The following is a 72,089-nucleotide window of genomic DNA, read 5'->3' on the forward strand; positions in this document are numbered from 1 at the left end:
CAATTTGAAATGTTCCATATTTTAATAAAATTAACTAATCCGCCTAAACAACTTAATCCCATTAGTTCGTTACTTACTGAAGCATATCATATGATTAATTTTAAGGTTATACTTAGTTTGTTTGTACACCTTTTTCCTACGGTTTCCTTATAGTCGGTAACCAATAGGACTTTTCCCTTTTTAGTGAAACTGCTACCGTATGATATTTTCACCCCAAAATCATCTTATTTTAACTAAGAGGGACCTATATATCACATCTCTAGGACATTTCTAAAAAGTTATTGCACAGGCTGGCGTACAGACCGTCTTGGCCCTTTTTAAACCTCTCTTCAACATATCTGTAATTAACGCTTCAATTGTTGCGAATTAATTAATACTTTATAATTACAGGTTTGAAAAGTTTACTTGGTTTATTATTAATGAAAATGCCCTCAAAATATTTACGATGCGGGCTCTGCTAATGCCAGACCCCACCCTTGACATTAACTCCGTACCACTTCAGCTCCAGGTCCACCACTCCAGCTGTCAAGGTCGTCTCCGAAACTGGAGCAGAAGAAGGTTGATGAGCCGCCACCGCGGTATACATAATCACATACAAAATACTGGTTTTATCAAGTTTGTATGGGTTACTAATTGATTTGGACGTTAGGTTGATCGATACATCAATTAGTGTGCTTTGTCTGAATATTATTAATGTCATTTATGCCTAGATGATTTAATTTACGGTCTAAATATTTCGTTAATTGGTTAGGACGTTTATTTTTTCCAATGTTGGGTAATCTTTGTGTAAAAAATTGGCCTATTTCAATTGTTTTCATGGTAGCATTTACGGAATGTTACTACATAACTTCACCCAACATGACTCGCAGAGCACAAAACCACCCCAGTTTCAAGGGGTTGGGGATATTATACAAGTGTAAGGCAGGTTGTGGGAACCATTATCGTCCTACAAAAAGCCCAAACAAGTTTCAAACACTGATCTTATAAATATAGATGAGTTCGTTATCTACTTCTGTACGCTATTTCGTCGTAACTTGAGTTTACGGTCGCAACTCTGTTATGCAATGACCAAAATTTAAACAAAGCTTTTCAAAAATTAGTTGGAATTATAAATTTATAAAATAAATAATATTAGTATATCTGCCTACTTCTCCCGTCTAAATCGCAAAAACTATTTAAGTCTTTATCAAATATTTTCCATTTAAGTATTAAATTAGAACAGTTAGTGGTGAAGATGGAATTAGGGGTGCAATCCTGATTACAGGATCATGGCAAGTGATTAATGATCAGCAAGATTTAACGAAAGCTGTCATCTTCACAAATTAGTTTTGTGTAAAAATAACTGTTAGATATTGGAAATGTTGAGACCCAAATTAATTAATGAATGACTCAATATTTTTATTTTCCCATGTGAAGTTTTATACATAGTCTTTTAATACGCCAAACCTATTAAGGTCCTTAGTGCGGCGTTATTGTTTTATTAATATATTCATATCTCCGTTTGTATGCGCTATCATGGACAACTTTACTTGGATAAAATAAACTGTTTCAATTAAGTATTTAATATCATCTACCAATTCGGAAATGGTATTTTAGTATGGAGATGTAATCGAAATTTTCCGAATTTTGGTATCGTTGGAAAGGTCTTCAAGAACATTGTAGCATTCACTTGTCCGTAATTATTTTCCAGAGCTGGAATTTTAAGGGTGGTTTGAAGTATTGGATATTTTAAACATTAATATCTTGGCTTTGTTCCTAGGACGTATATAGAATAAAAGAAGGCTGTTAAATTAAATATTAAAAACGTACACCATTAAGGATGCCGGAATTATAAATAAAGAGGTAGTTAAATCGGAATGTAAAAAGTCATTTTGGGAGCCATCGGAAGGTTTTGATAAGCACTTTAACTGACTAATTAGTTTGTCACATAGTGGAAAATCTTTAAAAAATTACGAAACTTGAAACACAAGCAATGGTTAAAAGTATATTTATGATAAAGGTAGGGTAATTAGGCGGATACTTAAACAACAAAATAAATCATTAGTAAGCCATAAATCGTAATTCGCGCATGCCTGTAAAGCCATGCCAAGTAATTTTATAAACATTTTATAGTGATCATTAACTGTCTCTCAAGAACGATTAATAATTCAGGTATCTCACTACAGGGTTTAAAAATCACGATACCGTACTATTACTTATTGTGAGACACCTGTTGTGCCCTTCAAGCATGACATATATACTTTAAAATATTAAATATGTGTTGCTTAAGTTTCATATTTTCTCCATAAGTGTGATTTTTATTAATGGCCTTTAATTCTTGTGAGGCTTTTTACGCATTTATGTGATTATTAATGAGGCATGTAAATGCTCCCTATAAATATAAATAAGTAGCTGTGGCTCACGAATTCGTACACAATTTTCAAAACGGAACTTTTAATATTATTTAGTAGAACCACTTATGGTGTAATATGATGGCATCATATGAATTTTTTCAAAATTGATATTTTTACGTGAGGTACATATTATTGCAGTGTTAATATGGCTAGGGTTAACCTGACTCACATACCATATTTTGCACTTGTAGGAGAATTTCTAGTTCGGATGAATTATATTTCCCAATGTCCTGACTGGATTTTCCTTGTTGCCCCGATCAATAAAATACAAATCCATAGATTTTGGATACCTATTTAGACCAAACGCCTTTATATCCACCCTCATCATTTATGGAAAGTGTACAATATTATCAGTTTTTATAGGTGAGTTTTTCTTGTAGTCTTGTTTATTTTGGTAAAAATATGGCCTATTTCGTTTCGTTTAAATTCACTAACAGTGCCCAGTTGAGTTTGCCTTATTGCACCCATCAAAAAGCTATAAACACATGTAGCCCTCTGAAATATACTTCGGTCAAAAAGCGTGTACTTTCCGATCTTTTTATTTGGATTTGGTTCAATATTTCCAGTGTCATAGTTGAGTTTACCTTGTTATCCCAATACAGTAAATATATATATACATGCGCAGAACTGAGAAGCCTATTACGGGAAAATCGTAAAATTTCTAGTATAAGGGGGAAATCCTGCAACATAGTTCACGCAACATTTCAAAATAATCGTTTACAAGGTTTTCCGTCAAAGAAGTCTTGTTGCTTTTCAGACAGTAATCTGAGACAGAATGGATCGTTGAGGCATGTTAGTGTACGTTTCTCTGTTTTTGCTTAAGCCACTTCAATAGCCATTAAAATGCCATATAACAATGTCAAGGAAGCCCATCAGTCTCGAGTACCGTATGTGAAAACATTTATAGCTTTTGTCCATTAAGGCTGGTTTTATAACGGCATTTATATAGTATTTCTAAGGCATTAAATGGTTACATTCGTCACTGGTGCATTATTAGACATTACCTTTGTCTTTATATCTGCATCGCTAGTGATAAAGCACATTTCTAAATTTAAATTGTAAGCAAATTTTCTACCTCTTTGACTAAGTTAAACTGAAAGTATCACAATAGCTGTTTAGTGTCAGTCAAATTTCGATTATGAAACATAAATATTACAAATTTTTTTCCGAATTCTAAAATATTTCCAGGTAACTTTTTATATACTTTTCTTCGTATAAACCTTGCTCGGATTTCAACGAATATTAAAAAAAGAATTTGCTAAATTAGTCCAGCCGTTTTTGAGATTAGCGTTTACAAACACATTTAGCGATTCATTTTTATTTGTATCAAGATTTATTTACAAAAATTAACTATGTTAGTTTTTTCAGCGTTTAAAACTGTAAATGTTTTTCAGTTTTTGAAATATATCTTAAAACGGCACAGTTATAGGCCAAGGTATAGACGTTACGCATTGATATTTATTTGATTTTTTGCATTGTTTATTACCTGGAAGAGAAAAAGCAAAAAAGTAGGAAGAAAGATTGAGGAATTAAAACAAACTTCATTACCATCTAATGTTGGAGGGAACCACTTCTCGAATATCAATTACCTTTTTACTAGAATGACTTTTCTTATAAAAAATGGTATGCAAGAGTGTTATTGCTTATTAAAAGCTTCAGAAGACAAGCCACACGTCATGATTCTGAAAATTCGGCTCCACCCACGAGTGGTGGATATTTAAAATACTCTATTGAAAAGCTCTAATATTTACTTAAACACGGTATCAGGCGATTTCTTTGATTTTGAGCCTCATTTCTGGGAATCCTTAAAAAAGCTTAATTTAGAAGCCTACATGTGAGATGACTCCAGATCTGCAGAGGATGATAAATCTTACTCACCCTTGCTTCCATTATGTTGCTGCAATAAAAATAGGTTTACTAAGACAGACTTACACACCAATGCATGGGTTTTTGAAAATATACTCCCCTAAGACGAATTGTTATTATTGGCAAACTTAACCAATATATTAGGACGACAAGCAGAGTAATAATATGTAATATAAACGTTTCTAACACTGCGTTGTTTATTGTGTTGCATTATTTTTCAAAATCTACTTTATAAAATACAACCACTATGTATATTCTTTTGATGGGAACCTTTTTGGATAACACAGAAAATTAAGAAGCAATAATGCCGATAAATTGCAAAGTTATAGAGGTAAAAACTTTAATCTCCCTTTTTAAACCCATTCGAACTTAGGAAAGAAGCTTGAACTAACGTTGTATACTATTTATTATATACTGTACAGTTTTTGTATTAAAACAAACTTCAAGTAGCATAACAATTTTAAAAGCTAGTGGGACTTGAAAGAAATTTTTACACTACAGTTTTAGAATTTTCTTTGTAGAAATTTTCTGCAAACCCAGTGTCTAGAATGTACGTTATGACCAGTCATTGAACGTTTGATGAATGATATGGTTGAGTAAGCTACATTGAGTACCACGAAAGTTGTCCGTTGAGCAACAGCCAATAGGAGAGCAGGGCATGATTGACATATCAACAGATGGTGACTTCTGTCAGATGCTATTCAAAGATAATGAATTCGGGAACAGTGCCAATACCATCTACAATAAAGGACCTGAGTGCAGGCTCACTTAGACTTTAGTTCAAGTGGAATTAACGTCTAGTAATATAATTACCTTTTTATTACCAAATCATATTTTTGCTGTAGTAAAAAAGAATATTATTATAGTTTGATTCTTTATTATTATTCTATTGTTGCTATATTCTTTCTTTGATATTATATAATAGTATATGAGAGTGTTAGGAAAAGTTAAACACACAATACCGCCTCTAACACTCTAACAATAGAAATTTGATACCTATATGTTAAAGAAACCTGAAATTGTGAATTTCTTGTTTTGGAAGAATAGGTTGCAGAGTGAAGCTTTCTTACATTGGCCATCAGTTCCATTAGGGTGCTAGGGTATATTCCGCTGTTTAGTTTCGCAATTTTTGTGTTTTTGTTCGCTGTGTATATTTCGCGTGACGTTCCTGTTATCAGGTATTTGGAAACTGTTGTTCGCGATAGACTCTGCATAAAAAAAATTAATCAGGATTGATTTGTTGAAATGAAGGACTTCACTTATAGTTAGTCATATATCCAGATGAAGCCCTATTTTTCAAGTCGCATTACGAGTATATCCTATACCAGGTCGACATAAGACGACGCATGTACGTATGTAATATGTGTTTTTTTTTGCATTGCGTCTCACGTCGTCGTTATTTAGTGGTCGTTTTGTGGGCGAGTCAGAAAAAAATTTTTACAGATATTGGATTTTCTCCCAAAGAATATTGCATACCATACTGTGGAAAGAAAATTTTAGTTTATCAATTAATAAAAAGAACAATTTTGTTTTTAATGCTTTGGTTGCGTATAACGCCATTATTCATAGTGATAATGAGAAATATATGTGTTGAAATAGCGGGATAACATAGTGCACAAAATTGGTGAAGATTATAGGACTTCATAATACCATGTACTTTTTATGTCTTTGTTTTTTTTTTCGTTTCAAAATATGGTACTTTGATACCCTGCTTCGAAATATCTTATTTCGTACCTTTTACAATATACATACATGTATATGTGTGTGTGTGTGTGTGTATTTATTTATTTATGAAAATCGTTTAAAATTCAGTCATTAAGCATACGAAACTTTACAAAAATGTAAGTCATAACATTTATCGACTTCCTTAATTCCAACCTAATTTGTTAAATATCATATCCGTAGCTGTTCCTGTTCAAAATAAATTCACTAAAATAAGAATTATTACTTAATATTTTCTAAAGTTTTATATACGTAATGACTGGACCTCCTGAATTTTAAACCATTTTCATAAATGTTACTGAATAAATAATATTTGTTTTCCACACCAACATAAGATTCTTCAAAATATTTTTCGAAATTTTTTTAAAATATTACAAATAGTATAGTGATTTTTATCAGTTTTTAAAGGACTGGTCTTTACTGCAATACAACCTAATTTTTGTGACTCTAGCGTAAATCTTAGGTTTTATTTGGATTTTTAGCTAAACTTAGCAGTGCAGGTCTATACAGACTCAGATTTCATAATTCGCATATACAAAAGGAAAACTTATAACTAGATTGTAAAGTGTATCGCATCCTTTTACAAAGCGTAAAACAGGTCACTTTATCTGCAACAAAATCTATTTTCCAAATTAAACGTTTTTCTTTGTTAATAGTCTTACGACTATTCAAATAATAATAAGATGAAATTCTGTGATTAGATAAATAATTTATGAACCGTATTGAAATATTAAGTTACCTACCAAGTGCTTTGTGGTATTGAGTTGATTTTTGGAAGGAGAAGTTACGCCGGCGCCGGGTAAATAGTCAATTCATGTACAGAAGTGTACTGCAGTTTGCGTGGAGAGCGCCTTCACTTGAATTACTAGTACTGTATAAACAATTGAGTATAACGGTACATTATGAACAATTGTGATACATTATATTTATAACAGTTTTCCGTGATACTTTATTACATTAGTATCTCGTATTTTTTAAGTTCTAAGTTTAAAATCTTTTATTCGCAATGACCTATTGTCTTAAAATTACAGTACCACATATATTATAGGTTACGCCCGCTGTAGTCAAATAACCGTAAGTTTTACCCCATAATAAACCTTAAACCATTTTAAGCCCTGCTTCAATTTGTATAAATGCGAAAAAAAATTATCGTATATATGATTAATAGGCATATAACTTCTTTTTATTTTAATTATGTGAAATGTATACTGAATAACAGATGAAAACATCGTGAAAACATGCTAAATCGTTTGGATACACATATCTATTATATCTCTACAATGATATATCGAGTACAGCCGACTTCTAATATACTTTTCCAAGCTTACCACTCGTTACCACATTTGGTGCAATAGGCTACACCAAACTAATCGATTCTACACAAACCCTATCTTTACAAAATTAATTACTCTCCATGATTGTTTATATGTACTGTACGAAGATCCTGTTGTGTCTTACAAGCGCCATTTAACCTGATATTGCAATGTATGTGTCACGTACTGATAAGCACACATTATCTGGCTGAGCGTAGCGAAGCCTATCAGCTGAGAGATTGATAACTTTTATTGAGAATGAACTTCACTATTTAAATTTTAGCTGACTTAAAGTTTATAAACAGACTTAAAGCTTGAAACAGCTTGAAACTTCATTTTTGTATAAGCAAAATTGAGTTTGATTATGGTGGATATCACTCTACGGAATTTGGCTGAACTTTAGCGATCATATCCACACTAGGCTTATGGGTAATCCTGATGGCAACTTTAAAATCGCTGAATAAATAAATTTATAAACAAACTGAGAACAGTCATAGTAAAATATGTAGCTTAACTATCTCTAATATAACATCATTACTTTGTGCTTTTATTATTTTAACACAGCTACGGTATCTAACTTAATGAATAAAAACCTTAATGTATCACGTAGCAAGATAACTCAAGAAAGATTTTATCTGTGGACAAACTTTTTTCACATTATATGGAAAGGAATGCGATCTATGATGATGCATATCTAACTATAAGATTTGGCTGAGCGGAAATGAAACATCTTTTAGTACGTTTACACAATTTTTTTGTCTGCTGATAGTTGTAAACATCCACTGCTCCATCTATCCGCAGGTTATCTCAATAATAAAATTATCTATAGACTTCAAAGTTTGCATGCGACTTCAGCAAATCTTGTTACGCGACACGTTGTATTCCTACCTTTTACTAATACAAATATTGTTGTTAGTGAGTCAAATATTTTAAAGTTCAATATTTGAGTTAATTTATTTTTTGTGTTTTAAACAGTGTATAAAACTATGTTGAAAAGCGAGTTTGTCTGCATTATTTAATTAGGTAACTTTACGTTTTAATATAATCGTCGTTATTTCAAAGAGGTTGTAACCATTATCCTTAAATTATTAGAAATAAGGTTTTCTAGACAAAGCAGTACACAGGTCCTATGAGTATAAACCAGTTGTTTTTATAATTTATTGTATTACTGTACTTGTACTACTGTTAATACAATATCTGTGAGAATACGGTTACGGGCTGAGCGTTAGTGGAATCAATCACTCAAGGGGTATTTCTGATTTCTCAGTTGTCCACACGATATTTCAAGAACAAACTGACCTTCTTACAGACTTAAAATTTTGCTTGAAGCTTATTTCTATATATGCAACATCGACTTTGATGATAATGCACGTCACTCCATAGGATTTGGCTGAGCGTTAGTATATTTACATTGTTATTATAACCATGACGGAAATAAGAAAATCACAGGATACATGTATATATGTATTATCCTGTTACGCGACAACAGTGGTGTTTTCAGGATTTGAGTCAGAAGGGGGGGGGCTGCAATTTATCAACTTAAGTGGGACTAATATTCAAATGAATGTTCTGAAATATTTGATTTCTTCTACGATATGTACCCTTATTGCTATTTAGTTAGTAATAATCCTACCTACTATAGGGTTATATCCAACGGGGCGGAAATAGCACATTTAATTTTCTGAATCTTGTATGGGTTCCACCTTATCTTAAAATTATCTCCTAGTCGGTTTCTAGCTAAATAAAAAGTTTAATATTCTAACAAATAACACCAAAATCTAAATACGATTAATCAATTAATTCAATAATAAGTATAAACTTAATTAATTATACATGTAAGATGTATCAACCTATCAGAAATTGCATTAGCACGATTTATATTGTATGAAGATAATATACAGGTCACTATGGTTTTTGACATGTTTATATTTCAAACAATTTGGAATTATAATTGACTAATTAAATTTACAATTAAAAAATACTCCTATTCTTATGTGATACCTATATCATATGATATTGAACTCACGAGTATTGTATCATGATCAACACAAAACACGTCCGGCTATATCAATAATGAGGTCCAAGTCTTAAGGTTTGGTTAGAGAAATTAATCTAAATTTATATCTCCCTATCAACATTTATGATTCAATTCAATCTATAGATACTAATATATCCTATTAGTTCTATTTTAATTTATTCTAAAATTAGCAGAAAGTCAAAGGATTTTGTTATTTTCTCTGACTGGTTCTGCAGGTTTGGCTTCTTCGCTCATCCTCCCCACACCTCGCTCATCCACCCCTCCTACTCCTCACGCCGCCCAGGGTTCTGAGTGGCTAAATCTCGATTTTCTCTCTTACCAAAAATGTATAATTTTCTATATTACTAGTTTTAAGGATGTTTAAATAAAAGATCAAATATTTCAAATACATTGAATTAGGTTTGAGCATTTATATAAGCTAGGAAAGTCACACTTATGTTGGAAATACCGATCAGGTGAATTTTTACGCGTCAACTACTTTGTGATAAATAGAACGATGTTGTTTAAACTCTATTTACTTAACTATATCTAATATTTAACACTTTTTAGAAGTTTTAAAATTAATTTGCCACACATAACAATATTATATTGTACTACGATTAAAAAACTCATTATCATCGTTGAGCTAACGTACGCAAAACTGAGCCTCCTATAAAAATATTCATTAGGATATGTGCAAACATGAACAGGAAATTCCAGCTTTGTTAACTTGGTGGATTTATCATTAGATCACATTTGATACTAACTCTATCTGAAACGTCATCTTTCAAAGATCGATTGCAATAAATCGATGTGACTGAAGAATTCATTTAAATTTGTTTAGTTATTTTCATCATTTGAGTCAATGGTAATTTGTAAAAGGAAATAATGATACATTTTCAGTTTTCTTAGCGTGAGTGAATATATGAGATTTTTGAACGTGAACATGCAGTAAATTAAGTTGCGCAACTAAACGGTAACCCCTAAAACGCAGAGAAGCTATATATTCAGGTATCTTATTCAAATATGCCTTCATCCCTTTAATAGAGCATGGTAAGAAGCGGATCGAAATAAGAGAATTATTTCAATAAGCATCACAATTTATTTGAAAACACATAATGTAGCAAAGATCTCATAGCAAGGTCTCAGGTACTGCGCGAGTCGGTAATTGAGTATACTGTTCGAGGTGTGTGCAAAACGGACAAAGCCAAGTAAAATTAAAAAGCTTCTCCAAACCAATTCATAGGAATCGATATCTAGTCCAAATACGTAACATTAAAAGAAAGGATTTTTTCAAAAAAAAAATTAAAAATAAAAGTAAAGAGTTCTTGGCACTCCTTTTTAATGCAGATTTGACAAAGGACCATTATAGCTAGCTCATAAATTGATCTGATGAAATAAGAATTAGCGATCATCCTACTTATGACGAAGTTTAAAAATAAAAAGGACGATGTTATTCACATGTTATTGAAATTTATGAAACGTTTACCAGAGTGCCTTTACAATCGTCGCTTGACCATATAATCGAAAAACCTTTTCTCGCTGTATCCAAATTTTTATTCCCCAAATGAGGTTGTGATGGTTCATTGAGTCTTCAGTGAGTACAAAGAAAAATTTTAAGACGCGAACGCTATTGATGCCAGTATGTTATGTGTTATTTGTGCACTTACGTGTCGAGATAGATGATACTAATACTCTATTTTGAAAAATAAAATACGAGCAACTACTAAATATTGCAGACAAACCCAATTTAAATTCGAGTAAAACACATCTGATGTAATGAAAGAAGACGTTTAAGATGAAGACTGTCAGCCATATATTGTTGTCTATGATAGATGAGAAAGTGGTGTTCTATGCCAGTTCCCCTATTTGTAAAGAAACCCTATTGTAAATTAATAATCTTGAAACCAAACAATGTAATCATAAAATCCATGGAGTTCTTATATTATGCAGCTAACAACGGTTGTTTTGAGGCTTGTATTGTACCTTACAAATAGAACTGATGACACACACATATGTTTCCAACTATGACATTTTTGTGTGTAAGAATTCTATTGACATTTAAACTTAACCCCTTTTGATCTTTTTTTATTAATCTACCTCTGTTAATACCTAGTTAATAGCTTTCGCACATGCTCATAATATTCGGCACATCCAAACAGGTACAGAGATGTAATACATGTAATAGTTCCAAAAAAATAACAATGTATATAACTTTAACCGGTTTTTAGTATTTGTCACCCACTGCGCACCGTTACGTAACAGTATGGAATGTTAAAACCGTGTTTGTCAACTGATATCGAGTACCGAGTTACCGGAGAACACGGAACCGTATTCGAACGAGATATTAAATTACCTATGAACAGGTTGTGAAGTAGCCGTGAGTAGCAGCACTCATAATTTGCATGCAGACGCAGATGCAGTTGCATGTAAATGAAGGATAAAAAGGTGCATCTGTAATTCAGAGTTGCAGCGAATCACAGATGGTCGCGTTAGTGGCGGCATTATCCGACTCTTGCTACAGCGTGGCCCAAGGTCAAATGTAGTACACTGATGAGGGATGCCATGCCGAAACGAGATATTACGAGAAATAACGATAGTCTGGGCGATAATGAATTAAGTAATGTGGCACGCCTTACACGTGATCAACTATTCGCCGTTCACTGGAAGCTGGCTCTATCCCAGAAGTGCAGTGTTCGGCACGACCATTTGGCTCTAAATCTGGTGTCAAGACTTCAAACAGATCTAGTTAAATGTGCTTTCAGAACCATTACAAATAGATTATGCTTTCTTTGCATACTTCAATAGTAGCTATTTGGTTATTTTGTAATGAAATTAGTAACATATTAGACATTTTGTGAAAGTATTTTTCTTCTTCAACCTTTACTCGTTTGTGAAACTTCTCAAATATGGTGCCTTGCGTGAAAAAGCATCAGTCGCCAGTAAATAGGCTTGTATCTGCCGACCGTCTATAATGACCTTGCAGCAGCTAATCGATCGTTTATTGGATTGCCATGTAAAAGCCACTTTCCTTTACAAGACTTAAATCGTGTCGTATGTCCAATTAGTCGACAAGGTGACCTGACATCTGCGTATAAAATTCAAATGCATAATACTAGTGTAGCCTGCACGTAAATAGTGCATAAAAATATCAGCAACTGTTACCGTAAACATATACGTACATTTGACTTCATTAATCTGTTTTGCAGACCCGAAGTAAGTTAATCAAACCGTATGTAACCATAGCCACGTCATAGCGGATACGTTGTCCACAGCGATATGGCAAAAATTTCCATTAGTAATGGCTGCTCTACTAGTTCAATTTCTTATACGAGTATTTCATCAAAATGTTTCATAGTTAGTAAAGTTATTGAACAAAAATATCTTCTAACAAAGCTGAAATATAAATAAGCGACATTGAATTTAGAATTCTCCATTCTCTATAGTACGTACATGAAGAATCTCATATCTCTTGCACAAATTAAGCAGAACTACATCTATACATTCATAAACAAATTTAAAATACATTTTATTTTTAGAGAACCGAACCAACAATATCCAAATTGCACAAATATAGTATAGACGGTAAACACTTAAACACTGCAAGGTTGGTTATTTGTCTCAAACACAACCAGCTTAGAGATGTTTGAACATTTAAAGTATGTGGCAATTAATAAAGTTGATTTAAGAGCTCGTTTAGATAGTTTTAGGTTAGGCAAATTTCATACAGTGTAGTTAAATCAAGTATAATCACTGTGTACTTATTTTCATTCATTTGAGGAGTATTTATGTTTCAAAACTACCTACGTTCGCAGATTTTAATGATCTTACAAAACCTTAATATTCCCAGAAAACTCGGCTAATGAACCAGATCCAGAATGGCTCTAATTTGAAATATTTTGTCTAAGAGAAAATCAATTATGTCGTTAGACAATGCTTCTCACGCTCGGGCTTCAGTTTTCGCAAGGCCGATAACTACCGAACTGTTGCTGCCTTGCCACCCACCGCCCACCAGTTGTCGTGTCTCAGGTAGTTTTCCCACAGCTTCTCTGCTCACCATTCGGCAACAAGGACGCGTGATGCAAGCCAGTCTGGTACCTGTGATACTGCTCTCCTCAATCTCTGCAAAAACTGTAGTTTCAGAAGCTATTAGCTGTTTTTCTCCCGGAGTAGCAGAAGAAAGTCAGGATGGCCCCATTGCTTCCGCTCCATTTACCACGGGCGTCTGTCTTGCTTGATCTGTCAATTGTCTGGGAAACTGACAGCTCATGCTTCAGAAATATGTATTCTACAATAGGTATAAGATACAGAGTCTGATAAACCAGTGTACCCGAGAACACTTAACTGGATGTTTATGTGTTAAAAACCAATATTCACACATTATTCTACTATTTACTTCAATTTTATGATGAAGAATTTCTAGTATGAGCGACCACGAGACAATTATGAATAACGTTAAATTACTTTTAATAGCAGACATGACAACTTTTAAACTAAGTACCACCTGTTTATCGAACTAAGTATTCTCTTTGAATCTTTTAAAAGTTCGTCCTATTAGTACAGTTTTAATCTAATTTTGATACCTGATCCCAGCCTAATATGCATATCTTTTGGAAAGTAGATGCATCCCTAGGACTCCGTTTTCACCCATCATCTAACCCTAAGTTAACCTTAGTCATTCAAATCTTAAGTTATGTAAATGTTTCTAACAAAACTACTATATTTCACCCCGTAATTTTTATCAAGTCATGTTATATTTACGTCACAACACACTCAAATTCAAGTTATATCTCAAATTACCCTCTTTTTAAACTATCTCTTTTTAAACTCTTTTAGGGCCAAATTTGAATTGACCTCGCTAGGACTTACAGGCAAGAAGAACGATAGTCGCTTGCTAATAACTTATAACATTCTTTGACCTTTAGTAAAATAACTACCACAAATTCAAGTAAGTTAATAATATACCATTGTACTGTCAAAATTCTACACGATAATCTAACAACTATAGTGTTGATTAAATATCGTCAGATGAAATGTATATTGTTTTAGGTAAAGGCCGATTCCTTTTAAGCCTTATTTTGCCCATTTGGGCCGCTGGCCTGTGCGAGAATCTTATCAAACAGAATAAGGGGGAGAGTTCATCGTCCTTTATCCTGAGTACAAGGTCGATGGTACCGATAAACAGTGCAGGATCACAGAAAGGATACGAACCCCAGCTATCTCTAATGCAGATCCAAAGTATGAAATCTGACCACTTTCCCATTGGCAATCCCACTAGCCATATCACTAACACAAATTAACAATAAACAACAATACAGCAATTTGATTAGTTTTAACACACTTTATCTTAGCTTTGAGCTATGTATATTACATTATTTTGAAAGCGTCATATGCAAGAAGTCGTGTTGGACCATAAACTCAAATAATTTGCAACAGTAAATAATGTTACAACGTTTAACTACACTTCTTAGATAGTTTAAATGAATGCCGGATCTACTGGTAAGTCTATCTAGCTGACTTGAATTCTACCAATACGTGAAAAACTATTTCATGGTTATAACCTCCTTTTTGTGATGTTATATATTTATAACCACGAAGTAATTGTATGTGACAGTAGGGCTGATTTACCTCTGACATGAAGTAAATTTGTAAAACACCATTCCATCATCATGACAAATAGTTCTTGGATACTTCGGTTCCAAAACTGATGGCTTAGCTTTATTCCAAGAACGGGAAAAGTTTTAAAAATGGCAAAATGTCATATACAGTGGAAAGACTTCAGGTGCTTGGATACTAGATATGTTTGTACTTACCTTAGTATCTCTTGCTGTTCATCACACAACCATATGTATAAATGTGTATACTAAGGGGTATTTAGAATTTTTCATCACAATTTAATAATTTTGAATATTTTCAAACTTAACAAAATGAGACTTTACAAATTGGATTTGATTAAACTTGGTACATATGCTACCTGATTCAAGTTCACTTGCAAATTCGGTGGTTGAATTTCATGGAATCTTTTAAATGTAAATTCCAACTAATTAAAACATAAACTCTTATTGTTTGTATCGTTTTTGTACTGTATTGACATTAACTTAATGTACACAGCTATGGAGCAGTAATCATTTCCTGGAAATTTAAAATTTTACGATACCCATTCTCAAACTATGACTAGGCCTATCTCAATATCTGATTGTTATTGCGGGAACGCAGGTACACTTGAGAACTGAAACACATTGTGTCGTCTCTTCTCAAACCAAAATTCTCTCATTAGTGAAGAATAAAATAATTACCAAATGACCAATCGTAACAATTTTACAAAAAACTACGCATCAAGACTCTTGTTGAGATTGTCCCTGTATCCTTACGTACAGTAATCTTAACATGGATTTAAATTTAGGCATAGCATTTAAACACTACTTTTGGCTATTTTTTACTAGTTTTGTGCTGATTGGTAATACTAAAGAATGCTAAACTTATGCTTCTTTTGATTTACTTGGAATACAAAACATGCCATAGCCGAAGATCACGTAAACTACGTATTAAGGAAAGGCAGTTTCTTATTAGAAGATTAAAACTAACTCTCATAGGGTGAAAATATGAACTATAACTCCCTCAATTTTTTAAATTTTAATAAATGAGTCAATGCATTCATCATTGTGATCGAATAAATTGCAACCATAATGATGAGGTAAAGCATTTTTATATAGCAAGATTACTGCTAGGATAAAACTAAACCTGTTTCTAAATTAATGTTTTTCTTTTGACGGCTAGAAAAAGACAGAATAGTTTGTCGGTTTATATATTCTTATTTAGTTATTTTACTACATTAACCATACATAAATAAAAACCCATTAAGTACCAAGTGAGGTACTCATTTGAGTACCTAAGCTTATCAGGTCAATTTGATATCGAGTCTTCTACAAACGTAAAATCAAGTTTTGATTGAGTGGTACACTTTACACTCTGATTTTGCAAAGTTCCCAGCACTATGTAAGTAATTTCTATTTCAAAACCTTTACAAATAAATGTGTGGGCAGTTTTAGGTGTAGTGAAGGCCGTATATGGATAACCAGTTAACGCCAAATTTCAAATATCGGGCTGAATTTGGCTAGAACTGAAATATCTCATAATTATTTTTTAGGGATTTTTTGACATTTATAAAGTTATACTCATATTTCATTAATTCGTTATAGTCATTGTCATAAATGAGCAATGGAATCATGTATATATGATAAAATTGAAATAGTATAATGTTGTAAATATGATATTATACACCATTTATACAGGATACTGTACATAGAACGAAATATATTCTTTCTTTAGATTTTTGGCAATATATATATATATATATATATATATATATATAATATATATATATATATATATATATATATATATATCGCAAAAAGTACTTGCTCCGCCGGGAGTACTTTTTGCGATTCAATGTTTATTGAAATTAAATAAGGCTATTGCCATTTATATACAATTTAATGTATATATATGTAGAGAGAGAGAGAGAGAGAGAGAGATCTCCTTAGCGGGTTTAAAGCCTTGTACCATACTTTTGTAGGTTATTTGGAAGACCATAGGAATATTTATTACATTTAATACAATTCCTCTACAGTTAACTTCCAACATTCAGTATGTCTTTGAACTATTCGAAAACATTTGGATTTTAACTTCATAAATGAAACAACAAAATCAAGTAATTTGTGGACACCTTGTACTATTATATTTATTTCTAGATTGTGAGTTAAATTTGTGAAGTGGCCTTACTTATCTATATATCTAAATACCACGTTACTCACTCCAACTTTGGGATATAAAATTTAAAATTGTCATTTAAGCCTTCCATAGTTCCCCAAGGATGGAGAACGTTTTCCAATGGATATAACTTCTATTACAAATATTTAGGGTTGCCGTACCAAACTAGATTGCTAGTTTTCTATAGAATCAAAAATGTTTGAAGGGGAACATTTCTGTGTAAATTTAAACAGTAAAAACTTTAATTGAGGCTAATTTTGAATTGGAGTAAATCCATGAAATGAAAAATTACTTTATTAGAGACAAAGTTATGACTATAAAGTCCTCTCTTCCACTTAACCTCTCCACCTCTCCTCTTAGTTACCTATTCATGGAGTGTGTAATTTCTAATATGTAATTAATCCAATATGTTTATTTGCAATCATTATAAACAAGCTAATAAAAGGCAGTTGCCAAAACCTCATATTAAGACCTTACAGCCCTCAAATAACTAAATTTTCAAATACATATTATTTGTTTTTTTAAGGTTATCATACAAAATTACATTAAATGGTTTAATGCGGTACCACATTTATTTATTATCAACTTATACCTAGGTTAACATTTGAACTTCAATCCTTAAATGCTAAGTAGTTCTTTTCTACAGTATTATATACAGACATTTACAATAAATCGAGTTATCCACATGCACCGACCCCTTTTCCTGGTATTTCGTACTGCACCATTAAATTCGAATGGCAATAAGCGACGTTAATTTTGATCTCTATCCCTTATTTTGCTCTTTGGTATTAGCTTACTAGTACTATTGGTATAATACATTAAGAATGTTACGATGTTTTAGTGTATGATATTTCTACTAGCAAGCTGTTTCCTTCAAAGCACTTTAGGTATTGGTAAAACAATAATTAAGCACACTTTTGGTAACATTAAATACTTCTGGTAAGTACATTAATATCACGTTTTTCTTCCTGCACGAACTACCAGATTTTTAAGTTGGTGCCAAAAAGTCTTTCTTTTACTTTCTAATTTCCATGGTTAGTTCTTATCTTTCGTCGCTGACTCTGACTCCCTCTTTCGCACACTGTTGTCTATGGCCAAGACATAGGTTACCGGTGCATCCTTGCTCTCCGAGCTTTCCACTCTATATAAATTCCTGATACCCTGTTCGGCCAGGAGCTTTCGTTCGTGATCAGTCAGAGGAACGGGCTTGGGAATTCTCTTGGGGTACTTTCCCGGGGGCTTCCTCTCGTCAAGGTACTGACTCTGCCGCTTGGAACTGGGTGATCTGTAGACGTCACTGTCTTCGTCGTAGGCAGGAGAAATGTCACTAGACTCCTGAAGACTGTTTAAGGTCAGTGGCGAAATTTGAAATCCAGCTTTTGATAGAGCGTGTATTTCAGTCGCTGTTAGGGGACGATGTCCTTGAGGAGTCGGAATCCGAGGGACCGGAACTCCCGGAGTGTACGCAGAGTATGGGTTGTACGGAGGCGATGGCGTGGTGACCCTCTTGCTTACTCCAGACTGTTGGACATAGATGGCTGATCGAGAGGGTGCATCAGGAGATGGCAGATTTTGAGGTCTTCTAACGTACTGAGGAGCGGGAGCGGGTCGGTACTGTTGGGGAGTCTGGTATTCTCTTGGAATTGTCGTGTAGGGCTGTGGCTCCTTGGCATAGTGAGTGCTTTCGACACTGTTAATGGGAGCTGGCTGTGGCCTGTAGTATAATGACTGGGGTTGAGAGGACGGCTTGCGAGGTCTGGGAATCATGACAACCTGTTCCTCCTCCTGTTCCGGCCTAGTGGTCTCTATCAGGTACTGCTGAGGATGCTGCGGCTGAGTGGGCGTCTGCTGTTGAGGCTGTACATAAGCATTGAAGCGAACCTGTGGTCTCGGCTGAGGAAGAGCTTGTGGCTGCGGAAGGACCTGCGGCTGAGAATAATACTGGGGTTGGGGTTGTGGCTTAGCTTGACTCTTCAATTTCTGCTGAATAGACACTAATCTCGGTTCAAGAGCTTCTCTTGCCAATTCAGATGACCCAAACTGGACCTGACTGTAGGAGAACTTCTGAGGTGCCTGAGCTGGTCGGATGGACCTGGTCTGCTGGTAGAACTGAGGTGGTGAAGGTGGCTGGGAGTATTGGGGCTCTATCTCTAGGGAACTAGCGGAGTCGTATTGAGAAAGGGATTGAGGCTGCTGCGGTTGCTGGTAAGCTGATTGCTGCTGGTAGGATGGTTGTGGTTCTTGATAGGACAGTTGCTGGGACTGTTGGTAAGAAGGTTGCTGTTGGTAAGTCTGTTGCTGGGGCTGGTAAGGTTGAGGCTGGAAGCCCGGCTGGAACTGGCCAGTCTGGAGAGCACGCTGGAGGGCCCGCTCCTGCTGTTCCCTGATGTGTTTGTTGGCTGCATCCTCCTGCAGACGCCTCATCTGCTCCTGCTCTGGCGTCAGCTTGGGCCGCGGTGGCGGCGGTGGTGGCTGGTTGGCGTACTCAGCGTATACCTCTTGAGGATTCCTGGTATGACATCATTCGCAAACAATAAGTGTTACTTAAATAAAGTACATGGGCTAGATATGCAAAAACCAGTGCACATGGAGTATATTTCATAAAAAAGTACCTGGTGATGTAGAGTTGCTGGATGTCACGTTGCTGGTCATTTTGCTGAGGTGAGAGTTGGTGTAGCAGAGTCAGGTACTCTGGGGGAACCTAATAATAAAGGATTACGTTTATTCAATTTGTAAGATTAAAGTAGAACTTTTAACACAATCTAACATTTATTTATTTCAAATATAACTTATTTTAGTTAATACAATATGCTAGTCACCATTATATATGATTATACTTTATGTAAGGAATGCAGACTTAAAAGTTTGATCTAATTGCCTGATATTACATGAATTAAAAACTTCCAAATAATTATTCTAGGCTATTATTTGTTACAAATTCTAACATAATATTATCTCAGTCAGAGTATCAACTGAGCTGTATTGACTTCTAAAGAGAACGTAGGCTTGTTATATGTAAAATAAGTGAGTCTAATTGCAATTTTGAAGACATTCTTTGCAAAAATGTTCTATGTTTTCTTCCGACTCGAGAAAGAAGGCTGTCAGTTACTATTCAAATTCAAATGCGTTATAATACGCTGTCTTCTATGTATCAAGCCGAGACTTGCACTACCGTGCTGACACAATGTACAACTACGAAGTACTATGCAGTATTAGAAATATTTTATATTGTATGTCTAGCATAGTCCGTGACTAAAATACACAAAACACATTCCTAAATTGGTATTAAATCGGTAAATACTCAAGCCTACGGGATATGATTTACTACGAAGCCACCCTCACACGGTGATTTTTCTTGTTGGGAATCCTACAATAGTAGTTTAAAGCTCATTAGGAGTCTATATGAACTTATAAAAACATACGGTAATTAAAGCGGATGTTAACTGAAACAAATTTCGAAATCTACCGGATGGAACATTTTGTTTCCTAACAAGCAAGAAATAAACAGACTGGGCCATAAATCAGGGATCACTGACCAATCATTAAGGACTCCCTGGCGACCGCCACTTTGCAATTCTGAAAGAGAGAAAGTATCGAACAGAAATGTGGCAGCCGCCAGCAGCTTTAGAGATTCGGGATTGATGAATGAAGGGTCTAATGATATCTGTAATTTTGAAAATGATTTCGTCATTGTTGCAGAATCTAGTACAATCCATCGTTAAATTTCTTCTTGAGCAAAATGTCACGAAACGAATCGTTAATGTCATACGATATCGTATCAACAACTTAAATAACATATCATAATATCACAAAACGCTTTGAGGAAGATCGTAAATGCTTTTACCGTTACGTCTGAGTTCATGTTAGGAAGTAATAATGTCTACTGAGTGTAATGTCTAGTGCAAGTTACTGTAATGTCACTCAGTTTTACGATTGAAAGTTAATCAAGACCGAGTTTATGGTCATGCAAAAGGCATGTTTAATCGGAAGTGGTCGTCTTGAAAGCTGCCGGAAGGTGGAAGGTTTATGTGGAAACAACGCAAACTGCTTTCCACAAGGTTATCTAACTGACTGTGAAAGTTAGATACTTGTGTGTTTTTTATATTGAATGTATGCAAAGCAGGCTGCAAGATGCATAATGCATGCTGAAAACCAAACAAATGTTTTAAAGTCGTTATTTCAAACTAATGTGATTCAAATAAAAAAATTTGGTCTCATAATATTCAATCTATATTGCTTTTGACTTCCAATCTCGAGTATTTTCAAAGATTTCAAAACGGGGACAGAAATGATTCAGGTCGATAATTACCTGTCCAGTACTATGGCCAAGCCGGTTAATGAGCCTCCTACAACTGCACGGTGAGTGAATGGTCTTGGCCCAGATGTCTACCTCCTGTCCACGACAATCACGTCGAACGTGTTCGTATTGACAACACCAACATTACTGTTATTGCTGTATACTCGTGTAGTGACAGTATACTCCAGAGTTGCGTCACACCGTGAGAACTTGGACCTATAATTGTCCCGGTGTAGGACCGAGTCTTTATTACATTCACCTGATTGTCAAGTCACTCGACTATTGTGTCACTAAGTCATTTCTGATCGGTTCTCAATGACGCCAACATTTGTCTGTCTCGGGACACATTTCTGTTACTATTTCCCCAAGCCTTTTAACATAACGCCTACTTTCAGGTGCGGTTGTCATCGTTACAATCCTTGGTAAATATTGGTTTTAAAAGTAATGATAAGGGATGAGTAATCAATCTTGCATTATGTAATGAACTCAGTTAAATATTAAATTAAATATTCAGTTGTGTGAGTCCGAAGATGTACTCATTGAGTACGAAAGGCATCACAAAAATAAAAACTTTATATTATTGGAGAGTTTGTTTAAATTAATAGATAATTTCCAATAAGACAAGAGCTTCAAGAATGTAACTCAGTTAAAGTTTTTATTTTTTTAAATACAGTATTTAACTAATGTTTAAAATAAAACAATCATTAATGGTTGGACGCCGTATTAGGGTAAAAACATAATACAAACTGTATATACCAAGAATATAAAAAAATAATAAACACAATTTAATACTGTCTCGATATTTTAAACTATGCTTAAATTCGATATCAAATTCAAGATATTCCCTTAGTAAAAGCTTTAATTATATAACAGTCCATGATGTCATAGACTTAAAAGATTTGGTAATACGCTATTTAGGGACAAACGAAGGAAACAGTATAAATATATTACAGAAAACCTTTAAACATGTGCTATTGAGTAAATCCTGACAATAGTGACAAATACTAAATATTTCAATTTAATTCATAAAGTTTACGAAATTGTTATAAGACTGAAACGGATTAAAACTCTGAATATAAGAAATAGTGTGGTAGATCTGTGCTTGAAGAACAGTACTAGCTGTATTGAACAAAATATCTGCCATAGAATCCCTATAATGATGCTATATCTATTCTCCGGAAATCCAAAGACATAAATGAACAGGCCCTTAGATTTTGAAATATTATAAGTTTTTAATCTACCAGAGTACACAATCAATTTTACTTCCGATTACTTCAAATATTTGTATTGTTTTAAACGTTGTGTATGTGATCAAATGTTTTCTGAATCCGGAAATGACCTTAGTTTCAAACAGCTAATACTGCCAAATCCTGTAATTTTCAAAATTTAACCAATAGTCAGTTGTTTGTGAATGGTTATTATAAACAACTTATTGACGATAAGTTTTAAATTTTGTATAAATTGATTTTTTTAGTTATAAATTTAATATCTTTATTTTACTGTATACGAAAATGCTCTTTTAATTTCATCTCTGATTCATTTAAAATGGCATAATAAAATAGTAAATAAAACTTCGGACGATTTCAGTATGGAATTTAGATTTGCCTTGTGCCTTTGGCCCAGAAAAAAGCCTTAAAATATTGGAACATAATTCTGAAACACCCTGTTTAATTAGTAGAACAAGATGTGGTTTTGAATCACAATCGGTAAGGATACATTCCTAAAATGTCTGTCATGAGAGTGATTCAATAGGCAGATTCCAATACTCAAAATTGGTATAGCTATAGTCAACAAGTGTAATCAACATTTGAACGTCCTATGGCTGAATTCAAGTACTGAACTCAATAAATATTGAGCTATTTTAAACTCATAAGTTGTGCATGTTGTTAACTTTAATCAATTTTAAACTCATAAGTTGTGCATGTTGTTAACTTTCATCAATTTTAAACTCATAAGTTGTGTATGTTGTTAACTTTCGTCAATTTTAGAATTGAACAGGTAAATAATTGTTCATAAATCCTTTTAATCTATTGGTGTAGAAAAATTATATGCGAGTGAATAAAAATTGTGTAATCCTGGTATTATGAATTTTGCCAATCTCTAAGTTGAAATTATTTTTACGTGATTATGTATAACTAACACATTTACTTATCGCCGATCCTAACTCATTATAATATTGTGAAATTTGTTTCCTAGTACGTTGGAGAGAATTTTGGACTTCCTGATTTCACTTAAGATATAAAAAAGAACAAAAAAGTTGTCATCTGACTAATGAAGGCTCACACTAATTTATAAACTTATGCAACTCACAGGAAACCTTGTTTATTTTGTTTTCATTAACACTGTTGAGTCATTATGTAAATTCGTAGGTCTACATTGATTCCAAATTTCTCCTCACATCTGCATTGAGTAGGTCTATTATATATGTGATTTCTACGCATGTAAAAACTTCAAACATACAAATATACACTAATTTCACTATTCACAAACAGGATGGAGGTTGATGAGAAATTGTAATACCTTTAAAATTATCAAAATGTTCTTTAAGTTGTGCACGTTTCTCTTATTATGTAATAAAACATTTATTTATTTATTTTGATAATGCAACCTTTGTAAAATTATGAGGATGGTATAATTTTTATTTAAGTCTAGTCGCCTTATCTCATTTGTATACACTTTTGATTGAATATTTTTAGGTGGAAATTAATTGTTTGAATCAGTACTTTAGTGACTTTGAAATGTTTATCACATTCAACGATATAATACAAAAATAAACAAACTTTGTAATTTTACAATTAGTATGGAAATGCATTTAGTAGTCTTTATGTTGTTTTAAAAATGCAATTGGATTCAAATGACACCCTAAACTAGTCTTTTCAGAACTTTCTTGGACAGAAAAAAAAACATTTAATACTTAAACCAAAAAGAATGTGTAATATTTTGGCACTATTTATTTCGACCTTACATTTGGGTCTCACAACAACGACAGTCACTTTGCAATTTCAATCTTTTGCTAAGGTTAGGAGTTTAAAATGAAGTTAGAGAGTAAGCATGTTCAACTGTGACCGAAGTTCAACTGTATTTGTAATGGCAGACGAGATAGTGACGGACCGTTGGGTCGTGACTGTTCGTGTGGGTATCGGTGTAAGGTGGATCGTCGTAAAAAGGAAGGAACCGTTATCGGCGGCGATTCTGTTTAGTCTTGTAGTGAATGTTGTTTTGAGAGAGTTCCATGGCTTTTTCGTACGGCCTTCTCTTGTTTGCATAAACGATATGAGGGTATCAGACTAATCCGGGTCAGATCACTTGGAGCATGCAACGTCATCGAAGGGACTTGACTTTAATGCAGAATAGAGCTATGTTCTGTCTCCTGTCCCATGTTAGCCGTAGTTCATTTCCAATGCGTTCATGTCTGTTTCCCGGTATTACCTTTTGGTATTGTTGATTGGAATCGCTTTCGTGTTAAGCGATAAGACTATTTATTGTTACGAATATGTTTGATGAATGAAATTAGAAATCAGTCAATTCGTCTAGGATGTTCTGTATAGTGAATAAGGTATAATAAATTGTTATAATTATAAACCCTGAAAGGCTAAAATGTTCTTTTATTAGTAATAACCTCCCCTCGTCACCTCAGTATACTGTTTTATGAAATGTCATGTTGGAAATGTTCATTAATAATAAATTTATGGAAAAATATGGAAAAGCTGTAACTGGAATTAAATACAAAGACCTAAAATTGCGCTTAGATAAGCGTTTTAGTAATTCTGTCTAATTAAAGTCACTTTCTGATTTAAGCTTCTCCTTCTTCTTACACCGCAATTCTGTCTACTTTGTTAACTTCTCCCTTACATGACTGATGGGGTGCACATGTCTGCTCACCTGTTGTTGGCCACCCTCCCCACTGCTCCGCACGATGTACCTGTCTGGAGCACCTCCGTACTGAACAGACGCCTGTCTCTTCACCACCTTGTCCTCGCCTGGATAGTTGAGTCGCTCAATCTCCAGCATGATGAGTTGTTTGCCATTTTGGGTGTCGTCCTCGCACCAGCCCGCGGCCGCCAGCCACGCTGCAACAATCATTGTTACACAATCGGTGCAACAGCTGCAACACTGACAGCGTTACTATTATACTGCGCTAGATCGCACATTCACTTACTGCGACGCGACGTCTGAGAGCGTACGACCGGTTTGGCTCTCTCTCTTCTAGACGTCGGGATACGACAATGCATGATATAAACTTTACTCACTGTTTTAATCTATGGGTTGTAAATTATTGTCTATGCTAGTTCCTTGTTTATAAATAAGTCGTCATAAACAATCTTGTTAGTAACCTATTTATATGGGAGAATGTATAAAGTATGATTACATACAACTGTATACGATAGATCACTCGGGAAAGTATCACAGAAAACGGTAATTAAAGATTGTAACAACTATCACTCCCGTCACAGTGACACATTTTATTGTATCCTTCACTCTCAAATCCTTGTACAGACACCACCAGCCTGACAGAACGCAAAGTAAATATTACATTCCTCACGTGTTATTATGTAGCATGATAAAATGTCATACGATTATACTCAGATATTTTACAGATTTGTTTTTGCTACGACTTTGTCATTGCCATCATGTAAAAACCTGACTTAGTGTACAGTAACTTATTTTCATTTTAACCTTAAGATTTTATTCCACTGTTTTAAATGACCGTTGTTTTAAAATATGCATAGAAATTTTCGCGGGAATCGATGTTAGCACCAAATGTTGTCATGTGATACAAAAGCTAGTTCATAAAAAGAAACCATACTTGAGTGCTTCGTTTGTTCCTATTGGAAAATATACAACAGTGAGAAAATGCATTATTACTGTTGAACTACGATTAAATCGTGTTCAAACTTATAACACTGATATATGAGAGTATTCATTTATATTGTCAATCATCCAATTTTATTAATGAGAACACTTGCTAGAATAGAATTACTTTTATAATTCTGGCATATACGACATATTTTATTAGACAATATTACTAATTAATGCCTATTAAACCGACACACCAATTTCAAACTAAGGCTCCTTTTAGCCAAATAATAAATATTATTTATCATGAATGTCTTCATGCAGATTAAGTCAGCATGAATCGTAATCGGCCCGTACTGCCATGAGATTAGCAGACGTTGCACCTAGAGATTTATGAGTCAAGTTAGACCTCGGCAGCGCGGTAGTCCTATAGACTGCAGTGCGACCAGCGATCACATAAGACCAATAGATGGAGCAGTGGGGTTGCCCGTTGAAGCCGCCTCTGTCGCCTGATGATACAACAATGGCGGCGACCTTGGGATTGATTCACCCTAGTGGCGAGCGCTCAGACTGTGTTCGCTGCTGTCTGGCAGGTTTAAGAACATGAGAAGGAAGATGAAGATCTCGACTATTACTATGATATTGTAGGAAACACTTCAAATGTAACGACGCATATTGTGGAGTACCTTTCTGGTTTTGTAGTAAGAACGTTAAGGAAATAAAAATAGCCTGTAGCGGGTGCCTACAGCTGTTTACAGGCTAATGAGGAAACGCAATACCGCAACAGTTTGATAAGTTGTAAAAATCGAGGGAGGACTTTTACAACCTTCTGAAGGTGTTGTGAAAACTTTGTTTGTTATGCGAAACAGAAGTAAAGTTGCGTATTAAGAAAGGCGACGTGACAACTGTGAAAAAACTAGAGGACAGAATGGTAAATTCAGGGTTACGAAAGTGTATCGGTGTAAATCTGTTCCCAGGAGGGCATTGTTTTGTACAAGATCCTGGGGTAAAATCACCTTATATTAGTTCAAAAAGCTATTTGTAAACAATACTTCAAAGTGCGACTACATCACCACTGCAAAGATGTCAGTGCATCATTACACAAAACCAGAATACGCAGTCAATCTATTAAAAAACTGTAATATTTTTTAGGACAGTAGAGAGGTACGTTTTATTGTAAGCTTTGGATATTTATGTTTCTAATTTTCATATTTTTAATTTCCATTATATTAAATTCATTATTTATATAAACATAATGAATTACCCATTTGGGTAATTTGGTGTGCCAGCATCTGGAATATTTCGTATGTAGCTATAGCTTTTTTAGAAATAGTCTTTTCATCATGCTCAATGATACTTAATTTATTTATTTTTTAACGTTATTTTTTTCTAATAGCTTGGTGGTAAATTTAAACTTATTTGTTTTGTACTTTTTTAATGAATTAATATTTGTTTCTAAAATTGCACTGCTAAATGAGATTGTACATTGTTAATTACCTGATTTCTTGTAAATGTATAGATTTTTCCAAGTAGATCTGCTACATCATTTCTTGTTGTTTGTTATTTGCTCTAAATTTATCTTGTTAATTCTTAAATGTTTATCATTATTTTTCTTTTATCTTGTTGTTGTTGTTGTTGTTGTTCTTGTTTATTATACTCAAGTTATATTAGTTTTCGAGTTGGTTAGTGTTATTTATGATTTTTTTTATAATTATTGCATAGTCAAAACTAACACACCATGTTTTATTATAAATTTGTTCGATTATGCTGTCTGTCTTGAATTAATTAATTTGCACTATTTCTTATAAAAAATGGTTGTCCGTTGATAAATAAATAAGTCTATGTCTAGTGGTTTACTTTATTGTACCTTATATTGCCTCAAGTTTAGTTAATATTTAATTGTACTGAATGACAGTTTCTATTTACATGAAATGATAAGCGAATGCCTTATAAATGGGGTTTAAAAATGTTTAACATATTAAAAATAATTAATTACATTTAAATGAATTTTAAATTAACGATATGTTGAGTTTTAATTTAAGAGCCGAGAGCGGCCTGGAGTGTAGGCGATCTGTTGTAGGTCGGGCGATGCGGTCAGGGTTTTCGCCTATATTCTGCCGATAATATCAGGAAAACGACTGGTCTTAGAAAATAAAGTTTCGAATGAAAAAAATAATTCAACTCTTTATCTCAAACTTTCCGGCTTACAAAACTTGCCTGTCCTAAAAACAAAAAAAATTCCTCACAGACCGACTTTTTCATGTTACGATTTCAAATGTGTATAAAACTTTTAAAGTTTTTTGCTCATTAAAATTATATAGAGATCAAAACTGGTAATTTGAGTTGCGCCATTGGAATCGGTGTTTTATGAGATATACGTACACCAAATTTGAACATTTTTGGCTTAATCCTAAGTGGGCTAGGTGGCGATTTATTTATGCGCGCGGACTGCAATTTTTAAGCTTTTCTGGACGGCGTTTGGCGTTTCTAGACGTTTCTCAAGATGGCCCGCCACTGGCTTCAACACCAGTAATGCTGTAGGAATAGGAGTGCTCCATCTATTGGTCTTATGTGATCGCTGAGTGCGACGGCCTTGCCAATGTCAGCTGGCGCGAACATTGCGTCACCGCACGTAAGCGGGGCACCGTAATAGTCGTCAGGGCGCTTTTTGATCGGCACCCAGAAAAAACTGGATTGTTGCTCGCCGCTTACTGACTTCTCTACCTTGGTGCTCCTAATGGTAATAGCGCAACCTGGCTGTCCTACTGAGAGACATGGTTGAAAGGTATCTAACAAATCTTTATTTGATGATTGTCTCCATTCAAGAGTACACCTTTACTCTTTTAAAAGGTGTACTATCCATCAATGTTCTAGTACTTTAATTCAATGCTCTTTCGTAACCCAACAGTTGCAACTAATAATTCTTTATATCTTCACAAGTTTCATCTCGCTTAAAGATTTTGTACGTAAAATATATTTAGGTTTGGTTTCTTTCTTCATATCTCACTAAGAATTTGTTAACTATAGTAATCGTTATGCATGTACAAAAGAATCTCGTTTACGGTATCAACAAGTTTTAATATTCTCTCTTTTACGGTATTAAAAAGTGCTGGAATTAAATGAGATACAAGTTATAGGAATCTATTTCAAAATTCATAATGAGAAGTTATTTATTATTGAGTAATAAAAACGTTAAACTGCAATCAAAACTAAAAGGAACTGTACAGTTTTCGATCAATTAGCCAGTTTAATTTGAAAGGAGTATGTTGGAAGATATAATGAGAAGGCATTCCGAGCCATACCGATGTTTTGAAGAAGTAAAAAATGTTGGCTTTTTACCGTATCATTGTTAAGGAAGCAACCATATATAGCATGGTGTAATTCTCGTGAAAGGTTTTGAAGTTAATCCTTACGTCTTCATCCTCAAGTGACTCCCAAACATTTTATTACCATAAAATATAGTGTTTTAATAAAGAACATCCATCACAGATTTTATTGGTAAAAACTGTATGAAAAATAAAGAAAATGGAACCTGACCGGAAATTGCCCAAAAACAATCCTGTATGTATGAACAATACACAAAATCTGCCATATAATTTTACGTTGCAACCAGAAACGTACAAGGAAGAGATATCTTGATACTCCAAATTACGTTAGTTTTAATAATACTTGATGACATAATGAATACGATATCGATATGGTAAAGAGAAAGCTGCAGGACAGCCGCGGCGAATGTGTAGCAACAGCTGGTCGGTAGACAGGGAACTGCGGACTTGGAACTGAACCGGACCGGACTGACGGAGACATTCTGACACTGTCGGAAATTATATTTACCCTTTAAATTTTGTCTTCCTATTGTTTGCTAGATCACAGGCTCAGGAGAATAACATTTGAACCGATTTTAAACTTCTAGAACGTGTTTTGATTATTTGTTAGCATTTTATTTTATAGGTTATGATTTAATGATCTGACGTTATCTACCAGTCAAAACTAATCCATACTAATTTTAATTTAGTTAATTTTCTATATATTCACAAGTTTTACCTCGCTTGTTCTCTTAGGACAAGAATCTGAGAAATTGGACCTAGTCCTAAAAGGATCTTTGCGCTGCTTCAGGAGTGACAGGATATTCTGGATGGGTAAGATTGTGGGAAGAGGCCGCCTCCTGACAAGAACCACGAGAAATAACTTTAGGCATTAATCTCAGTCATGTTAGTTATTATAAAAACTGCAGCCCTATACACTGTTAACTCAATCCCACTCTAGTTTATCCTACTGTTATCTTAGATTCTTTACTGATGTTAGTCCTTTTTATATAGTTTATTTACTGTTTTTCCTTTATAGTATTTAATTAATTGTTGTTATTTCTTATTTAAATAGCTCTCATTAGGCTCTATGTTCTATGTCCTATTGCTATACAGTGTTTACTAGCCTTACAATTTCCAGTCTTGTACAGTTGTTACCTGTGTTGTTTGCTGGCCATGCCTCCTTGTTGTATGTTACTATTTACTCTCTGTCTTATTAGCTCCTAAGAAAACTTTAGTACATCTTGTCCATAATTATTTTTTGTTGCTTTTGTATAAAATTGGCGATTGCCGTTGAAATAAATAAATAAATGTCTCCTTCAGAGAAGAGGAAGTCTCTATATTCAAAGCAGGCACGGGGACACCCTTATGTCTAGGCTAGCAACAACCCTTAACACTTAGGGAGCCCCACAAACTCCAACAGGCATCACTCGGAGTACCTTACCTATCGACCAACTCTTGCATCCCAGAATCTCGACATTTGCGGTTAGTGATGTGCCGCTCCTGAACATCTATAAGGTTACCCAGACTCAAGTGGCACATCGATTTTTGCTGTACTCAATGTAAGTTCAACTGGAAGGTATAAACCAACCAATGGTGAACCCAACTGGGGCATTCTAATTCGATTTATAATGTAATAAAACGTAATAAAGGATATACGTAATAATGGTTTGGGTTGGTTAATCATTTTTGCAAGATCACAAGCTAATGAGTATGACAAGTGTAACGATATACTTCTAGAAGGTGTGGTGAGCAGATGTTTAAAACGAGAACAATAACACTGCCATAAGAGAGTAACCGGCTTACATACAGAAATTTAAATTCTTGAAATGTTGCAAAGATCACTATACTCTTTGATTAGTTCGTTAACCAACAATCTATTAACTGCATTTGTCATAAAACTTGTAGTTGTTGGAAGATTATTTTGTATGAGAAATTTGTTTTGTATATTTCAAAATAAATAAGGATAAAACTCTGAAATGCCAATTTTTTAATGGATTGTTTGCTTATAGCACACAGTTTGTCGTTTATAGTATATTAATTACGCAAGATTTTAATTGTGATTCATATTTACCATAAAATCATCATTGAAAAATAACATTACATGAACTGTGTCGTGAAATGAAATAAATAACAACACATGCCAAGAGAATGGGAATTGATAAGTTGTAAGATTTTAATTTTAATTTTTTAAAGGTATTTAATTTAAGTAACTAGTCAGTTATTACAATAACGGCCGATATACGTACAGTTGCTGTAAGTTAATTAATTTAAATTTAAATAATCTTAAAAAATATTATTTTACTCGAAGTAGACAAATAAATATTGTCACACTAAGATACCAGAAATGATTTAAATAATGGACAAGCGTGTCCATTTACACCGCATCCACAGATGAACAAGATTTCACTTAGTTTTCTCCCTGACCTTATGAGTAGTTTGTTGATGCCATCTCGTCGTTCAGACAATGATGACTCAGGATGACTGATAACCATAGACAAAAACCTATAATAATAGGATGACCGACCTATTTAGATAACGTTCTTCGAACTATAATCGGGTTCTCTCCCAAAGACTTAAAATTGGTGTTTATCTATAATTACAACAATAGTAAAACTTTTCGATTAACCTTATTTTAAATTAAATCGCAAAAATAGTAGAGATATAGTTTGTCCGCAGCATCTAAAGCTGCAGGATTGGATGACCCCTCTCACCAAACGTGCAAGGTTAGGTTAAAATGTTTTAAAACTTAAAAAATGTAAAAAAAAACAGTGTTGCAGGTTAAATACTGGTATTTGAGCCATCGAAACGACAGAGACCACTGGTAAGCGGGTTGCGCGAGTCGGGGCGCGAGGATAGCACAATCCTCTTGGGCTCATGAGTCTGCAGACAAAGTGTAACAATTTATTGTATATTTATAAAGGCACTCCGGAATGTTGTTTGTAGGTACCACAACATTCCGTCATCAATGAAGCAATCATTTCCTACAAATGTCGCCTTAAGAAAATTTGTTTCCAAAATTTGATAGTTCCTTTTAATGTTTTCCACATCTAAATTTCATAAATATTAATGATCTTAAATAAAAAATATTTAAAATCCCAAGAGCTTGATTAAAATAATTAATAGTAATAAGTACGTATAAAACACAGATATAAAATATTTTACAAAGTAAATAAAGAACGTTTCTTTAATGTTCAACATATTTGTTTGCGTTCAAACAATGGTATCCACTATTAATTTTTAATGAAACGTGTGTTATTGAACTCTAGTTTCCGGAAATTTAGTGGTTCAGTCTCTGTTTTGTAATTCGTTCCTTTTATGTCAGCGCTTAAAAGTTGGCAAGACAAACCTTTATATAATTCTATAATGATGTTTAGTTCCAATGTTAACTAGCCCAAACCCCGCATCGTGCAAACTATATCGTAGAGATTAGTTTACGATTGCAGTTATTTTATTAGTATACGCCAGGAAACGTCGACCAGCCTAGTTTGCCAAGCCAGCCCGTGTAATGGGACTCACGAGAATGGCATTAGTAGAGTAGTATACTGTTGTCCAGTAGTAACCTGATAAACAACACATTCCTCAGCATGGCACGCATGTGCGTGCGTGTAATACATCTCATTACACGCTTGCCCAATGTTTGTCGTAACCAATTGTGTGACAAAAACAGTAATTATCTGCTCCTTTAGTTTTAGACATGGGTACATGAACAACTCAAATTGTTCAAGTAGGTATTCTTAGAAATCCATCTTAACATTACGAAAAGTACAGCCCTAACGTTCTTTTTTATATTTTTGTAGGCATAGGCCTACATAAAAGAACGGTATTTTGGGGTTTGAAGAATATCTCCCTTCGGATCCGTGACGTAGATGGAAATATAAAACTAACTAACCAAGTTATTGCCTCAACAAATCTGCCTGATACAAGAAATGTAAATATTCCTACGATGTTTTTCCTCTCTGTAAAAGACTTTTTAATGTACACTTTTGGCACGATTAAAAATTTTAATAATAACTACGTTATTCTATGTTCCACTTTGGCCTTGAATATAATAAAGTGGAAATTTAAAGTTAACCAACCATGTTTTGTTCTTGTTTTATCATTTGAAAATTGTTGATATTTATACCCTACAAATAAACCAATAAAACTTAGTATGGGTTATATTATTATATTCTAACTTTATATGAAATCAACAAATCCAACAATGTAAATTCATCGTATGTGTTAGTATATTGAAATCTATCATATACTTAATTTTATGCTACACTCTTTTTTATTTTACAAATTTGTTTATTCGACTCGTTTTGCCATTTCGATTCCACGGTAAATTCAAAAGCGTTCCCTCTTATATGAAGAGGAACCTGTGTATAAAGTTTACAAATCTCTCTGACCTTTCGATTAAGAGTTATCGTACAGACGGACAGACTTTAAGAAGGACAAATCGGGTCCTTAATAAATAGCTTGTCTTTTTCTTTCAACATTTTAAGAGAGGTAATATTTGTATACTGCAGAAAACTGTCCTATCTATCACAAGTTTGGGCAATTTATGTAATGATTTAATATCTTACATAATATTAAATTAAACAAATCAATGATTTGTAAAAGGCATGGATTATTGCGGAATCGTTACGTATAAATATCTAAAGGCAAAATTGTGGCAAGGATATTACTCTCGTGGACAAATTGCTCCACATTCATTATTAAGGAATCTCGTCCAAGAAGATTGATTACTCGATGAAGAAATGCCTAAAAATGATGATTATTACTGACGGATACTAAACATGCCCCGGGTGACATGCCGTGTGCCGATGTGGTTGCGCCGCGCCGCGACACAAATGTAGCTCTAACTGTGGGTTAATTGACATGACATTCCTGCCTCGCGGATAGTAGTCCTAGAACCTAAGTGGCGTTGCCCAACTCTGCATTGTCGTGTTGCGGGAACCTTTTAAGTGCACTTTAATTTAAATGTTCTAGAAAGTAAATGTACTTTGCAGACTCTAAGTTTTGTTTCATTCAACCACTTCACCATTATCCAATTTTATTTCTTTCTGTAGAGTTTGTAAGAAACAGGGCATTAGTGAAGCAATATTTTTTTGAAAGAAATAGAATTAATTTAGATTCTTTAAGATCTAAGATTTAAGATTCTCTAAGAAACATGAAAGAATAAAATTTTTACACTAAGGCATTTGAATGACAGGCATTTAAAGTAAGCTGAGAAATTTAAATGGAAATTTTTCAATTGTGTAAACCTAAAATAAAATAAAACTGAAAATAAATAAATAGTAATGAAAAAAGAATTCTTTACGACAAATGAGATATACTTCAGGTAGAACCATGAATTTCATGAAATATAATTTAAGGAAATATTTTTATTTGGTATTGTTTTCTTAAGGAATTGTTTATGAATAGAAAAAATACATATCGCGTCAGTCAACATTTATGGACATAATGTAAAACTTTCACATACTTGTATCCAACCGTTTTATTTCGGGCCTTGTTATGAGATGTCCCGAAATTATGCTTAAAAATCCTACCACTCAAGATATTTTTCTATTTTCAGAAACTGTATAAAACATATTCCAACATAAACCTAATTGCACCACCTTCGAGGGCCACGTAAGAGATACTGAATGAAATGTTAACAAAAATCCCTTAGATGGTTTGCCAAATGTGTCTCCAAGAAAACTCGCTCACACGTGCAAAATGGTCTTTCAACATTGAAGTCAATCCTCATACGAAACAGTTTCTCGTAATTTTGAAATGTGAACTAACGCTAGTTACACAATACATGTTATTCTACCTGATGCACGCAGTTGCCGAAGCTAATGGGCAGCCTCGAGAGTGTTGGCATCGCTTTGGACACGCCAGTTTCGTAGGCAATGTCTCAGTGATACCCGTCCATTCTCCGCTTCGTGAGATTCCAAGTTTCGTCTTTGTCCTTATCTTAAGGAAACGTCAATTTGGCAGTGGTAGGAAACGGTTCATTGAAGCCACCAGGATATAAACATGCTTTTTCAAACACGCATAAATTGGATTGCATGCCCTTTAATTCTCTATCCTATTCCAACAAGATAATCGGAAATTGTTTATCATAGCCATTTCTAACGAACTGCAGCCACCAAAACCTTGGTTTTCACTTCGGATAACAGTATTTTACTCAGATACTCTATGTGTATTGTGATAGTGAGAAAATTGTAACATTAGGTACCGATATATTGCTTAGTTGTCACTGAACATTAGCCTTTTTCACTTAGGACAAGAAGCTGTCAAAAGGAGACTTTTCATTAGGCATAGCCCTAAAAGAACCTTTACGCTTGCTCTCGGGGTGACGGGATATTCAGGATGGTATGGTTATGGATAGGGGTCACCTTCTATTAAGATCCATTGATGAAGAATAGCGGGAAGCTTCTATAATTTTTTTATGTATAACATCTCTCGACATACGAAAGCTCTCACCTCTTGGATCTTCTACCCTGTACATTCATTTGGCCTATGAGACCGTCCAATCTGAGAATTCACACGTACTACCTTAAAATTCGTCAAATTAATAATGAAGAAACCCAATCTTATTTCTTGAATCTATCGTTATATTAGAGAAATTAGAGATATAACATGTATTTATCACTCCCATTTTTTAATTCAAAATTTTAAGATTTAGTCGATGCTCATGTTCTGAGGCGAGAAACAATTAATCAACCTATCGATGTCGTTTTGATCGATTCTGTATCTCTTATCTGACCGAACGAAGTATCATTATATGCCAGGGTTCTCTTAGGATGAAGGATATTCAGATTTATTTTAGTAAAAAGAAGCCGATCGCCTTTTAGCCATATTCTGGCCGTCCTAATGAAGATATCGTACTGTATCACTAAGGTGGAGATTTTGTACAATGAAATATCGAGCAATCTGATAAAACTTGCTTTGGTCAGAGACCGGATTTGAACCCGCGCTGTCTCTAATGTCAATAACTTCAACGCCATAGACGTGCGGTTATCGGCACTCCCATAGTTTGCCGTGATATGTGAGACATAACCTGACATAACTCGGCACTCTCACAGTTTGCCGTGATATGGGAGACATAAGTCTGACATAACTCACCGAGGTTGATTATGTTGGCGACTTCCCAGATATGCAAACAGCTCCAGAAGAGCAGGACAGTTGAAGTACGTATTGTTCGATATTAATGTGAACTGCGCCACCTGACCCAGTTGTCATGTTGCAAGTCTGTCAGCGCCGACAACGACGCATAAATTGTGAGAAAGGCTGTACTAGCCGGTCTCCAGCACGGGATGAGGATGTGTTTACACAATGTGGCAGAGGCCGAGATGTGCCGATACCGGAGCCTATAAGGTGGTACGTGACAGGAGAGAGAGCCTCATGGTCACCGACGCAACGTGAGCGCTCCGCCATATATTCCACATTCACAGGAGCAGGATGCAACGAGACTGTCCATCAGTATCTACCCACAGGACTCGCCGCGGTGCAGGATGCGAGAGGGACATTCCTGGAGTGCTTCTGGCTTTTCCATGCAGATGCGTTTTCTTACCAGACCGTGACGTTTTTTCTTCAGGAGAAAACTATACAAAAACCAAGTACAATTTACATTGAACACAATAATTTATGTTTTATGCGAAGGAAACGTATTATTTAGACCTTGAATTTGTAGGTCAGCTATTTTCATCCAATTACCTACATATACAAATGAACGCTTTCATAAGCGGTAAACGTTATGCTTAGTCAATTTCTATCTTACTCCAGTCGAAGAGCATAGCTAAGGCATAAATCGAAATGTATCTAAATAAATTTGCAAATATGCAGTGTGATATATATTTCCAATCTCTTTTAGATATTGAGTTACAGAATTTATCTTACTCATCCAACATATAAGTAACAATAATCACTTCTTGTTATTGCTATTTGATCACTTATTCTTTGTAATACTGAGCTTATAATAATAATAATCTCTTTATTGCATTCTTTTAACAATTTTTACATCGTATCGCAATCGTCAATAGTTTGTCAATTTACACGATATTATCTACACATTCACGCAACCTCATACTCACAATTCCTACAATCATTCAAGACACAATCGCACTGACCTCAGATCCAGCACTCTCAAATATCCCAGCGGCTTATCATGAATTCATCAACAGAGTAGAAAGCCTTGGACACCAATAGGAGTTTGAGACGCGTTTTAAATTGATTTTGATTATTGGAAATTTTGATTTCTTCAGGGAGCCTGTTGATTAATCTGACACCAACTTCTTGCGGTAAATGTTGCGCTAATGTCAATCTGCGTTGATGAGTTCGAAAGTTGTCCCTGCCTCTAGTTTCATATTGATGAACGTCACCGCCACGAATCAAGGTGCACCTTGATCTGCAGTACATGATCACCTCAAAAATATAGAGACAGGGCAAAGTCAACAATCTCAACTCCCTGAAAGATTCCCTACACGACTCTCTGTAATTCAAATTTTCAATGATTCTGATAGCTTTTTTTCTGGAGTCTGCTTATGAAGCATGAAGTACGACACAGTCCCCAGGTTTCAAATCAGACATTGTATTTCATTTTCTTGTACACTACGACACATTTTCGTAACTTCTAGGTTGAAACGTCTGTTGTTTAGGTTTCTCACATTTTTACTCTACATAATTATGTAAATCTGTTTTTTGAAGTGAAAACTTCTTTAGGCGCGTTGAGCGTTTTGGTAGAGGGTAAAATCCTCGGTTCGCGTCACCGACATGCTAATGATACTAACCTGCATGAAAAAGTCAGTCTCGCTGTGTTAAAACTGTCCCGGCGGAGTATGAAAACAGACTGCGAAAATCAGTGACCTTTACGGCTTCCTCTCGCGATTTAAAAGTGAAGCTAATGTCGTACAATTCTGTAAGATGCGTCAAATTAAAGCTCATAATATTGGCAATCTATTGGTTACATTTTTAAATATTAAAAAAATTTAGAAATAATTTTGATTATTGTTTACATTTTACATAGCGTTTACAATGACAAGAAAAAAGTAGTAAGCGAGGATTTTTTTTATTTTTTTGGTCAGACAAAATTTGTCAGCGAGAAAGTTGTGTGAAAATAGATGAATATTTTTTTTGTAATTTATCATTTTTTTATTGGAAGTTTAGTTTAGCCTGTAGTAGCGTATGAAGTGATGAGTGAACGTTTCTGCCGGAACTGTAGTTGGCGCATTGGCTCACTGATACCGTATTAACTCAATAAATTAGTTTATTGTGCAATAAAAATACCTTTACGAAAGAACCAAGTTAATTTAACTAATTTATTAGTTTTAAAAATATTGTGGGTTTAATTGTTATTGCAATTATATACTTTATCCGTAGCAATAACTGTATTATTTACAACGGTGTTCAACTCACTGTTGTTCACTCGGTGTTTACTCACTTGTATTCTATGTTTAACTAACTATTAATATTGAGCAATTACAACATATTTTTATACAGATAAATGAATAATGAAAACAACGAATATATTTTTAAACATTTTTAATATTTGTACGAATATTTGTATTTAAAATTTAGCATTATTCATTTTAATTATGTTTTTAATATTTAACCTCTTCATCATGAAATGAGTATTATTACGGTATAAGATTTATCTTACTAGCGTGGTAAAATAGATTTCTAGTTATTTGATAATATTTTTTCGTGGATTTTAAAATTGGAAAATTAAAAACGCGTCACATTCACAATATTACAGATGTACTGCTACTATAACGTATTGTTAATTACTCTCAACTTAATAGTTTCCGTTTTCACTTCTATCGGCAGTCCCACGACTGCTACTGTTTTTTTTTTTATATCTAGGTTGTTTTTGCTTTCATTTAAATACAAAATTATAATAAACTCCACAAGAGGCTTTAAATATTTTGCATTGAGAAAGTTATTTTAAGTTTAAAATGATAACTTAATGATTTTAAAAATTATTGGCTTATTAAAAAGTGAAGTTCTGAATATCTGGAGATGTTTGTAGGTTGAACGCATGAATAACATTTCTTTTTGATAAATAAGACAAGTGTGGTTTCCAAGATCACACACAATTTGAAGAGTTTAAAAGGTAAAATGAGTATGTTCATAAGACGTTCCTTATAGTACTGACTTTGTGTAATAAATATCAGAATTATTAAGTACAGAATTTTCTTGTAGGCATGGTTTATGAAATTCAAATTAAATGGCTATTATTAGATTAGGAGATGGTACAGCAGTTTATTCCAATTATAATACATGTGAGACATAATATATTTCTTATATTTTTTTAAACTCAAGGCACACATATGGGTGTAATTTAATATCATAAATATAGAAAATGCAACAAAATTGTCACATCTGTACTAAAAGACGTTTTGTTGACTATAATACATAGTTTTAGAGGAAAACCATCCATGAAAAAAGTAAAATTAAACTATTTATTTAACCATCTATAACTGCATCCCACATTTGTTCAAAACTATTTGAAACAATGCAACATACCATATGGATCAGCTGTATATTTTTCCAAAATAATGTTTTCCAGAATATTAAATACTTTCTGTTTTTCTATGACTAAAAGAAACAGTAGTTAATAAAATGTATAACACCCCGCGAATTATCTTACTGAAATTTTAATAGTTGGCCAATAAGGAAACTTTCTGAGCAGAATTTGGCTCGTTAATGAAGGTATATTTTATAGCGTTTCACTTGACGATGTCACGGCCACTGATGCCGGTACCGACCATCCACATAATTGCAGTCACCTCTGCACTGCCGCCAGTGAAAGTCAGGGTCTATGGTCCGCTCAGGGAATGTCGACAGCTGCGATCGGCCCGGAGAAAGCACCTGCCCGCGGCAACTTTATGTAGTTCGTCCTCAGTGTCCACGCCCACTGCAGAAACTGGAATCTGACCGGAAGTCGGTATGTAAACTCGGAAGTGGAGTAAGACATTTTATGTGGGAAACCTCAACTAGAATGGGTTCTGTCACCTCGAGTCACATATTATTTGCTTTGTTCCGTTTGTCATCAAAGTGACGTCGTAAATCTTTATGGTGGTACTAAAAAGGACGTGTTATCGATTGAAATGTGGTCTAAAGAGAGCAAAAAACGAGATAAAAAGATTTTGAACACTTTTATAGTTGTACTGAAACACCGTTGACAACTGTCAATTATGAGTTTATACGACATAGAAAAGTGAAGACAAGAGTAAGTCTCAACACAAAGCAGGGTCGACTGCATGTTTGAAAGTATTGAAAGTACAAATAGAAGTAATTGACAAAGGCAATTCTTGATTCAAGACATAAACAGTCTGATTTATATTTATGATTGTCGTTAAAATAATGCGTAAACTTATAAACTTATGGTTAACATCAACTATTGCAGCCTAGTATTTTCATGATGTAGGACACTTAATCTTTTATTGATTACAGACGTGTGTCACTTGCAGGTTTCAATTAAGATTCGTCCCACGGTCCCCACCCATGCTCCAGCGAGGCGCCACGCCGCGCAGAGTAACACACATGGACACGGCTGACAACGTGCTCTGGGAAATGTGTGACAGCATCCCAATCCACTGATGCAATAAATCGTCCATTCGTTCCGATCGTTTTAACCCAACTGTCGCGGCTTCTCTCACGCACATTTCCGCATACTGTGCCGCGCTGCATTCTTCCGCACGGAAACTTGATAAGTAAAACACCAGATATAACACCGTGTAAGACACCACCATTGACACGTTTGTCAGCGTAGTTTACTTGATTCACCAAAACGAGTTCATGGTAAATCAATAAGTATTACGGTTGACATGCAAAAATTGTTTCCAACATTAAGATGAACAAATTAATAGTTTATCGCTTAAAAATGTTGTAAATGGTCGAGGTGTAGTAGTGGTACACCCTTACTTTGTGATGATCACAAAATTGTACCCTTTAAAATCTCGAGTCTCGGGAATGGTCCAAGGTCTCCACCGCCACGTATGTACAGTACTTGGAAAAGATTGACATTAGAGAGCTTAAATGCTTGCAAATATCTGGCTAAATCTATCTTGTCAATTCCAAAATATTGAGGGTTAGTAACGACGTAAGTTACAATAGAGCTTTAGGTCTCTCAACAATTTATAACAAGATTTCTATTAGGGCGTGGAGTATAACGTAAACTGGACTATTTAATATGGAGCCCGTGACTCGAGCAGAAAATAACGTGAGACTTTAATAAATGTCCACATTGTTGGATATCTGAAGAATGGAGAAAGCAGCGTTAGTTCCGAACGCATTGTCATTGCACTAACAGGTGCAGTAAATGCAGTAAAGATTGTGACATCTTCATAATATCATCTTAAAACATTCTGGAAGTAATTAGCAATGATTTGCTCAATATTAAAGCCATTCGCTTGACAGTCCTCGGGTGTCCTCATTGAACATGATTATGTGGATTACGAAAGTCATTAACATCGAACATTGCCGATCATGATTATTCAATATCTAATCAGAAGATGCTCTCAGCCACAGCTGGCTGAAGCGTGGTAAATCACCAGCTGACTGACGGACCGAACAGCTGATGAGTAAGTGTGAGGAAGGCGCGCGGTCGGCCATGACCTTCTGCCGGCGCAGGTAAACATCACGAGCAGCTGATTGATGGTATCTGATGGTACTTCCGCATTGTGAATGCAGTCGATACCCGCATCTCCTCAGGACGCCCGATTGTAGAAGCGCAGGCTCCGTGCCTGCTGCGAAGACTTCAAGGAATCTGATTGTAATGCAGTTAGCGTCCATTATCAGTGAAGACCAGTCAGAGTATCTATTAAGTTTCACTCAGCTGAGTACTTTCTTCTAATTCCTTAGTTGTCCTTGGTTGTGTCTAGTGCGACTCAAGTAAATATGATAATCTCCTTTACTATTGATTCAAATACAAGTAAATATGATAATCTCCTTTACTATTAATTCAAATACATGCATTTTTAAAGGATCATTTTGATTAAACCAATTACAATGAATGACACATTGGATGACAAAGTAAATACAGCGGATATAAAAGAGGCAAACATGGCAGTAGACTTCGTTTTTACTAACACCTTAACCAAACTTTAGAAAACAATCTATTACTTTTTCATAGAATCCATATTACCTCAATCTTAGGACGTTTACGAACATGAAGATGGTTTCAAAGACAGATTGCCTTGTTATATGATGTTTTCTAAAAAAGACCTCATGAGTATAATAAATTTCAAAAACTGGCGTTCCACCTAAGGTCATAAACAATCATACATTTTCACAACTCACTGGGTAGACAGTACTTTCTTTGCGTTGCTCTAGTTTCATTGAACAGAGGAGCGAGCAATACCTGTAATTTTGCCAATTGAGTGAGATATTGCCCAACAATTGCCCAACACTGGTAGATCGGTCGCATAACAAAGTCATTACAGTGCCCTACAGTTCCACGAATGGGCGAACAAGTTCAGTGAGGTAGTTGGAATAATCAAGCGCACGAGGTTTGATCAAGTTGGCCTAACGGGCCACAACTGTTAATCGAAACTCGTGAAACCAATTAGTGGATTTTTAAATTCACCTAACTGTTTAGAAAATTTACAGATAATCTTTGAGATTTTATGGACTCGTTCTTTATTTTCCTTTTTCTATGCATACTTAATTTTCAAGAACTTTTCCTCCAATACAGTACGAAGTGTTTATGTATTTTAGGTACGTTGAAAACCTATTTCAGGAAGGGTCTAATTTGCGAAGTGCCATAGTTGCCTGCAGCGCAGCATGGTGGCGGTGTTGATAATAGAAAGGGATAATACGCAATTAAAGTTCGTGACGGAAAGTGAGGCTTGGGCACGAGCCCGTGGGTAATTACACCCGTTACTGGGGAAGTGATTTGTGGAATAGCTACTTGTGCAACACGCCCGACCCGCCCGGCCTGCTGCTCCGCAACGTGCTGGGATTCCCCAGACACCTGTCTAGAAATACGAGTACATCTGTCTCATAGCGCCGAAATCCTAGTAGCCCTCACGTTCCAAGTCAACTTTCGAGGTTTTATCACTCCGATTGGACACATTCTCAGAGGCTCGCCGCGCAGTGGGCGGTCCAAGTCCAAGTCCAAGTCGCTGTGACTGTGGGGGGGTGGATCCCCCACATCTTTCAAGGGGCATCACTCTCAACACTCGTTGAATAGATTATAATAGACACGAAGTTTAAGATGTCGGCCCTTGAATGTGTGTTTGAGGGAACGTTGTGTGGTGAGGCCTCCTCATTAATCCTATACCCGCAAATATACATTGTGGTTTGTCATTATCCAAGATCATCGAATGGTTAATTTTTAATAGTTTCTTAGCACCAAACGTACTTTACTCGTGCACTATTTTTATCAGTGGTGCAGCCTATTGAGTACGGCGATTATCGCAAGTTAATCGAGTCAAGCGACGTTGAGCGTGACTGCTCCTTAGATGGGTGGCCGCTGCGCGATCCTGTCCTTGCATGCAGCTCGCCTACGTCACCTTTAAGCGTTTAGTTCCCGGATTCTGTCTTAGAGTACTCAGTACTTTTCGCCTGGTAAAATAAGACATCGACATAAAAAATTAATAATAATTGAATAATGCTCTCTATACGGTTAGATACGCCTTACTAAATTGAGTGTGGCAAGCCTCGTGTGGTATTATTATTTTTCTTATTATCGTTACTAGCTAACCGTCAGAACCACTCCATAAAAGCCGTAGTGAAGATTTTACTCATACTAATTACTTAGTGTATAATGGTTAAACAGGGCTATGTCTACATTGAGCTTCGCTGTCATGTATACATCAATGTCAATTATAATCTTTCAATAATTAGAATTTGTTTTTTCCTTTTTATCTAAGAGTCTTTTAACAAGACATATAGTATGTAAGACAGTTCTAAATGAGGGATGATGTTAAGCAAACATTTTAGTTTGGAATTTAACCCATATATAAGCTCAAAACATTAATCAAAACCACACAAATCAATGATAATATCACTGCAATAGTTTTGTACTTTTGATAGACATATAAGATTTTTCTGAGAATATCTAAGAATTATCGCTTACGGATTATCTACAAACTTACATCCTTATAATCATGATAGGTCTTTTCTTCTATTTAAATACTTCAACTGTACCTAATCTGTTAATCTTCGTGGGAACAGTCTAACACATATAATGGAAAAGTCGTGTACTGAAAATCAATTAACGAAGACAAAGAGCAGCTCCTAAAAGATTTCTTGACAGTTATGTGGGGTATAATAAATCGCAATATCAAAAGCCAAGGACAATGATGAGTGTCTATATCTTAATACTCTTAAGAAGTAAGAAGAGATCGCCTAAACTAAAGACCATTAATAAAGGCAATTAACAAAGGGACTTCTGGATGTCAGGCAAATGAGATCATCGACTCGCAACTCTTATGTCATCAAAGCATCGTGTCGCGTCTCCTGGCGGTGTCGGCTGCTCAGACTGTCACTCGTCAGCTGGATGTCGCCGGCATGACGGTCCTCCGGCCCGGATGTGGTGAATAATTAATTATTTCCCCTCTCATGTTGTCAGAGACGCGTAATTAATTATTTCTATTATAATAGAGACTTTCTCCGCGTCTGCACCCGCTTCAGGGTTATGTAAAGTAGTTATTAACATTGTCTAAACAAACAAGGACAGGAATATAGTCAGTGACTTATCCTAATTACATTAAAGCATTCAATATACTTTTGGCATTGTGGAGGAATTGGGGTAAAAATAAAACTTAAAGAATTGTAGTATGCAATATTCTGCAATCTAAAGTTCTATGAGGGCAAATTTATTCTCTTGTGATTTCAATTTCTGATCCACGATCCATCCTCATGATAGTTTCCACGAGTGACGACTTGCAAACTGGGATAAAGAGATGTAAAATGACAGAGGCACTGAGATGTGGGCCATGGCCGGGGGCGTGCTTAGTCGCAGTCGTGAGAAAATACTGGAGGTTGATGCCAACAAACAGTTAGAACACTGCACTTTTGTCATGGTAATGATGGAGGATAAATGTCAACAAGAGGTTGTTGGCAGATGTGGAGGTTGTTTGTGACATGAGGCGACATTTGAAAGAGGAGAAACTGACTGTTTATTGTTGTTACTTACAGCAGTATGTAAAATAGCTAATAGTTTATCTTTAAGTTGATTGGTAAGGGCGGGATTATAAGCTGTGTGTAGTAGAGTTACCTTGAGTTTTTGCTATAAGAACAATGTTATATATCTTACAGTTTTACGTCATTTTCGATCTTAGCGATATGGGAGGTGTCTCATTTTCAAGATATACGAACAAAGTTTATTTTTCTAGCGATAAAGTACAACAAAGTTTAAGAATTTTACAAAATAACCCGTAATAATGTTGAAAATAAAACTAAAACGCGTTTGGGTGCGTATTATTTATATCTTTAAAGCGAGAAATCTTCTAAAACGCTACGAACAAATATAAAGGCGTAAAACTGCATAAGGTTTAACATTGTTTTATGGGGGGAAAACTCAAGGTCATTATATTACTGCTGGCAATGTTCATTCATTGAGCCATAAGGAGCTGCTTTTTAAATTGAGAATGAAACGTTCATCCGGTTATCACAGGTTAAGAAATTTTAAACACATAACAAATAATGAATTTTAAGGTACTCAAGTTAAATTGGGTACAGGTGATTTGAAATACCCTCTTTGTTAAATTTTATAAGCCTCTCTGAACTTCTGGGTGAAAGGAAGTCAGGTTCAGGTTTTAGCACAATCGACAAAATCTCAAAATCCGATAACGGTGACCTGTCACGTCCTGCGAGGGGTTATAACAGTTATTGGTAGAGCCTGTTGCATTGTTACAGAGATAAACGCGTGTCACTGCAGGACTCGTGCAGGATCAGGACTCTCACCGACCCCCGCAGCCTCAGTCAGGTCGGTGACACCCACGACCGCTTGCCCAACCACGGGTGAAGGCACTTCGGCTACTGCTCTTTACTGTTTGCTGCATTAGCACCATGTGCAGTGATTATAAGAATTGAGGAAGTTCCTTGATTGTTTTTCGAAAGAGTCATATTCCCTTTCACTATCTCATAAATACACAGCAAGTACTATTTATTGTCAACCATTTATTGGAAAATATGGAGAATGGTTTTTTATTACTTTTACTTCATTAATATACGTCATCAACATTCAGTTTGGAGTGTTCGACTTTTAGAATGAGTTTATATAATAAGTCTATAAGTTTGTTTCATATGTCTTGCTGTGTTTTAGAGTCGAATGACAATTTAATAATATGGTACAGTGAATAAGAAGTCAAGTGTGGATTCCGAACCACACTAGTACTGCTCTTACTATATTTACCGGTTAACCATTAATTGTCATATCTATTGAGGCATTTTAATAAATTGCTTGAAGACACCAATAATCTAGTTATTTTACTGTACAAAAATTGCATGCTATTATTTTAGTGTGAATGTTGAGTTTACTTCGAGTTCATCTTCCTCTTAGTGCAGCGTACGGAATCTGATGCTGTCGCAGACTTGACTCCTGGCATCTAGTCATGTTTGTCTGAAGAGATTTGAAAAGTCGGCGAAAAGAAACTCAACATTCACATTGAATTATTCCTTTCCACCATATTATGATGACTCCTAATGAATTGTAAAATTGAACAAATTAGCTAGTCAGAAACAAATCTCTAATAAATTTAGTTTATTTTGATTTAATTATATCGCATTTGACCGTTTCTATTTTAAACACATAAGTGACAGTAAGGTTCAAATACAAAATAAATGAATCTTCAAAAGTAAGGGCTCTTTGGTGTAGTAGTTCCAAGGGAGAGATTCTGGGTCAAGTCCTGGTGAAACAAGTACTTTTTGTGATTTAATTTTTATTTAAATTTTATATATATATATATATAATTTATATAATATATTATTATTTTATATATACATATATATATACACATATAATTTGCAACTATTGGTCTATTTTTGTGACGGTTGTTGTTTCCACAAGCCATGTTTTATAGATACATATATTCCAAAATAGACCAAACAAGTTGCAACCAAAATTGATCTTATAAATATATAAACTAACTTTGTTAGCCAGATCGGTAAGCAATTTCGTTTCAATATGGCGGCTGTCAAAACATTAAAACAAACACAACCCCATTACTAATGGATCTATAACAAAATAAGAAACGTTTTTGAATGCTTATAACAACTTTTCGTAATAAACACCCAAAATATACTAACTCCTGTCGACTAAGCCTGAAGGACTATGTTTACTATCGTTTATAAACATAATCTGAAAATAGTTAATAAAGAAATCCTTGCAAACCTCAGTTTTTATTAGTTACAGTATTTATCTAGTTACCAAGCTAAGTCTTTCGTGAATGAAGCTGTTGCTAAAGTGCCGTTAATGTAATTTTACCCAAGGTAAACAAGATACGCTCTAATAGTTTCTTAGCTGTTGCCCAACATGATCCTAACATTACATTGCTTGCAACTGGAACTAATTATAACTAAAAATGTCGACAAATTTGCTTTTTTCTGAATAATCAGGTAAAGAAAATATTGTAATAGTAAATTTATAGAAATGGTTTTTCTTAGCGATGAGTTTGTTTGACCGTTATTGTAAACGTCCGTGCTATTATCCATTTCATCATTTCTACCATGCGTTGAAGTCTCTAGATTACATTATTGTGTTTCTAATAATGAGAGATTTGAAGCCATTGTTATACTTGCTATTACCATATAATCATTTAACAACTTCAAAAATAATCTAAGCTGTCGGTACAACTTAAGTCTTTGAGGTCGATCTAAAACTTATCACTGGCTAAATGCAAATCTAATAAGTTATATTGTAATTGATTAGCCTACATAATCATTAAGTAATAAATTATGCATAACTATATGGTCATTTTTCCGTATTTGAATCACGAACGATAAATAAATATTAATTAATTGTAAATAAACAATGATTTATTAAGCGGTATATAATAAAGTATGATTATTTCAAGTATAATTGGCTGAGCTTGCGAAGTTAGGCTGCATATATTTAACAGCATTTAAAATCGTCAGAGATCTTAAATTTTTAACACTGCAATTAATTTCCAATGGTGACCAATATAAAAATATACCACTGTTGTAATAGTTCATGTTTTGTAACTAGTTCACCTACAAAACTTAATTATAAATATGTTTACACTAAGCTAATCGATCAAATCAAAAGCTTAATGAGTTCAGTAGGTACCGAACACGAAAATGAATGGTTTAAAATAATCCATAATAATTTCAACGTATAATTTTTACATAAACTCAACCATTTATATTTTTTATTTAACTCTTCGTTTTGTATAGTGTGACTTGACATCTTCAACACCAGTAATTTTAACGGTATGTAATTAACTTTACATCACAACCGGTTCGTACAAGGGCAAAGTCGGAAGAACGGTAAATCAGGTAATATTGGCTTATGAATTCTTGCAAGATATACGTAAACCATCACATGAGGTTTTGTTGGAACAAGAATTACGATGGTTGGCGAGTTCACAAATTATTCCATAAAAATAATCATCGGAAGACACGCAGTAACTTTCCGGAATTTCTGTTGAACTTTCCGGAGTTACTGCAATATTCATATTTCTATAAAACCGACAACCCCCGTTTACAATTTAATGACGAGTTCACGAGCAGAGATGCTTGACCCGACCATGTAGATGGCACCAATTAACTTGCCTGGTGCGGTAGAGATGGTGGCAACCATAACCACCGCAATGCCGCAGTCACGTGATCTACACTGTTATTGTTGTCAGTTACGATTTCACAGCTGCATGTTAGAGAGATGTGCTATCGCTGTTAGGAAAACATTGCACTAATAATGTGTAAGGTACTTTCACGAGAAAATAGTAAATAATCTGCACAGAATAAAGACCGAGGCAATTGTTTATTTGTTTGGCAGGTGCATAGATCAACTTGTAACGTAAAATGTTAGTGATAATACATTATTAGAGATACATAAATAATTAAGATTAGTTCTTGTTACGCCGCTGGGACCGCTAATTTTCGTAACTTAGTACCGATACTGAAGCCATGTATGAATGAGAGAGAGAATGTAATTTAATGTATGTATGCGTGCCATGAATGAATCTTACGTTTGTAAACTGCAAGCTTTTTAGCTTTATTTATTTATTGAAGTTTTCAAATGCATTGTAAAACTGTTTGAAAGCAATAAAATATGATTTATTGGTTTGTTGATTGATTAATGAAAGAGGCACTAGTAAATACTCACTAATCGTTGTTAATTTTATTTTTAATCTACTTCTATAGATAAACTATGGATTGGTTAAAATAGTATAGTAGTTAAGTGAAGGAGAAATGTGGTTTATTTTAAGTGGCAGATATTCTTTCGTTAACACCCAGAAAAATATTTAATAAAAAATAATTTAGTTTTTGGCCTAATTTGCAACATTAACAACAATAAACAAATTCTGCCGTATATAAAGTACTATACATACGAAGATTAACAACAAAAATAAACATAAATTAGAAAACGTTTTTTGAATATTCATATTGTCTACTAATAAAGTAATCATCATACGATTTTCAAAGAAGACAAGAGTGACACAAATGAGTCTGTGAATATAGGGGTTAAAAATATTGAATACTAAGTACGTATATATTGTATATATTGAATACTAAGTGAGTGTATATTGTATATATTGAATACTAAGTGAGTGTATATTGTATATATTGAATACTAAGTGAGTGTATATTGTATATATTGAATACTAAGTGAGTGTATATTGTATATATTGAATACTAAGTACGTATATATTGTGCTGCCCTCACCAGCAACCCACACACAACCTGTCATTAATAGAAAGGGAATTTGCCAATTGCTTGTGTGTTATTAGGTATTATACTGAATTGTATTGTACTAGGAGTCGGGTAAGTTACATTTTAACTCTCTCATAAATCAACAGTTACACATTGATTTTATGTAAAACAATCTGTGTAAACATTTCGCGTGTCCACCGTGGTTCCTTTTTACACAGGAAATTCTTGGAAAGTGTTAATATAAACAATAATTGGGCGCCTTTCACCGAGTTAGCTGTGGTTACTGGTCAGCAACGGTGACGTCAGACTTCCCGTAGCTGGGGGGCTGTTTACTGATCGGATCTGACGAGGACCTCCTCCCACACACACACACACACACACACACACACGCGCGCGCGCGCGCGCGCGCCTAGCAATGTTATACAACTCCTGTCAACGTCGAGTGGACCATAACATATTAGTATAACAATAAAATATGTTTTACTACGCTATTTATTTATATTTATTCGTAACTTATAATACAACAGGATATGAAAGCAAGAAATGATTCAACCCAATTCTAATGTTTTTTTCTGTTTGAAAATTATAATTCAAATTTAACTGCATTCTTAAGAAACCGTGAAGTAAATCCGACAATAACTGGATAGATTTCCCAATGATGCTGTATAGACAAGACCACGGATCTATAGACAATTAATAATTTCAATGAAGAATTCAATAGAGCTGAAATTCTATTATTCATGTTACAAAATATGAATAAAGTTAAATATTATAACATGTACTTTTGTAACCAATAAGTTAAACTCGCACTACTGTAACAAACAGAATTAAAAATTATGCTATTAAATACATTTAATTCAACAAGGATCAAAGTATAATAAATTTTCAAGATGAATTAAAGTTTATAAATAATAAAACTGCTTTTGCTTAAAATTAAAGAGGATTTTAGTTTTTGAAAGAATTCACAAATTCAACAAACATTTTAATCATTATTAATTACACCTCATTTAAATAATTTGTAACAGAGTACTATTTATATGCAGAATGATTTAAACAATCATGAATATTTATCTACCATATTTAAAAAGAGACTTAAAATTTGGTCCATAAGGTTTCTCTTCGTTCAAGTAAAAACTTAATGAATTTGGGGTCAAAAGGTCAAAGTGCCACAAAGTTCACCAAGGAGAGCAAAGGACTAACGATAAACAATTGGCCTCGATTAAAATGTAAAATAAATAAATTTGTAAACAAACTGGATATAATACAAAAGTTAATAATGATGTAATATATTTCAGTAACTTACCAACACATGTTACGAAGTCACTTTGTTAGATTAATTGGTTTTATAAAAATAAATAAAAAATGAACTTTTTACTATACTTGAAATGAAGTCTTTATAGCAAAACGAACGGCAAAGGTGCTCTTTATTTGATGTGAGAATGTTTACCGAATTTTTAAATTTTTTATGTAAGTACTGTCAGATCCTTCGATACCCTGTGGTACTGGATATTTATGCTTAATCGGTAATATTTTTGGCCTCAAAACAAAGTTTAAATTTTCATAGTGAAGATGAGATGTACTTTAATTAAAACATGTAAAGTACACTGACGCAACATTGTTCACCGTATACTGGACATCCACGAATGTGTTATATCCAGAAGAGAAAAAGACACTAATGTACAGTAGCTAAAACAGACAGTAGCTACGATGAAGGCAAGACTCACCCAGAGACAGAGACAGAAGCGGGAAGGTGCCGGTCCGCATGGTGGCGAGCTAGTGACGCGCGCGGGCTTGTCCCAGGTTATATATCTCACAGAGAGAAAGGCATCTCCCTTGCTTGCCGTTATTTTATAAGTTCTAACATAGTTTAGCAGAAGGTAAATTCTACAAGTTACAGTATTAATGTTTCCTCTAATACTAAAAAATACTTATACAATTTTAAGAGTCTTGAAAAATTGCTATGGATCTAAAATAATCTGAATACACTGGAACTGAAATTTAGCATACAAACATACGTGTATATTAAGTATCTATAATCCATAATATTTAACATTAAACAAGTATACAGGTTTTGTATTGATAGTCAAATGTGTTAATTTTAGACAAGACCCACTCGATTTAAATATTATTGTAAACTACTTAAAAGAAGAATCGGTCCACTTCGATAGTTTTATATAAAATCCACCTTAATTCCTATAATTAAGGTCAGACTATAATTTGTTTTTAATTGACAAGTGCATTTAATTTTTTGCACATTTACTCTTCAGATGGTTTAATAGATTTTTGGTTGGGCTAATAATTTTTATTTAAATTCATAGACAACCCTATGATATAACTTCCATGAAGACGGAAAGTAAAATAATTAATCACTGAAATATTAAATTTAATACGCTTTTTAATACTCAGACCCAAATAATTGTAAAAATTTTACAACGGGTATAAGAGTTAAAACTTGAGGAAGTGACGGATTTTTTATTTATTTATAAATGAAGAAAATTATGTTTTAATTAAATACGTGTATAGGAAAGGTGTTTTTATAATTGAAAACATTTAAATTCTTTCAACGTAAAACATTACAGTACATACTGTAAAAGGGTTTATATCTTTATTTCCAATCGTTTCCTTTGGGCCCAAGTATCATAATTTCTATTTGCTCGTCTTCAGTAATTATTGTCTTACAGGGCTGTGGCCATTTAAGGTAGCTTTAATATAAACCTGCATATACAGTCATCCATGACGGAATTTTTGGGATTTTATTTGAAATTTCTCCAAATAACACATCCAGAATCAAAAAACACAATATCCCGAACATGTGTGTGTGTGTGTGTGTGCGTGTGTGCGTGCGTGTGTGTGTGTGTGTGTGTGTGTGTGTGTGTGTGTGTGTGTGTGTGTGTGTGTGTGTGTGTGTGTGTGTGTGTGTGTGTGTGTGTGTGTGTGTGTGTGTATATTACACATACATTATATACTAAATCAACACCAATAATACTAACATATTTCAATACTTTCATTATGACAGTTGCCATCCATATGTAAAGAATACATGACCAGTAAAGTTCTTGCTTCCCAGTCCATGTTCGCTATATCATACTATTTCCTTGGTCCAGTCTAGGAATTATATCAGTATTTATATACCTAATCAGTATCGTATACCTCATCAGTGAAAAATGTTTGCGATGTCAGCTCGATGATTTTCTGTCATTAAGATTTTACTTAGTGTTTCGTGTATTGCTTTTTGGCTCAGAATAAATAAATTGGTTTGCCTTGTTGCCACGATGTGGAAATAAATGTGTTGTTACTTTTGTTATGTTTTCACTCTACAAATGTAAACAAATTGAAAATATTGGTTAAAACATTTAAAAGTATAGCCTATATTCATCCAAGGGACCCTAGGAATGTCCATGTAAAATTTCAGTACAATCGTTTCCATAGTTTACGCGTGACAGCAACAGAAAAAGAACAAAGGCACTTTCGTATTAATAATATTAGGATTCTGTGTAAACATAAACGACTACTATTGCTTAACTTTATTTCGATATCCCTTGAGGATTCAAGATGGTAATTAAAATTTTTGAAATTGAATGGCTATATATATATATATATATATATATATATATATATATATATATATATATATATATATATATATATATATATATATATATATATGCATTGGTGCATTTCTATGGCGTGGTTATATAGTTGTGCGTTACAGCGCAAAAGAAAAAATGTGTTAATATTATCACGTCATTAAAAAATCATGTTTATTCTGGTGTATTATTCCTATCTAGTAGGATTTTTAAATAATTGGCGTACAAAGTTTTAAGTTGTATTCAACATGGCGGGAACAATTTTGAACAAGAAGATTGAGACTAATATATTGGTACAGATACAATATTTACACATTGCTTGGTTGATATCGTCAACCATTCTTAACCAATAAAACGTTTTAAGATAGCCATTCACATTTTATAACGAACATTTTATAACATAAATAAAAATGGACACTTACTTTTCTTTAAACTGTCAAGCAGCATTTATTCTCTAGGTTCTCAGCATTTTATTTATTTTATTATATTTATTTATTTTATTGTATTTATTTATTTTTTATTTATTTCATTATAGAAGTCAGTTGCTTTTATTTATTTCTAAGTGATGGTGTTTACGAATTACACGAAAACTTTTTAAATCAAACACTCATTTTTGTAATCTTTCTCAACAGATACACCTGGTTTTACATGCAATAAATTAAAGTAAAATTTGAATGGAAGAGTCTGTCGTTAAACTAATTTAATTCTGTGTAATGCGTAATATACACGATACTGTAATATGTTTAGTTACAGTAGAAATACTAGTAAGTTTTACCGTTAAGAAATATAATTGTTCTTTATTAACTGTCCTCAGTATTATCAGTGTGAAATTGCTTAGTTATCAGGCATTATTCTCTGAGCATTATTCTCAGCATTCATTCTTTAGGTTTCGAAAGTTGGCCGTTTAAAGTTTAGAAGTATCCAACTTAATTTTTATAAGTCGACATTTTTACCTCTGAATATGTTAATATGTGAGATTAATTTGAGTAAATAAAGTCCACATTTTACAATTACATTATATGCTTAAACAATATTTGTCTTGTAAGGTTTCAAAATTATGGAATCCCTAAATGTTCGAAAGTGTTATATTGTATTAATAAGCCAACATTGGAGTTATTTTCTCATCAGTGATGAGCAAATTAAACATATAAACTAATAACTCATCTTTAGTTTTACATTTATAGATGACGGCCATACGTTAAATCTACATATCTTCAGATTAAACTGGAAGGGATATTTTAAACTTAAAAATATCATCGTACTGATTTAAGTATCCCAAATTTAAAAAAAACCTAGCGCTATTTTCTTAATACGTTTGCTTTGAATCGGAGTGAATACATTTTTCTAATCCCGATTACGATTTTTTAAGGATTTTTAAAAAGTTTTCTCTCAAATAAAAACAGTAATTTCAATAAAATTGTCTTTACTGTGAAAACAACGAACTGGAATAAGTCTTCCGACCTGTAGATTAGGTAAACAGACCTGCGTATAGTTTTCTGAATTTTCACCCAACTTTCTGCAATTCTGAAAAAATGTATCAGTTTTATGCATAACACAACAGATATATACATAAAGTCTTACAGGACGAATATGGTTGCGCCTTGAAATTTTTACTTAAATTTAATTCTACTTAATCTGTACACCACAATTAAGAAACGTAATTGTGATTATCATTTGTCTAAGATTGTTCCTTTAGCTATGCATGGTATTTTTTATTTTTAGTTTATGAGTGTACTTTATATAAATAACAACACTAAGCAAACTTTACACAGGAATAACAACGACCAGGAGATTCGATGCATACACGACGGTACAGTTGACCTTGGTAGAGAGATGTATAGATAAAACAGGGAATGTCTGTAAGGCAATCAAGCTTCTTAGCAATGCTGGCAAACCGTCAACTGAAGGAATAGAAGTGTTATAACCGCCGGTTACTTTGTGTGTGTTTACAGTCCAATTGTTTGCATAGAAAACTCAGATAGGAAATACTACGCTTTCCTATAAACTATTAGGTTTTAGTTTTAAAATATGTGAAATGTATTCTTTTATAAGGCCATGTTGTTTGTTATTTTACATAAGTCTTTTATTTTACTTTATCTTAACCATTACAGTACAGTATACAATATTTTAATCGGACATTTGTCATACATTTACGAGAACGTCTCCAAATAAAATTTCCTCTGTCTATTGATTACTATTTATAAAAAAATGTGGTTTCATTCACTAATTAAGAGTAAAAATACTCGTAAAGCAACATAAAAACGTAAAATAGGCTATAGAATACAATATTCATTAAGAATTAACCAATTAAAAAAAACACCATGTGGGATGGCTAAAATATTATGTATAAAACACATCGAAAACGCGTTAATTAGTATACTAAACTGTCTAAAGAATACAATAAAAATGTCCCTTCCGGATCCGTCGGAAGAAAGGTAGATTTTACTTGAGTTTGTCATCTTGAAATGTCAAACTGGACGCATCAGTTTAGATGTTTCATTCGTACAATACTGATGAGGAAATGACCCTCGATTTTAGTATGTTAATATAGTTGTACCATCTTCAAACATTTAGAAAGTTCATAGTGTTGAAACCATACAAGACCAAAATTGTTACAACCATTTAAACTTATTTGTAAAAACTTGGACTTGATTTAGGAACAATTAGTCCAAAATTATGTTTGTAAACGTAGTCACTTATAACGGTTACATTGCTTAATTCTATAACTTTAAATTACCACCATCTGGAAACGTGAAAATTTAATGAAAAATGAATAAGAATAAACGTTGTTTGAAATTATTTGGTAATTTTATGAAAAGTGTAAATTTTAATTTATTTTTTAAAATACAGTAAATACAAAATTTGTCCAAATTTATACACCAATGATATCTTAAAACTTTGCATTGGTTAAGACTGGCTAACAAACTCATCCAAGTTATATACAAATATACCAAGTTTATACTAAACGTATTAAGAAGTACGCAGTTATCATGGTCACAAGTTTTCTCTAAACGTTGTATACAAGTTAAAACTTTGCACGCCTGCTATCTGAAAACCATACGTGATACCAACTAATTCGTTGAAACAAACATTATTGTAAGTGACTTGAGAATTCTAAATCAATTTTTGTTTTGCTCTGTAATGAATCATAACTTGTATATAACCAATCCCTTTTGGAAATGTATAATAACCGCTATCTCAAAACCTTAGTAGATATAGAAAAAGTGTAAGAAAAAAAGTATTTCATAATTGCGCAATGTATGTAAAATATGTATAATTTTAAGTTTATGTTGGGAATTAGTTTAGTTAAAATTTTGGATCGAATGTCAATGGGCGCCATCTTGAAGCTTTTAATTGGATAAGACTGAATAACGAACGCATGAAAGCTATTTGCAAGTAGTGCCTTTTTCCTAAGTTATTACTATCTTTTTTTTGTCATGGTGGTTTTGAATTCTGCGGTTCAAGATAAAATAAAATTCAAAAAGTCTCCCGAAAATTCCGTCATGAGATATTACATTGAATGTTGCACTCTGTTACTCCTAATTTAATCTCCCTTTTCGTATTTTCTGAGCGTTAGCGAAGACTATCAATTGAGATGCTACAAATTTCAGTTACTTTGTTCGCACGAAATCTCGAAAGCGAATTTCAAATTTTGCATACGGCGCGGCGTTTCTATATAGCTTCATTGCCTCTCCATGGAATTGGGCTGGGCTTTAGTGAAAAGTTTTATATTGGTCTCTTGTGTAAGCATGATGTCAACTAGAAAATAATAAAATAAACCATTCGTAAGCAAACTGAGTAGCATCATATGATGTTTTAATATCACTGGCATAGTAACACATGTAGCGAGCCGGAAGTTGTAAAAGTGGTCTTGAGTTTTTTCTCATGAGAACAATGTTAATCTCATAAAGTTTCACACTATTATTTTTGGTCATATAATTATGGAAGATGCCTCATATTATACGCGACCAAACAACTTTTGGTTTTGTCGACATTTTTATTTGACATTTAGAAAAATTTCGATCTTTATTGTACTTTATTATTTAAATATACAAAAAGTATCACTTCTTAAAGATAAAACTGAAAAGCGTTTGGATGCGTAATATTTATATCTTTAAAATGAGGCATCTCTTATAACGCTTTGATAAAAAAAATCATGGCGTAAAACAACATGAGGTTTAATATTGTTGTTATGCGCAAAAAGTCAAAGTATATTTACTACATCCGGATCTTAATGAAATAAGCTGCAGATTTAAAATTGTCTATATGACCTTAGCAAAGCCTGTCTTGGTATGTGGTGTAGTGTATTCCTGCCTTTTACTAGTACATCGCATCATCCAGGAAAAATAAACTATGTTTATTTTACACGAGATTTTTATAAAATATTTTTATACAAAGTATATAAGAATATCTTCATTGACCCACATAACTTTTACATAACAATAACTTATTCATTCTATTTGTTAAAATCCTAGAGATGTATTAGGAATGGGGTGTTAGGATTGTGCTTTGACTTTTTATCCCAGAATAAATATACTTCTTTCTTGGATCAAGAGTAACCTATGTATCAAGTATGTAGTACATTTCTATCCAGAGTCACGGTATCGTAAATATAGATGATTCATATCTAATCTAATCTAGATGATTTGCTAACGATCAGCCAGATGCAATTGAGTGACGTGCATTATCGTAGAATTAAATGTTCCTTACATAACAATGTAGTCTAAGTTTATCGGTCAAGTTGTTCTCGAGATATTTTGCGGACTGACAGACAGAAATCTTCTAGTCCTTCGAGTGATAGGCTTCGCCAAAGATCAGCCAATAAATACTACCTCTTATCGGTTAAAGAATAAATAAAAAAATGTTACTCCTGCTTTTTACTTAAAAATCCACAAAGCTTAATAATAATTTTTTGTTGTATTTGCTGCAATGCAGCAATGCTAGCAATCTTTAGAGTTGTATATTATTATACCATTGTGCAGCGGAAGGCAACCTTTAGTGTTGAAGAACTGCTCTCGTTCTGCAATCTAGCTAAGCAGCGGCCACCACATCTCACCTGAACGTTAATGCAGAGGACGGCAGACTTTACTGTCGAAGAACTGCTCTCGTTCTGCAATCTAGCTAAGCAGCGGCCACCACATCTCACCTGAACGTTAATGCAGAGGAAGGCAGACTCTACTGTCGAAGAACTGCTCTCGTTCTGCAATCTAGCTAAGCAGCGGCCACCACATCTCACCTGAACGTTAATGCAGAGGAAGGCAGACTCTTAGTATCGAAGAACTGCTCTCGTTCTGCAATCTAGCTAAGCAGCGGCCACCACATCTCACCTGAACGTTAATGCAGAGGAAGGCAGACTCTACTGTTGAAGAACTGCTCTCGTTCTGCAATCTAGCTAAGCAGCGGCCACCACATATCACCTGAACGTTAATGCAGAGGAAGGCAGACTCTACTGTCGAAGAACTGCTCTCGTTCTGCAATCTAGCTAAGCAGCGGCCACCACATCTCACCTGAACGTTAATGCAGAGGAAGGCAGACTTTACTGTCGAAGAACTGCTCTCGTTCTGCAATCTAGCTAAGCAGCGGCCACCACATCTCACCTGAACGTTAATGCAGAGGAAGGCAGTGGACTCTACTGTCGAAGAACTGCTCTCGTTCTGCAATCTAGCTAAGCAGCGGCCACCACATCTCACGTGAACGTTAATGCAGCGGAAGGCAGACTTTAGTGTCGAAGAACTGCTCTCGTTCTGCAATCTAGCTAAGCAGTGGCCACCACATCTCACGTGAACGGTAGTGCAGCGGAAGGCAGCCTTTAGTGTTGAAGAACTGCTCTCGTTCTGCAATCTAGCTAAGCAGTGGCCACCACATCTCACGTGAACGTTAATGCAGAGGAAGGCAGACTTTAGTGTCGAAGAACTGCTCTCGTTCTGCAATCTAGCTAAGCAGTGGCCACCACATCTCACGTGAACGGTAGTGCAGCGGAAGGCAGCCTTTAGTGTTGAAGAACTGCTCTCGTTCTGCAATCTAGCTAAGCAGCGGCCACCACATCTCACGTGAACGGTAGTGCAGCGGAAGGCAGACTTTAGTGTCGAAGAACTGCTCTCGTTCAGAAATCTAGCTAAGCAGTGGCCACCACATCTCACGTGAACGGTAGTGCAGCGGAAGGCAGCCTTTAGTGTTGAAGAACTGCTCTCGTTCTGCAATCTAGCTAAGCAGCGGCCACCACATCTCACGTGAACGGTAGTGCAGCGGAAGGCAGCCTTTAGTGTTGAAGAACTGCTCTCGTTCTGCAATCTAGCTAAGCAGCAGCCACCACATCGTACGTGAACGGTACTTTCTGGGGCATGCCAATAACATAACATGTTTGTTAATTAAACATCGCAGTTGGCAATTCGTCTTCTTACGCTCACAGCCAACTTGTACTCAATGTAGTGCAATGCCCTGTTACGATCTGTTATGATCTCCAAAACATGCAGATAATAGATATCTCTCAGTTTTCACCATCACTCATTTATTTAAATATTCATGTTAAATGTTAAGTTGAAGGTATTTACTTCGTACTTCACACCATGCAAGAGATGTTCAGATAAGGAAACGATTACTTGAAAAAATACAAAGAAGGAAACATGGTAAAATGTATTTAAATGTGACCTACCGCTTGTCAGCTATCATAAGTGTATATGTTTGGATCTGAGTTTTCAAACAAACATTACATTCACTAATTGCTACTGGCTTACAAGAATTATTGGCCTAAAACTGTACGACTCTTCAGGGATCTTCAAGAGATCATTGCTACTATAAAAAGGTTATTATCATTATGCATTACCCTTGTTACGGCCATTTGAGGTTAAGTGGAAGGGAGGGCTTTATAGTCCTAACTTCGCCTCTAATATAGACATTTTTCTTTTCATTCATTCATGCATATTTGCTATAAAATACACTGTCTATCGTGGGGTCTAAAATCGGTAATATTAATTTTATTGGACCGACAAGAACGTACATCTTTCACTGCCGATAACTTGCCACTACGCCTTCAGTGAGCTGTCATGCCGGGTTCAACGTGATCTACTGTGTTCAAAGACATTCTCCAAATCTCCCCCTGGACATATATTTCTGCAGGGTTTAATATTATTCTCAAGGCCATCGATTTGTAACATTCAGTCGTTTGCTATTCGTCACAGCCCAAGCCCTCCGCCATTTGTCGTTCTCAGCGCTCAGTTGAGCAATCGCTCCCTTTCCTTTGTTTATATCCGCCAGCCTCAGACTCGCCATTTCACTTTAATGAGCTCGGACCGCGCAATTCATCACTCTACTCTCTTAACAATGCCACTGAACAGTCACGGTCACTTGGACAATTTATGTTATAATTGCGTTATCGTACTCAGAACCGGTTCGTTTCAGGCTGAAAACGCCTTTTAAGAAATTAACGTTTCCGTATTCCTGATCTAAACACATGAGATATCTTTCGTATATTTCGAAACTCGATGCTTTTTTATTCCGAGTACACCAGGTTTCAATAAAACTCTCCCTCTCCCGAGCATAACTTTATAACTGTTTCAGAATAATAATGTTACACCCCATTCTGACAATGAGATTCATCTTTAAACTTTGAAATCTCATTTTAGAGATCTTGGTAAAACTAAACAATACCGAAAATTTAAACATTTTAGCTAATTGTGCTTCAAACCAAAAGTTATTATTTTTATTGTTGGATGTAATTACTTAAAACATGAAGATAAGTCTACAGAAACAGTAATAACCCTCAACAAGTACAACATCACGTTAACTAACTGCAGGATCTGCTCCAGATACTGGGTATATATGGGTAAAAGATGGGTAAACAGACCAGTTTCTATGAATTGCTGCATGAAGCTCCCTATCTTACAATTACCTACCTTACTAGTAGTATTAAATCTTCAAAGATTTCTAGACTAATTGTAAACTTACAAATATTATACCTTTTAGATTATAATTATTTATATTTAGTGAATGGTCGTTAGTGTTTTGAATCCATAACGGAAATAAACATGTCCATTTCAGATACCATATTTAAATAATGGTATTTAAATTTTTATATGTTTGTTTAAGTAAGTTTAGACACCATCAAGAGATTTTTTTATTGCTATGTTAATTCATTAACGCAATAAGTAGTTTGAATTAGATGTCAAATGTAATATGCTTCATTTACGGTTTTATAAACATTGAGGTGGCCTTGTACTGCCGACTTAAATGGGAGTTGGTGCGGGGTAGGGATGTCCACCAATATGGGACTAGAGGCAGGAATAACTTTCGAGTCGAATAGCACAGAACGGCAGCTTTCGAAACACTTACCATCTCAAGTTGGAGTCGGACTAATCAATAGGCTCCCTGAAGGCATCAAACAACTCAATGAAACAAAAAAGTTCAAAACTCGACTAAAACATTTTCTTATGTCAAAGACATTTTACTCAACTGATGAGTTCATGATGGGCCGCTGGGATGAAAATTTTTGAAATTAACAACCACGAAATCCCCGGTTCTGATACATACAAGAATCGTATTGCATTGTATGTACATTGTACATTGTACATTGTATGTATTTACCATGACCAACATCATTTATCTGATGTACTTATGTACTTTATATAGTTACGTTGACGCATGCCATGCAATATTGTAATTGTTTCACGCAATAAAGAATATTATTATTATTATTATTATAGAAACCTCTAATTTTGCCTAGTCTCCTCATTTCACCAAAACTTTTAAAATAAAACATTGGAAATTGAGGGTTTGCAATGTTTTATTCAATGGGTTGGTTATATTTGTATTTGGTTGACCTCGGTATCATGGATGAAGCGTTCAACCTCACAATATTCTTGAACAGACAACCGGTGCTACTGACTGTTTGACATTGAGTGGGAGTCTTAGATCAATTAGTCGTCAAATATTTTATGGGTAAAAACATGAAGTATTGCTGCCACACGAAAACAGTATGGTGGTTATTGTATACGAAATCTCCTTTCTACACCCTGCGCCCATAACTGTTGTCAGTTTTACATAAATGACAAATTACTGATCCGCGCCAACATGTTTTGTAATAAACAAACATCATCACCTGTTACCGTAAATAAATAAAACAATAGTTTGGCAGACAATGTGTACAGCTGGTGCAGCAATATGGCAACACCGCCTCAAATGACATCGTACTACTTTCGTGCGGGTTACTATAGTAGCAACTCAATTAAAAACCATGAATAAGAGCAAGCAGACGTGCTGTATAATGAACATATACCATTGGTGCTATGAAATACACCTTCTAAAAACCTATAACAAGTAAAACCACAATTAATTTGACCTATTTTAAATCTGTATTGTCAATTACTCGTCATTAACTAATACCTCTTGATTAATCCATGAATGAACCTGTAAAACGGTGCAACTAGGGAACTGTACAAGTGAAAGGTAGTTGCGATTGTAAGTTAGATAGGAAATAAACCGATAAGAAAGAGGCATTAATTGGAGAAGGAAGATGCCAAGGACAGGCAATAAAATGTTGCTACTGGAGGACATGTACATATACGGCCGATCGTATCGATACGACACAAACTGTTACAAATTAAATTATTACAGGGCTGAATTTTTTCTAAAATGTGTGACGTTTTACCCCTCATTTTAGTTTCCTATCATACTTATATGTAGTATGAACTGTACAGGGATTTAGTATGATGAGTGATTACGAACTTTTCTGAGATCTTTTGCGGTTATATTCTTTGGCTCAAGGCAAACAAAAAATATAACATGGGTCAGAAGTGCTTAGCTCACCATCTGTCTGTATCTATGTGTTCTTTAGATTTAATTTTTTATTTCAGAAACCAGCAAGGATGAAACTTTCAAATGTGGCACAGTTATTGTAAGCATGCAAATATAAAAATTCAATACATGGCAATCAACTCACCAGAGTCAAAGTTGAGAACAAAAACGTGAGTCAAAAAATCATGTATATACCAGAATATAGAAGGCTCTGCCTATTTTAATGTGTGCATCTTCTGTTTCAACATTATATTTGTACGTGTTGTGATTTTCATTGTTCTTCTATATGGATATGGGAAAACAAACCCCTCCCCCGCAATTCTGTTTACATTATTAGTATTTTCAGTTAGATATAATTACGACCATTCTAAGTTCTAACTATACAGAATAATCCAAAAGTCAGTGGCCATCCCTGTCATTTCTAGATGGTTTAACCAATTGAAATAAAAATGTTGTGATCTTTGTAGATTAATTCCCCTACTTTAGGCGTGTTAAAAATGCTAGGGGCGCCTCCTGGGGGTGAAATAAAAAAGAAACATTTTGCTGCAAATGATCTATCAGCGTTTCAAGATGGTGGACGCTAAATGGGGTTTCTAGTCGTTGATATATCGCGTTTCCTTTAGTGTAACACATAACGATGACAAACATCCTGTAATCCAATCACTATTTTGTTGCCTACCACTGCCTGTTGCCATACCAGTGTTACGTTATATTTTGCTTCTTACGTACTAATTAAACCATATTTTATTGCATATAATAAAAACATTATTATTTTTAATCTATATTTTCCAATCTACTAATGAAAAGCTATTTCATTCGTACAAAAATTGAATCTCCAAGTCACGCTCGGACGGATATTTGGAGTTTTTCGGCCCATAATAACTCTCTATGATTCAATCCATAAACAATAATAACCATTCTCCAGAAGCACTGTGTGGCGGCAATGCAGGCGTGTTGGTGGAGCTGCGAAGTTGCCCAAGCTAGATCATTGCTGCTCTATTATCCCAGTCCCAGGCTCACGAGATTGCGTTTATTGGCCCTGCAGTAATTAATTTGTCTGGGAGCGAAGCTCGGGCGAATTCCTCAGCAAGTTGCCTCAATCTGCTATTGACCTGTGACCTCTGCACACGACCGGACAATCGCACATCCATGCACAGCACCTGCCAGTTCTAGGGTTCATGAGTTTCCGATACAGAATGGTCTTGAACTTCCATTAACACTATGCAATATGATAGACGATGGAGAGGATAAGAAGGCAGAAATGGGTCTACAAGTACTAATTTTCATTTGCCATCGTCTTGGTTACAAAAGGTATAACACGGATTTTAAGGATTTGAATTATCTGTAACATTGTAATTATGTTAGTTTGCATGTTTGTGTTGTGTTGTTTTGGATCGCAATGTATATTTTCTCTTTTGTTTATGGTTCATTGTATCAAGGGCTATGTATATGTTCTTTGTTTAAAGTTTATGATTGATGATGGAAGGTTTGATAGGATAGCAGGATTTCGGACATTTGCCATCGTTATGGTTACAAAAGGTATAACACAACGTTTCGAGGATTGGAATCTATCCTCTTCGTCAGGTGACTGTGAATCTATACTCGTGACTTGTGCTCGAGACTTGCATTCTCTGCAGTAACACCGCCTGGACTAGACACCAAACAGCTTTTGGGTATGTTTGAACCCTTTTCTTTCCCTTCTTTTCTTGTTTCTGTTCTCTATTTTTGTATGTACTAAAAACTCTCCCACCTGAGAGTTTACAATGTTATAGTTAATTGAAATCCTTAAAATAGTGTTTATATATTTAAGCCTGGTACAATATAGTGTAAATCCATATTTTCCAAACTCTGTTCACGTATTATTATATTCTTATATTATTTTTGTGTACCTAATCAGTATCACATGAGTGCAAATGACATGATGTTCTTGGCTCCCATAAAAAGCTGAAGTTTGTCTGCAGCATTGCTTTGTGATTCCATTTGCAATGGTCACGGACTCGCTGCGCTCACTTATTCTCTCAAATTGTAGTCACGGAGCGAATGGCTCGTTGAGTCATGATAGTGCTCGGTCCTTCTGTTTTATTTCTCCAGCAACTGTAAATACTTCGTCCCACGATGTCAAAGGAAACGCGTTCGAGTGTCTTGCGTATACATAATAATGATTTTATTCATTACATTTTATAGACCAAGTTATGTCCAGAATACACTTTATAGAATGAATAGTTTGAATTCTTCACTGGCGTTATATTACGAGAGTAAAAGTTACAGTATATTACATACACAACTATGGGACTGCCGAATCTACCTATTTCCAACTCTTAAAAATGTTTCCATCCATAAGAACCAAAGTTGCATCAATACAAACATTTGAGAACAAAACGTAACCAAATCAGTCCAGCCGTTATCAAGTTATGTACTTATCAAGGAACACCACTTCATTTGAATTTATAAAAGTATAGAATATAAACATAATGTAAATATAAAATTATATTTATTCTGATTGCAAGTTACTGCAAACGTATCTCAAACAAAATAGTGTAACATTTGCATTCCGTTACAAACCTCGAAAATAAACTCGAGAGGAATACAAAAATGAAAAAAGAAATAATTTTAGTGATTTTCATATATATGAGGCAATATTGCAGTATACAGAGTGTCTCGCAATCATTTTATCAAACTTTACCACGTTGTTCAGCAGGTAAACGCTGTGTATTGTATAAAACCTTTTTGGCTTGTCTGACTATATGTGTATGTGTGTGTGTGTGGTTTTTTAAGATTATCTTAAGAAAAGTGTAAGATAAGTTAATAAGACTCGGAAGAAATATTTCTAGTACTCAGTTACACATTTGTGAAAGTATTAACTCTCTGCAGATATCTGTTTCAAAGAGGGTTGTAGTTTAAAATTGACGAAGTTTTTTTATCTAGAACTACAAAACACATGTCAAAATATGAAATATTTAGGCAAATCAAATATTGAGTCAGGATATATTTACAACGTTGTTCAGCAGGTAAAAACTATTTATTGTTTAATACTTGTTTGGCTTGTTTGACTATGTGTGTGTGTGTTTTTAAGATTAGCTTAAGAACAGTGTAAGATAAATTAATAAAACTCAGAGGAAATAGTTCTAGTACTCAGTTACACATTCGTGTAAAATATTAACTCTCTTCAGGTATCTGTTTCAAAATGGTGGCAGCTTAAAATTGTCGAAGTTTATTTTATCTACAACTTCAACAACAAAATTCAAAATATGTGCGCAAATCCAATATTGTATCAGGTTTTATCAGAGCCAAGGATAACTGAGAAAAAATCATTACATCCTAAACATGATAGGATTTGTCGGCAGTTGAAAGATAAGTTTTACCAGCGAGCAGCAATGCTTTCTAGTTTACGATTATTTTTTCTCGTATTAAATGCACATCGATTGTTTTCAATTTCGGACTTGTTTATAAAGAAGGTACGTACGTAGGAGGATTGTCTACCTCTGTTTCATTACTTTATATAGGATACATATTAGTGATACTCTCAACAAATATGCCAAATGTTTATTGTTAAATTAAAAGTATTCCACGTTACTGTAAGCTGTTGTAGCTCCAAACCTCGCCGGACTACTAGCTGTATGTTATATTAATATCAAATAAAACTGAAAACATGTTGAAATAATATTTTCTATATGTTTTCCTCATTTCTCACAAAATATTTTCAAAGTATTTTGTTTAGAAATATCCCCTCTCTCACAGTCATCTCGAAATGTCAAACAGAAGATGCATGATTAGTTTGCGTGTTTAATTTGCACACCACTAAAAGAACAATAACTCTCATGTTGACATAATAATATAATCGTAGCACTTTCAAATCTTTTGAAACTCGATAATCATGAAAACTTTCAAGATGCAAATTGGTATAACCGTATACATTCTTTGTAAACATGTACACTCAATTAGTTACAATTAATCAGAAATTATATTTGGAATTTTGGCCATCTGGAAACCTGTAATTACCCAGTATATTTAAAAAGTGTGTCGTTTTGGGTCTCTGCTGGGCATTAGTAGAGTTAAAAGTTTTGCTCGAATACGAATGGCCACCATCTTGAAACTTCCAAGCTATATATATAATGATTGCCTGTGTACCAAGTTAAGTCTGGATATTTTAAAAATTACGAGTAATCATGTTTACAAGCTCCCATTGTATTGCAAAACCTCATACATCCATACATATACATATATTTTAGAATTATGATAGTTTTGATTCTGTTAGTTATGATAGGAGGAAAAGCAAAAACTTCCTAGAAATATTCCATCATGAATAGGCGGATTTCTATAAAATGTACCTAAAGTTTAATCAAAATATGTAACGTCCTATTGTCGAGGCATTTATTAAAAATTATTCTTACTTTAAAGACTGGAAGGAGACGTCATAAGATGCCTAAATTTTATGTAAATACAGTACATATGTAACAACACACAACCTTAAGATACTTCAGTTTATTGGTAACTGTTTTTATTTGCAATGTTTTCCGAATCAATAAAAAGTTGTAAACTAGAATCTGTTGGAAACTCAAATATTCCAGTTATATAAGCTACCTTAATTTAAATATCGTTTAGCCAACAGGTAGAAAGGTTTGCGCAATTTTTATCCGGTTTCGATGTTCTGTTAGACGGGCGAGTTCATGCGGTTTACCTCGAGATAATTAATATTACCTACAGATAAAATTAATATTACTGCCTAAGTAAAAGTTCTTAGAATCATCAATTAATTTTATCGTAACTTTTCTGTTATATTTAAAGAATAAACTAGAGTAATTAACTTAGGGTACGTGTGCAATAGTTCTCCCCGAGGTTAACGAAAAAAACACCTGTACAACGAACCCACTACGTTTTACATATATAAACTGTATTGCATAATAATCTGTATAATTCTTAGTATATATTATTTTGAGACCAATAAATATATACATACATCGGTCTCAAACTAATATGTAAAAGCACAGATACTTTATTGTCCTTTATTTTCTGCAATACAAATCCTACAATGTGTGGGGTTTGAGAAGTTTATATACTAGTTCAGACGAGTGTATTAATCAGATTTCCAAATATACCAATATTACAATTTTACTTTAAGGACACGTTTCTAGACTTTCATGGGAGTTCCAAAATGAACTCGTGTGTAACAAATTGTCAAAGATTATATATTTGCTTGGATTTTTAAAAGATTTTATCCTCAGTTTTATCTGAAGCAAAACTTCAATGCTTTCTTTCATAGTACACTGTTATATGCTATTTTGTAGAGGGGCAGTGGTGTGGGTGTTAATAAAAATTCTTATATGCAAAAAACCTGTCAGAATTTGTACTTCTTTAAATTATTTAGATCACTGTGGGCCAATATTTAAGAAGTAAAATATAACTACTATTATCCTTTAAAGTTAAAATCTGTTTGTATCATGTTAAATCTAATTTAAGTGAACTCACTCTGTCTATTCATACCATATTTATAATTACTATACCAGATCAAATTATGTTATCAATACATCGTACATAGCAATCTTTTAATGTAACTAATATAAGGTGCTTTAACTACCTTACTTAGCCCACCTTGTGAATTAAATTAATTTTAAAAGTTCATGATTAAATGGCTTTTGGAAATCCTTTTTATAGTGTTAATGCGTTTTTAAATACTTCATTTGATGAAAAAACCAAGAATTTCAATGTGTCTTAATGTTTGTTTTTATGTGTATTTTTAACCGTGATTTTAATTTATATGTTTTATTCTAATTATTGATTTCATTTTATTCCTAGATTAGTTATGCCATTATCTATTGCATTGCATGCTTGATAACAATATAGGAGTGTGAATTTGAGTTTTACGAGCAAATACTCTACTGAGTGGCGAAAGCTGGTTTTCCGTTTACGCCTAGGTTTCCGAATACACGTTATTGGCCGTAAACATCGAGGCTCGTATGGGATGTAACAGTATAACAGACTAGCCACTGCAGGAGATGATGGCTGGAGTAGGAGAGGCGCTCTTAGTGTCAAAGACTGTTTAGTTAGCCTTGGCCTGAGGAGCCGTTCTCCGTCTGCACGCTTCAATTAGTACAAGATGTGTCCTAACAGTACTAGACTTACTCTTCCCCCTCTCTCTCTTTCTCTAATCTCTTCTCCCACAAATCTGAACCATTACTCTGGAAACAGTCTTAAATACCTGTAGGTTTAAATACATCAAGGTTTCCACCTTGCTCCTCTGCAGAAGGGAATCCAGTACAAAATTTAATTTATCGATATATGACGTTTGATAAATTTATTATAACTCTCTCATAAGGTACTTCTTAAATGTATTTTATACATTTCAAGATAAAACACAAATTTTTTGTTGTTTTTTTATTTTTATGGGTTCGAGATTTAAACCCCAACATATCTGCACGCGCTAATTATTATTAGGTTTATTACAGAATCACACGGTTTTGCGAATTGTACCTTTTAATACCAGCAACTACAGAATCTTCATTTGTATTGTACTGTATTTTGTTCAGTAAGAGACAGATTGTGTTATAGATCTATATTGAAAATTGATGGAGAGGGAGGGGTTTTAAATGGTACGATTTTTAAATTAATACCGTCAAGAGCTTCTCCAGCTTTGGCCATCCATGTAACTCGAACTTGCAAGATGATGACCCTCCTCAATAAGTGGTGAATGAGCGATTGAACCGTAAAAAATATGGTTTAACCATGGCAAACTATTTTAATTGAACTATATTACTCTGTTACCATATAATTTATAATATTACAGTATTTCACGATGAGGGATATGAGATAAGACAGTAATGAATTATGTTGGATCGTAAAGTATGACTCTGCCAAATTAAAGCAGCTATGGTGGTAAGGGCTGATTCGATGTGAATTTTGAATTTAGCTCCAGTTCACTTTCCTCTTACGTGTTACTGTACTCTGATGTCGAAACGATGGGGAGGATTTGTTGTGAGCGTCTTCGTGCATCGTCAACGACTATTTTTGGATCCCTTCAGACGGACATGACTCCAGATTTCAGGAGTCAACAGTGTGCAACAACATCACTTCACGTAAAAGGAAGGTGTACTGGAGCTAAATTCAACATTCACATCTACCAAATTTCAAAGATACTAGGGTGGTGATGATATCGTTAACGTTGGAATGGTAATGCGATTCCCATGGTCACCTGTGAGATCGCTAGTCGGCGGTACTAAAATCAAGGGTGGTGCTGTTGTCAGAGACGTGGTTCGATCCCAAGAGTAATGGGTTATACAGCAATTCGCCTAAACACGTACATATCTGCGCCTCATGGCCGACGGGGCTTCAGAACTATTTGGAACTTGGTTATAGAATACGTTCACATAATGATCAGAGGCAACAAGGACTGACGCAAGAGGCTGAATCGTTACGTGGTTTGACTGAAAGTTCCACAGTGTTCTATTTTTCAGTTGCTCAAAATAAAGATAATGAAAATAAATATTTGGAGGGATGCTTTTCTGTGGATTCGGATCTCTTCACTAGTTTTCTCCATGACAACAAAAACCGGGTGGGTTTTAAACGCTGAGGAACATTTCCGGATAAAATGAATCATGGCTGATAGGAGCTTAAGCGAGCATGGACTTTGAAAGATTTAGTTTGATAGCAACGGATCTTATTGCTCCACAGTACGGGTATCGGTTCCCGAATCAACATTTCGAGAAGTGACCAAATGTCTGGATAACAGCTCATTGGGACTTTTTCTAATCTGAAAGTACATACCGTGTTGTAACTAATAACGTGTTTTTCGGCACAGATGATCACATGGCACGGAATCTGGTCGACCCAGAACGCGGGATTCCCAATAAATTTGGATCTCTCGTCTCGGATTCTTGGAGTTTTTGGAAGACACCATCACATTTATTGCTAATTCCAAACCTGGTAGGCCACACAAACTGGTATGCGAGCATCACGGAGTGGATTACATCGATGCGCCCGGAACAATTATGTTGTATAAGGTATATTTTATCTGCTCATATTTCCTCGGATTTCCTGGACCTGTAACACAGCAGCTGTCGGCTGACAACTGTCGGCCGGGAAGTAAAGTGGCAATGACACTGCTAACGAAGTAGTGAAATGAGCAGGGAGAAAGCGATCGGCCAGTGGCGGGAACGATATCCGAGCCGTCCCTGTGTGTGCTCAGTAACATGTTACATCATGTCTTGTCCGCAGTCCACCCTACCGCTCTCACACTCACACCGTCCGAAGTGGGATAACATTGCAGATCAGCGTATCACAGTCTGGCCCGAATAACCAAATGTTAATTTTATACCATTTGTAATTTAAACCTCTCTCTAACTAAAAAAAACCTGTACATTTTAAACACAATTTCAAAAAAATGTCGCTCTTTATGTATATATAAAAGCCGGATTACACTGAC

The 72,089-nt window shown here is 34.5% G+C and overlaps 1 protein-coding gene across 1 annotated transcript; it reads right to left on the reverse strand.

Moving 5' to 3' along the window:
• Nucleotides 1–17,631: 17,631 nt before the first annotated feature.
• Nucleotides 17,632–52,062, reverse strand: LOC124360163 (DNA translocase FtsK-like). The gene is made up of 4 exons (XM_046813539.1): nt 52,022–52,062; nt 25,261–25,448; nt 19,694–19,782; nt 17,632–19,590 (listed from the first exon to the last, which is right to left on the reverse strand). Exons 1-4 carry the CDS (start codon nt 52,059–52,061, stop codon nt 18,117–18,119), a joined length of 1,791 nt encoding a protein of 596 aa, XP_046669495.1. The 5' UTR covers nt 52,062; the 3' UTR covers nt 17,632–18,116.
• Nucleotides 52,063–72,089: the final 20,027 nt, after the last annotated feature.

This window comes from Homalodisca vitripennis, chromosome 4 (genome assembly GCF_021130785.1).
Source record: "Homalodisca vitripennis isolate AUS2020 chromosome 4, UT_GWSS_2.1, whole genome shotgun sequence".
Taxonomy (NCBI): Eukaryota; Metazoa; Arthropoda; class Insecta; order Hemiptera; family Cicadellidae; genus Homalodisca; species Homalodisca vitripennis.

Coding starts and splice junctions, on each gene's coding strand:
- LOC124360163 (XM_046813539.1), bottom strand. CDS start 52,061: ATGCGGACCGGCACCTTCCCGCTTCTGTCTCTGTCTCTGG. Junction 25,449..52,021: donor GCTTCTGTCTCTGTCTCTGG/GTGAGTCTTGCC, acceptor TGATTGTTGCAG/CGTGGCTGGCGGCCGCGGGC. Junction 19,591..19,693: donor CAGCAACTCTACATCACCAG/GTACTTTTTTAT, acceptor ATGTCATACCAG/GAATCCTCAAGAGGTATACG.